This window comes from Astatotilapia calliptera, chromosome 6, assembly GCF_900246225.1.
Source record: "Astatotilapia calliptera chromosome 6, fAstCal1.2, whole genome shotgun sequence".
NCBI lineage: Eukaryota > Metazoa > Chordata > Actinopteri > Cichliformes > Cichlidae > Astatotilapia > Astatotilapia calliptera.
The window spans coordinates 8,806,485-8,878,257 of record NC_039307.1 but is presented as its reverse complement, the minus strand read 5'-3'; the positions used below and the strand labels follow the sequence as shown (position 1 = coordinate 8,878,257).

The 71,773-nt window shown below is 40.0% G+C and overlaps 4 protein-coding genes across 6 annotated transcripts; all 4 read right to left on the bottom strand.

Moving 5' to 3' along the window:
• Window positions 1-38,818: 38,818 nt before the first annotated feature.
• Window positions 38,819-43,850, bottom strand: LOC113023223 (kelch-like protein 10). Its single transcript, XM_026169248.1, has 5 exons — window positions 43,585-43,850; window positions 42,036-42,519; window positions 40,853-41,467; window positions 39,980-40,129; window positions 38,819-39,254 (listed from the first exon to the last, which is right to left on the bottom strand). Exons 1-5 carry the CDS (start codon window positions 43,731-43,733, stop codon window positions 38,901-38,903), a joined length of 1,752 nt encoding a protein of 583 aa, XP_026025033.1. The 5' UTR covers window positions 43,734-43,850; the 3' UTR covers window positions 38,819-38,900.
• Window positions 43,851-47,083: 3,233 nt separating this feature from the next.
• Window positions 47,084-51,804, bottom strand: LOC113023222 (kelch-like protein 10). Its single transcript, XM_026169247.1, has 5 exons — window positions 51,539-51,804; window positions 50,049-50,532; window positions 48,875-49,489; window positions 48,607-48,756; window positions 47,084-47,519 (listed from the first exon to the last, which is right to left on the bottom strand). The coding sequence occupies exons 1-5, from the start codon at window positions 51,685-51,687 to the stop codon at window positions 47,166-47,168; spliced, it is 1,752 nt and encodes a 583-aa protein (XP_026025032.1). The 5' UTR covers window positions 51,688-51,804; the 3' UTR covers window positions 47,084-47,165.
• A 4,278-nt stretch (window positions 51,805-56,082) lies between these two features.
• LOC113023220 (kelch-like protein 10) lies at window positions 56,083-61,881 on the bottom strand. Of its 3 annotated transcripts, none has more exons than XM_026169246.1 (5): window positions 61,858-61,881; window positions 59,434-59,917; window positions 58,480-59,094; window positions 57,606-57,755; window positions 56,083-56,518 (listed from the first exon to the last, which is right to left on the bottom strand). In XM_026169246.1, the coding sequence occupies exons 2-5, from the start codon at window positions 59,848-59,850 to the stop codon at window positions 56,165-56,167; spliced, it is 1,536 nt and encodes a 511-aa protein (XP_026025031.1). In that variant the 5' UTR covers window positions 59,851-59,917; window positions 61,858-61,881; the 3' UTR covers window positions 56,083-56,164. The 3 variants fall into 3 exon arrangements, with proteins under 3 accessions (XP_026025031.1, XP_026025029.1, XP_026025030.1); XM_026169244.1 differs by lacking the exon at window positions 61,858-61,881 and adding an exon at window positions 60,924-61,181; XM_026169245.1 differs by lacking the exon at window positions 61,858-61,881 and adding an exon at window positions 60,924-61,181 and having other exon boundaries at window positions 56,416-56,518; window positions 57,638-57,755.
• A 3,168-nt stretch (window positions 61,882-65,049) lies between these two features.
• Window positions 65,050-69,852, bottom strand: LOC113023219 (kelch-like protein 10). The gene is made up of 5 exons (XM_026169243.1): window positions 69,587-69,852; window positions 68,038-68,521; window positions 67,083-67,697; window positions 66,211-66,360; window positions 65,050-65,485 (listed from the first exon to the last, which is right to left on the bottom strand). The coding sequence occupies exons 1-5, from the start codon at window positions 69,733-69,735 to the stop codon at window positions 65,132-65,134; spliced, it is 1,752 nt and encodes a 583-aa protein (XP_026025028.1). The 5' UTR covers window positions 69,736-69,852; the 3' UTR covers window positions 65,050-65,131.
• Between the last annotated feature and the right edge of the window lie 1,921 nt (window positions 69,853-71,773).

Below are 71,773 nucleotides of genomic sequence, written 5' to 3'. Positions count from 1 at the left end.
TTAAATGATTTCTAATTTTATTTATTTATTTCTAAACACACTCGAGCACGTTGGCCAACATTTGTTAAGCTTTTACCCAGCTCCTGTCTTTTTTCTTGAATTTCAGCTTTAAAGGTCATTGTTTATTTCTGAGTACAGATGATGATATTCAGCTTTAGGTAGTCCCAGAAGGACACCTATCTCCCGAGAACCCATTCCAGGATGCACAGTGTGCCTTTCTTTTCATAGATCAACACAACCGGGCAGAACAATCATCCTCAATCACCCTTTTTCTGTCTGTCACTCCGAACCCCACACCACACTGGCGGTGCTCCCATAAGCTAACGTGGCATCACATTCTTGACTAAACGTGCATAAAAACAAATTAGCCTGGCCCATACAATTTGCAAAGAGATGTGTGCAGCCAGCCAGCAAATAGATGTCATTCCAAACCAAGGTCATGATGGCATTGAGGCTGGAAATTTAGGATTGATGTTTGCACATGGTGGGCTCCTCCACTTTTCACTCTCAGTCTGATGGGTTTGATGCCGGCTTATTGGAAGAGACCCACTGGGAGACTCACAGCCTGGAGAACAGAGACAACCTTCTGCTTTAGAGGTGAACTAATTCTAACTTAATGACATTAATATAATTTAGATTAAAATTTTGTTCATAACAAAAAGGAAAACAAACACAAAAAAGTAGTCAGGGTGTTTAAGAATGAAAGCAATTCAAAAGCTTTTTTGCAGCCATAAACCTTACGTACGATATCTGATATAATATGATATGATACAAAATGCTTTAGTCACCCTGTATTTTTACAGCACCTCAAGAAAGTAACGTAAGATATAAGATCCATCACATACAATAATAACATAACACAGAAAAGTTACATTTAAATTTCTGATTTGGTTAAGTTGGGTGTTTTGTAGTTTTGACATAGCTGTAAGTAATGCTGCATAGTTTGAGCACATTATAACACTTTTTGTGCCTTGTTATATTGTACACAGCTGGTGATAGATGACTGCAAATCTGAATACAATAGAGCTGTTGTACTATGCCGACATCAGCTTTAAATCCACCCTACAACCAATAATATTGTATGGTCTCTATCTAATAAAATGAAGTGCCTTAAGATGAAATGGGCTCTGTGTAACTGAACTTTATTTTATTTTTTCTTTATACCTATTTTGTACAACAATTTTTAAAAACTACAACTTTTTTTTGTGTTTGGTAGGGGGCTTTGACATCTGCTGACATCAGAAGCCCCAAAATTGGGAATGCAAAGCATCACTTTTAATACATCAGCTTAACATTTGTTTTCCACTAATGGCCCATTGATAAGCCAATAGTCTTATCAATAGGCCATGGTAGGACCGCAAGGGAAATTTTTGGATTCTACACCATCAAAGGCAAAATTGCCAACATTGAGGGCTTTTTCCTCACTTTTTAGAAAACTGAGGTTTCAGGTTAATGACAGAAAAGGAGAGTACATCTCACCGTAACTTTAAAGGGAAAATGCAAAGAAAGAGCTGCAGGGTAACACACTATCTGACGTTTGACAAAAGAGTACTGCAGGCCACACGTGTGCCACAGCTCTGTGTGTCATTCTCGTGGATTACATTATATATAGATATGGTTTGCATTTGATGAATTCTATGTAAGTGCGACTTCGCTTGCACTTCTCTTGTAAACTGACAGCTATGCTACATAGTGACATTACTTATGTTGGGCTCAGTTGCTGTAGATTTAATAGGTAATTTATTTTTTAAAACTTGTGAATAAACCACACAAAATAATCAAAATTCATTGGCAGGGTTTATAAGTAATAACTAATAGGTACATAATCTCAAGTGTTTTGCATATATATATGTAATACATGTTCATTGTGTACATCTTTTCAGTTTATTCAAGTCATAAGGATGCATAGTTAATATACGGCATGCCATGGAAGCAAAGGCTTTTTACCATCAATGGTTTGCAGCATAGTGTTATGTTGAACAGAGCAGGGCCAGTCTAATAAGTCCCCAGGCTATGGAACCAGGCCTGTGGTAGGTGGATGATGGATCTCAGTGCCAGGGTACATAATGGTGGGACAGGGGAGCACTGGGGTGAAGGACAACGCTCTGCCCTCTCTCCTTAATCAGATGCAGATCAAGCTAAAAGCAGCAGAGCAGCAAATCCCTCCTCTAACAGCGAGCCTCTAGACCCTGCACAATCCCCTCACTTTCTCCGTCCCTTCTTTAGCCCCTCCTCCTCCCTTCATCCCTCTCTCCTTTCTTTTGATTGTCTTAGCAACAGAGCTTAGGGAGCAAACCAGAGAAGGAGATGGATACTCAGAGGCCTTTACCACAAAGATCATATAGGATAAGTACAAAAGCCCCTTGTGGCTTGTTGATAAAGTATTGATTTCTCTACAAGCTGCTGTAAGTGAATTACCTTGGTGGGAGTGACCCCTGAGACCTTAGGGTGTGAGGTAGGACTAACGGTGGGTAGGAGTGTGAGTTGGGGAGGCAGGGGTTGTAATGTGAAAAATAAAAAAAAGAGAGAATGCAGAAAAAGAGATGGGCAGATAGTGGAACAGAGAACGGGTAAGATAGAAATTGATTGGGGAGAAACCTGGCCGTTAATTGAAGGGACAGATCAATGAGGCTGGAATGGTCAGTTTGGGGGAAACAAGGCAAGAGACTGCTTGTTGATTTTGGTGTACAACGACACTCAAATAAACAGCGACTTCGCTTTGCTGCCCCTTATCATCGTCTCCAGAGAGACCGAGGCAGTTTGGACAATAGAAGAATGCTAATATCATCAGCAGCCTGTTTGTGTGTTCTGCTTGGGACAACGTGGTAAACATAATGGTCATATAGGCATAAAGCTTGCAGGTATCAAAGGTTTAAGCCCACATGCTGAGGTTTTTTTTCTACCCCATTGTCAGTGAGTGTCAAGGTGAAGTCTTATGTCTGTGTCTATGTGTGCATGCCGCCTAATTTTAGATGCTGCATTTGTCCACATCTGATCAATAGGTCACCTTTTAGTGAAAACGTGACCTACGAGTAATTCACAAAGGCCTGATACCATGAAGAAGAAAAACAACAAAGCTCATTACTAGAAAACATTGCTGACTGCTCAGAGAAGGGTTTCAAGCATCTATTTTTTCACTTTCTTTTCTTTAGGTGCAAAATGTTCTGTTTTTTAGTTGTTATTTGAAAAAAAAATAAGAGAAGACATAATCCATCACACATGACTAACAGACATAAGAAAGAAAGAAAGAAACTGCTGGCTCCCGCTAGTCTTTCCTCACTTACACCATGTTGTCAGAAAATCTAATTTGTACCTGCAGCCCCACAGAGTCACCTGGCAACATATGCAGCATGCAAATGTGGCTCTGTTTTCAGCATTGCCAGTTGTAGAAAGAGAGAGTGTGAGGTAGAGAGAAAGCGATTGCCCTGGAGGATTAATGACATCATTCTGTATGCACCTCTGGACTCCCGGACCGCCAGGATATTACCCACCTCTGACATAGAGGGATAATGTTGGTTCTATGGAGCACAATGTTAGAGGATCTATCTCTTCCTGCTGGCGTAAAAAAAATAATGGGGTTGGTTCATCATCAGATTGCCATGTCAGGTTTTGGGAAAAATGAATAAAAATGTGGCATGTTGAAAATAGATGGGTCTGAAGCCGTGGGCTAGTTAGAGCCTACCGCCTGGGTTGGCGATAGTCTTGCTAATGGTATCTTTGCTAGCATAGCAACGGAACTTGCTGCAGCAGGGTGCAGTGTGTGGCTGCTCTACATGCAGTCATTGTAGAGCATTATAAATCTTCTATGTTCATTGTGTATGGTTTATATGACTCTATGGAGCAATGTGTCTATTAAAGGAGATATGGAGAACAATGGGTGCAAATGAATAAGCACTCTGAAGACGCAAGAGTGATGTACCATCTTAGCACTGTCTCCAGGGGAGCAGCTATTACAAACAAGATTCATCACTTTGTCACTGACGCAGTTGTTGGTTTTTTAGTATTGTTGACTCTGATCTTAGTCAAATAGTCTCATTTCATAAATAGAGTAATAAGCTTAACTATTTATCATGTCTGTCTCATATCTAAAGTCAGAAACTTTATCCAAAATGCCAAGTCATTCATGATGTTTTCCTATCAGGAGTGACTATTAAAATAGTCTTTTTGATGACTGGGGTCCCTAAAAACACTATAAAAAAAACTGCAGCTTTTAGGAAATGTGCTCCTACAGTTCTTACAGTGGCCAAAAGACACCAACACTAGTTGAATTCTTTGGCTAGCACTAATAGCCATAATCCTTGATGATATAAAACATACTATTTCTGAATTACCTGTTGAAAGAATTAATATGTCAATGCTTTTACATTTTACTCAGCTCTACTGCATGCTTTTATACACGTGCTGGTGGTCCATCAAAGTATGTGATGACAACATTTATCAGGTTCTCCATGCATTATCTGAAATCATTTGTTTCCAAAAAATGGTTTTCATATCATACACATCAACTAATTTTTTCCAAAATCAATTATTTGTCTGCCTTTACTCACATATGTAGTTGATTGTAACCCCAGTTTTAGTCCATAGGGTTTAATATGATGTCGACCCAGCCTTTGCAGCTAGAACAGCTTCAACTCTTCTGGAAAGGCTTTTGTGTTTACGGAACTTTGACCATTGTTCCAGAAGCATATTTGTGAGGCCTGGATTGCATCCCAAAGGTTTTCTGATGCATTGAGGTCGGGACTCTGTGAAGGCCAGTCAAGTTCTTCCACACCAAACTCGCTCATCCATGTCTTTATGGACCTTGCTTTGTGCACTAGTGAGGCTATCCCCTAACTGTTCCCACAAAGTTGGGAGCATGGAATTGTCCAAAATATCTTGGTATGCTTAACCATTAACAGTCCCTTTCACTGGAAACCCCCACTACCACACTTTACATTTGGCACAATGTAGTGACCGTTCTCCTGGCAACCACCAATCCCAGACTCGTCCATTGCACGGAGAAACATGATTTGTCACTTCAAAGAACACGTCTCCACTGCTTGAGAGTCGTGCTTTACACCAATGCATCTGACCCTTTGCATTGCGTTTGCTGATGTGAAGCCTGGATGCAGCTGCTCGGCCATGGAAACCCAATTCCATGAAGCTCTCCACGCACTGTTCTGAAACTAATCTGAAGATCACGTGAAGTTTGAAGGACTGTAGCAATTTATTCTGCAGAAATTTGGTGATCTCTGCACATTCGCTGATCCCACTCTGCAATTTTGCATGGTCTACCACATCACTTCCACTTTGCTATAATACCACTAACAGTTGACTGAGGATTTAGTAGAAATTTCATGGCTTGACCTGTTGCACAGGTGCGATCCTGAAATTCACTGAGCTCCTGAGAGCGACCCATTCTTTCAAAAACAGTTTGTAGAAACAGTCTGCATGCTTATTTTATGCACCTGTGGCCATGATTGAAACACCTGATTTCAATTATTTAGATTGTGAGTGAATATGTTTGTTGATATAATGTATTGTATACACTGATAAACTAAGGTTGATAAACAGATATCAGGAAACAAACATATCACTCCCAGACTACATAAAAGCTCTAATTTCCATGATGTATTCTGGTCTCTTCTCCCCCAACTGTAACTCATTTATTTAATCTGAATCTTTGACAGGTAAGATGGTAAAGTACATGGTGCTCCATTTATATGGAGACACTGTAATAAAATGGGAATGGTTGGTGATATACTGGAAAAACTACGGATACTGGATACCTGTGCTGGCATTTCTCCTGCGGTGTTGCTATCAGTGTGTGAAGAGTGGGAGAAGAGGGTTGCATTGACAATCCAACACAATGGGCAGAACATTGAACACATTTTATAAGTGGTCAGAAACTTGTAAATAACTCATGGAAGAATAAAGTTATGTTGAAACCAAGCACACCATTTTTTTTCTTGTGACATTACCAATAAGTTTGATGTGTCACATGGCCCTCTTCCTATTGAATAAACAAAAGTTGTATCCAAGATGGCCGACTTCTAAATGGCCACCATGGTCACCACCCATCTTGAGGAGTTTGCCCCCTCACATATACTAATGTGCCACAAACAGGACTTTAATATCACCAACCATTCCCATATTATTACAGTGTATCCATATAAATGGCCCACCCTGTACAAGTATAAGTACAGTTTTCCACTAAGGACTACAGTGGTATGTAGTGTACCTTTAAATGTAAACTATTAATAAGTACCTGAACAAACAGTTTTTAAAAAAGTTTTATTTTGGATGACTGATGTCAGAACTTTTATAATGTTTTTACATATATACAAAATATTATTACATGTAATGTAATGTAATTTTGTACCTAAATATCTAATAACTTATTCAGAGAGAGACAAAGGGAGAACATTATTACTTATTCTGCTCTGATTCTTTGTTACGAAATATACATAATAAGGAAAATGCATCAGATTTGATTGATTTATTACATAAACGTTTATTTCACATTTTTTTGTGTTATTAAATATTCAAAAACACTGCAACTGTGGGAAAACAAAATCATGTAAAAATGTGTGGTGGTGTTTTTTTTCCTATGGTGTTTATGGTTTGCCTGTCTTCTGTCTGTCTTTTTCACACATAAGCACTTAACACACATGCATACACACATGCACAGACATCCACACACATGTGCGTGCACAAACACACAAATTTTAAGCACATTACATTGACTTTTATTTCCTTATTTACATATATTTACAGAAGATTAATCCCCAACAGTAACTATCTATTGCTTGCCTAACCTTTGCCAAACACCGTAACGTAACTTTACCATCCACTTAAAACTTGTCTTCATCTTTATGCAAATGACTTATGGTATGGGGATCTGATTTTTACTACCCTGCAGAATGCATATCAACATAATTTTACTGCATAAAAACTTTGCATACCCACAACCTGAGTAATACCTGAGCCCTACACACATGCACACACATACAGACACACATTTCTTGTGTTTATCTTGTCCTCTGCACCCCGAGGCCCCTGGCTTCAAGGCCAGAGAAAACCAGCCTAGAGTGTCCTATCCTGTTTCAGGCTCCTCATAGCCAATCACATCTGTTTAATGCATACATCCAGTCATGAGGTCATGAGGTGGGAATGTGACATGGAGCAAACAGGGCACTGGACTTGAGGATAGCCAGCACCTGGCATTGTGGTTTGCATTTAAAAATGTAAATTTACATTTAAATAAAAGAAATGAAATGATTATATTGCCAATTCTTCCCAACAAAGGTTGTTGATAATAGATGGAATTAAAAAAAGATCTGCTCATTAAAAGGAGAAGAAAACACGTTTGAGCAGAAGCAAAGTTGAAAACGGTAACCAAACACTTGACCTGACTTTGGCAGGCAAACCGCCCCCTTCTCTGTTTGTCAGGGTATGTCATATCTTGTTGAAAACTGAAGGTGCGCTGAGGAAAGAACACAGCACTTTTCACCCTCAGGCTCTGTCACTGAGACATAATGGGACCTGCCTGGCCAAAGGCCCTTTTTTGGTTTCCATCAAATGGAGAGGAGAATGGATCCCAGAGGAAGGTATCAGTGTCCATGCGATGTTCTCCGGTCTGGCTGAGGAATGCCAAGAACAACACAGAAGGTTTAGTGCTTAGGACCTGGAGAGGAAATTACAAGCTAAAAGCACTAGATCTTAGAACATTTCCAGGTATTTAAGGCTATTAATCTGTTGAATTCCTTAATGACAATATTATGGCTAGCTGGCTACTACTTTTACCCTGCTTGTCTGCTTTCTTATTGTCTGTCTGAGGACTTGGTGCACACAGATATATACACATAGACATGCATGCACACACAAATTAGAACACAGATATATTCAAAACATATCTACACAAATATACACATATTTGTATGGATATAACATATTGATGGATATGCAAGGAGCACCCCAGCTCCTTGCACATACATCAATATGTTTAAAATGGATATCAACTGCTTTACAGACACACACTCATGTTTATTTAACATATCTATAGCTATACCACATAATACTTAGCTCTAACTGTGGCACACTGCCACTCACTGGTCTGTAAGAGGTGCAGCTATGTCTCCTCCATTAGCTACTATCACTCTTAAAATATTACTTCATACACGCTATGTAACACCCTCATTCTGTTTTGATTTCAGATGCTTCCTTTTCAAAAAGGAAGAGAAGTTGCATTTCCATGTGCTTGATGCTTCATTTTAAATAATTCAAGATTACATAATAAATGGTCAGGTATTTGCAGATTTTCTATGATAAAGGTGTCCATGTCTTGTTCACATGCTTGTCTGGGAAAGCTACTCCTGCAAAGACTCTCTTTAGGTAACTAAGAACCCTGTGGAACAGAAATAACTATGAACAGAGAAGATGAGGAAGAATGAAAACGGGACACCAAGAAACATAAAGGAGCACAGATCGGTAGAATAAAAGAAGTGCAAAAGCTGTTCGTAAAGATAGAGAAAGATGGGGAAAGGGAGAAAGTCAGTGAGCAGCGCACTGTGTGACATGCTGACAGATGGTAGCCACACTGCAGCCGCTGAGGCACATGCGATAGCCGTGAACCATGGTGGAACCTTCAACACCCACGCCTATACAGTTGACACCTCAGGAAGGGACAGTGGAGGGGTGGGGAGAGTACAGGGGTAGGACACAAAGTTTTAGCATTATGTACTGGATTAGATGTCGAACATATCTGTATGCAGAAGTGTAAAATGATAGAAAGCATAGAGAGAAGGCAAGTTTGTACAAAGAAATACCTGTTCAACTGTTTGCTGAGGCAAATATCTAATTGGCAAATCATGTGGCAGTAACTCAGTGCATTTAGGCATGTAGACATGGTCAAGACAACCTCCCGAATTTCAAACTGAGGGTCAGAATCGGGAATAAAGGGAATTTGAGTAACTTTAATTTTTTCTCTGGATGAAAATGTTTTGTTGATGCCAGAAGTCAGAGGAGAATGGCTGGAATGCTTCAAATTGAAAGGAAGACAACACTGACAACTTGTTACAACCAAGGTATGCAGATGAGCATCTCTTAAATAAATAGGCTACAGTAACAGAAGACAACACCAGGCGCCACTTCTGCTAACAACAGGACACTGAGGCTACAGTTTGGTGAGAGGAAATTTGCAAAAATGTTGCCTGGTGGTCTGATGAGTCTTGATTTCAGACTTTGGTGTAAACAGCATGAAAGCATGGATTCATCCTGCCTTGCATCAGGATCAGGCCCAATATACAATATGAAAGGCATCAGCATCAGCCACACTTTGTCTTATAATTCCACACTCATGCACATTCAAAGTCAGTTTTCACACTCGACCTCCTCCACCCTCATGTACCACTAAGTCATCTGCCATCTCTTCCAGCACCTGAAGTGCCCATTTCAAGGCCACCAACTGATTCACCACCTGACCAAGTGCCAACACCCTCTCTTCTTGTGTTCCCACACCAAGTAGACCCTGTTGTATGCTCCCAGGACAAAGGTACTGTCCATATCCTGGCTTTCATGATCAGGTGCCACCATTTCTGGGGACTTTGAGGTTATCATGTGTAATGCAACCAAATCTCAACAACTTTTCAGACACTTACAAGTAATATTACTCTATATCAGTACAACACCAATACTAGCAAAGTAATGAAATGGCCAGTAAGTGTATTCTTTAAAGGATTAAACTTCTGGTTTAGGTCTACACGGTGTGTACAAAAAAGTGTGTACACGACTGCACTGATCAAACTTTGGTCTTTAAAATGGTTACAGATCAGTGCTTTCTTTATTTGTTAAAATTACAATTGTTTAAACTAATAAAACTATTAAAATAAAAATATTAAAATAATAGTGTAACACAGAAATATTTAAGTGTAGGGATTGATTTTTAAACTTTACTTAACTGGTAATTAAGTATTCTAAATCCAGGCTTAATGTGAAAGTTTTTTTTTTCCTTTGGTTTTGAGCTTTTTTTTAAAAAATAACCCATTATTTTTGCACATATTGAGCATGGACACATGTTGTCATGATAAATCATAAACTGAAAAAAGCAATTCCATCAGTAGTAAATATTTCTAATTTTTTCATGTTAGATGGGCATCACAGGTCCAAATATATCTTAATTTAAAAAATAAACTAAATTAAACAAATAATTTGGTTTCAATAGCCTTCTGATTTTACCACCTATTAAAAAAACAAACAAAAAATCTTCAAATAAATCCAAATAATTTGAAAATGTATTGAATTTAAACATCACTTAGTGATAAAAAAAAAATGTCATTCTCCAATTCTCCAATTCATGCGTGTAAAATCGTGTTTATCAGCCATGCAGACGTATCAAGGTAATTAAGTAATTTTAATTATGTTTTTCAAACTGTTAAAGACGGTCGTGAATTCTGATACGATCCCATTAAGCCAGGAAAAGTTTAATTTTCACAAAAACTGAAAAGATAAAATCCCAGATCAAGTGAGCTGTTAGTGTGACAACAAATGGCATGGAAACAGTGTCGGCCCTTGAATCCCTTATTGTACGCCAAGTAGACCTATGACATTAGGAGATCTTATCTCTTTTAAGGAAAATAACATACACCATGTTTTTACAGTTATCACTTTATGATGGCCTCTTTGTGTCCTTTTTTGTATCCCTTTTCTCCCATCTACTCCTTCCCATTTTTTTTATGCCCGCCTCTCTCTCTCTCTCTCTCTCTCTGTTTTCCTCCTCTTGCCCCTTTCATCGTACCCATGCAGGTTGGTCTGCTTGGTCCGTTGTGTTGTTTAATATGCACAGCCCATTCTTGCTCCTTTATTATTGTCCCACTGGCGGCGGAGGCCCTTTTCTTAGTCCAGACAATGGGCGGCGTCGTGACAGAGAGCACGGTGGTCATGTCCCATTTGCCACCCCGTGCTATCTCTCTATCCAGCCCCCCTTCTCACCCACCATCCGCTTTTCAATAGCACCCTAATACTGTTACAGGAGAGAAAGACCTGGGAGCCTTCAATACGCCCCAAGCCTCTGGGGCCACAGCTATATACATACTATTAGCATAATTATAGCCTGAGAGATAGAGAGAGAGGGAGAAAGATCGACAGACAGAGAGGGAGTGAGAGAAAGAGAGAGAGAGGCAGCAAAGGTGTTGTGACAGTAGTCCCCCACCAACCCACCACCCCTCCACACACACATACACACTCACGGAAATGCATTCTTGTAAAGGACATTTGAATAGATATTGTATTGGATTTGTCCTGATCTAATCTATAGTTGGAAGAGTTCAGTCTGTGCAGGGACTCGTGGGTGGGCAATCCTCCTGTTGGTACCACGGTTGCCTGACTTTGAACTTGAACTTGGACCCTTGGGGTTGAGCAGATTGAAATTAAATTGGGGAGGGCTCCCCCTGGGATACCAGGCTGGTAAATGCAGGCTGGAGCAGCTGTGGTACTGGTGGCTTGTTTAAATGTTAACATAGCTTACAATTTGGTCGTGTTATTCCATCCTGCTCAGTCGTATTCGTTCATGTTCACATGTAATGATGGGGTAGTTCGACTACGGTCTCAAAGAGTTTGTCTTTGTGTTTAAAGAATTTCATTCCCAACATCAGTTTTTCCAAGAAAAATCATTCCTTTTGTGAAAATAAATCATACCACAAGTTAGAAACTAAGATGATATTTTCAACTCAAAACAAAAAGAAAACCATGTCTTTTGTAATACTTTTGTAAAACTTATCAAATCCTACCCAAAAAGTGTGTTTCCATCCATGTTTATTTGCTTGTACAATTAGGTCATGAAGAGTGGCAACACAAAGTCCAGATTTCACTGAAAGTATCATGTTAGGGTGAGGTGAAAAAGGTGAGGTGTGAAGTGTTACTGCGACAGTGACAGACTCAGTGATTAAGTCATAGCAGGTGTAAAGTATCCAAGTTTCGATCTTTGTGAAGTGATAAGAAGATTCTTCACAAAGAACATATTTCAGTAAAGATGTCTGCATGTTATTGCACTGTAAGACATTTGATTGTGACCTTTTTGGTAACATCGTCTCAGCGTATTCTCTCCTTTTGTAATGGTTGAACGTATCTGAATGGAGAAGACTCATTGCTCAATGCGCTCCTGTGCACCGCTCAGTACTTCACATATTCTTTTGATGATTTTATACACATTCAGATATTGTAGGTTTTTTTTAATGGACATACATTAAAGCTGTTCATCACAAACAACTGATTACCCTTATAGTATAATAACAGTTGCAATGTAACAGGTCAATTCTGGCCAGAGACCTCTCACCTCTCATACACAAATAAACACACACTCAACACAGAGACAGGAGTAGGAATACTCTAACACCAATATTCTGTCTGTCTCCACAATGTAAAATGCTGATCTGTTCTCCAGACACTATGTATTCTTCACAGGAAAAAATACCATAGCAATAGAAGAAGCCAACTCCTCACTACCACTGGTCCAGTCATCCTGTTTTAGGGGCGGCTTTAAAGCATGTCACAAGACCTCATGCATAGTAAACAGTGCGGCCTCCATGGCTGACTGGTGAGCAATTTGCCTCGTAGATTGCCTGGCCCCGGGGCCTTGGAGCTATGTTTATGTATGAGCCCTCCTGTTTCATATGTATCGGCCCCAGATCATTTTCTGCTCCCCCCCCCTCCCCGATTTCTCCCTTGCAGAACTGATGACATACACTTAGAGACACAAGCACACATAAAACACACACTGGACAATGTGCACAGAAACACACATGCGTACATATGGACAGACACATAACATAAACATTAAGAGTGATGACCTGCACAAGGGGCAACACTGTCCCAGCAGATTACACTATTGTCAATACAAATAGAAATTTACTATACATGTGTCGCAGCTGCTGCTGCTTACTGTGGCATTCGTGCTTTGCAGGGTGAGTGGAGATGAATTAGGAGCATGTTGTCTGTGATGGTGTTTCCACATCGCCTCATGCTGGCTATTATATTGCACATTTAAACATATTTTGTACTTTAAATAAACAACTTATCACCCATGTTGATAGTGACAACAATTCATTTGCGAGCTCTGCGTCATCATCATCTTTTCATTATATGATCACAAGGTCACGATCACATCTACTGTAAATGAAGATATTTTTAAACAGTTAAAATATCATTTGAATTACCTCGTATCAGTACTATATGCTGCAAGCCTGAATGCAGTGGAAGCTGAGAACGTGTGAAATGAGAATCTGAGTTCATTAACCCTTCATCACTCCCTCTGTTATATCTTATTCCTCTTTTTCCACATTCTTATCTCTATACTTATTTCATTGGATCTCTGAATTATTGTTTTAACCCTCGCCCTGCCTATCTCTGTTTCATGAAAGAGCGAACAGGTTTCAAAGATGCACAAAGCCCAAACAGATACTGAATGTAGAACCATCTTAAGGAATATTTACAGCACCAGAAGTCAGGCTGAAGATGTCCTCTATGTGTCAGCTAAGGGCGAAGCATCTCCAAAGGGCCTAAAATGTAATGGGTTTCACAGGACACAATTTGTTTGATATGAAATGATCCTCTGCAGACACAAAGTGGCCCCCATTAGGAGCCAGGCAGATTAGTGCAGTCCTCTGAGGGTCCGTGGCTCAGTGTCAGTGGTATAGGACCCTTCTTATCTTTCATTAAGCGTACACAGCAGGGCGGATTCACTAGCTCAAGAGGGGAGGGGTGGGGCTGCAAAGAGAGAAAGACAGTGAAAGGAGGAGAGAGAGAGAAACACAGATTGGTGGCGTTTAAAAAAATTATTTCCACATATCATAGCCCCATCTCTAATTCAGTGCTGGAAAGGAAAGCGCCATGGGGAACGCACAGCATACTTCTCCTCAAATGCCAAAATTGACCAGCAGGCACAGAGGAAATGAGGCTGAACACAAATAGACACGCATGTGCTGCCACGCAGTTGCAAATGCACTTAAAGTTGTGAATACAGGCTGGTTGGATGAATGTGCAGACTGAAAAAAAAAAAAGGAAAAAGATATACACATATGCATGTACCAGCAGCAAACATATTTTCACATGCCAAATTTTGAATACAGGCAAACACAAACCACAGAAATGAGAACCACTCAGACACACACTGGGGAATACCACTCTTCACACACATACATCCACACACCATGGCAGTGGCAGAATGCCATATGGGTTCATGCCTAATCTGTGTTTGTTAATGGTTGGCGTGTGCTAATTACTGTCACCGTGCACCAGGGGCCTTCGTTGGCCAATCACCAACTAGAGTAGCCTCTGACCGGCCAATCGCTTGCCGGTCTAGCCTCTGAACCAAAGGGGCTTCTGGGAGAGGCAACTTTCAGCTGCAGTGAAATTGGCCTTGGAACAGTTGTCTAATGCTGGAACATGGGGTGTGTGTGTGTGTGTGAGAGAGAGAGAGAGAGAGAGAGAGAGCGACAGAGAGCGAGACAAGGGTGGAAAAAAAGACATGGTGCGTGTGTGGGAGAGAGAGACAGTGAGAGAGAGAGGGCTTCTGTGTCTCTGCGTTTGTGTGCACATGTGGCACTATGCACATGTGAGCTTGTCCAGCTATACGTGTGTGAGCAGCAGACGACAGAGTGGAAAGGAAAACAAGGCCTGAATGTGGGCCAAGTCAACCACTCCACTGACTCAAAGGCTGCAGTAATCCAGTGTTGACATGGTAATAGCCATGAGCTTAGTGTCAATTAGATAGAAACAATATGCTTACTCTACTGGAGTAAGTGGATAGTACCTTTTAAGTAGTGAATAATACATTAAAGCTGAAATTAAACGTGGCTATGAATCAGAAACCTTACAAACCAACATACAACATCTGTTTCTGCTATATTTTTAATTCTGACAACATATCTTGTAAGTGGCAACCATGCTGGATTTGACTAGCATTTTGCACTACCATCACATTCTACCCTCAGAGGCTAGATGGCCTTATTAAAAGCTCAGTCACTCCGAATGGGTTTCTGGGCCATGAAACTCTAAAACCACACAGACCACCATCATTCAGCACTGGTGAAAGAGGACAGATACAAAGGGTGAAACCCTAACCCTCTTTGACATTCCTGGAATGGCCCCGAAGCCATTTTTGGGAGGTGGTGCATGAGTGTGTGTGTACATATGTGTATTCGTATTTACAATATGTGCGTATATTTGTGAAAGTGGCTGCTTTGCTCAACTGATAATGCCATGGTACCAACTGAGGCCAGAGGGTATAAGGGGGGAGGATCATATAAGGAGTTGATGGGTTAGACAGTCTTAAATGACAGGCTCTATTTACACCATTCACATATTATGACAGCAACACCTGCATTTGTTTCAAGGTTCAGTACATGAGTCATTCTGTCATTGAATATGCAAATCATCACTTACTGATTTGGATTGAGTTTTAGCCATGCCAGCAATATTGATGAAAATCATGGTCTGCTGCTTTAATCCAGTCATTTATAAATATATTAGTTTGCCTGAAATGCATGCTTTCATTGTTTGTTCATTGGTGTTCACTATTGCATCTTCTTTACACTGACAAAATTTACTACAGTGGGGCAAAAAAGTATTTAGTCAGCCACCGATTGTGCAAGTTCCCCCACCTAAAATGATGACAGATGTCAGTAATTTGCACCAGAGGTACACTTCAACTGTGAGAGACAGAATGTGAAAAAAAAATCCATGAATCCACATGGTAGGATTTGTAAAGAATTTATTCGTAAATTGGGGTGGAAAATAAGTATTTGGTCAATAACAAAAATACAACTCAATACTTTGTAACATAACCTTTGTTGCCAATAACAGAGGTCAAACATTTACTATAGGTCTTTACCAGGTTTGCACACACAGTAGCTGGTATTTTGGCCCATTCCTCCATGCAGATCTTCTCGAGAGCAGTGATGTTTTGGGGCTGTCGCCGAGCAACACGGACCTTCAACTCCCGCCACAGATTTTCTATGGGGTTGAGGTCTGGAGACTGGCTAGGCCACTCCAGGACTTTCAAATGCTTCTTACGGAGCCACTCCTTTGTTGCCCGGGCGGTGTGTTTTGGATCATTGTCATGTTGGAAGACCCAGCCTCGTTTCATCTTCAAAGTTCTCACTGATGGAAGGAGGTTTTGCCTCAAAATCTCACGATACATGGCCCCATTCATTCTGTCCTTAACACGGATCAGTCGTCCTGTCCCCTTGGCAGAAAAACAGCCCCATAGCATGATGTTTCCACCCCCATGCTTCACAGTAGGTATGGTGTTCTTGGGATGCAACTCAGTATTCTTCTTCCTCCAAACACGACGAGTTGAGTTTTTACCAAAAAGTTCTACTTTGGTTTCATCTGACCACATGACATTCTCCCAATCCTCTGCTGTATCATCCATGTGCTCTCTGGCAAACTTCAGACGGGCCTGGACATGCACTGGCTTCAGCAGTGGAACACGTCTGGCACTGCGGGATTTGATTCCCTGCCGTTGTAGTGTGTTACTGATGGTGACCTTTGTTACTTTGGTCCCAACTCTCTGCAGGTCATTCACCGTGTGGTTCTGGGATCTTTGCTCACCGTTCTCATGATCATTTTGACCCCACGGGATGAGATCTTGCGTGGAGCCCCAGATCGAGGGAGATTATCAGTGGTCTTGTATGTCTTCCATTTTCTGATGATTGCTCCCACAGTTGATTTTTTCACACCAAGCTGCTTGCCTATTGTAGATTCACTCTTCCCAGTCTGGTGCAGGTCTACAATACTTTTCCTGGTGTCCTTCGAAAGCTCTTTGGTCTTGGCCATGGCGGAGTTTGGAGTCTGACTGTTTGAGGCTGTGGACAGGTGTCTTTTATACAGATGATGAGTTCAAACAGGTGCCATTCATACAGGTAACGAGTGGGGGACAGAAAAGCTTCTTACAGAAGACGTTACAGGTCTGTGAGAGCCAGAGATTTTCCTTGTTTGAGGTGACCAAATACTTATTTTCCACCCTAATTTACGAATAAATTCTTTACAAATCCTACTATGTGAATTCATGGATTTTTTTTTCACATTCTGTCTCTCACAGTTGCAGAGACCTCTGTCATCATTTTAAGTGGGGGAACTTGCACAATCGGTGGCTGACTAAATACTTTTTTGCCCCACTGTACATAAGATTAATGACAAGAACCTAGATGGTCTACTTATTATGGTCAAAAAGTTATTTTTTGGTCAGCTGGACCATTTAGGAGAGACCATTAGACAGTTTTCAACCAGCAGGAGCTGACCCCCCTATTTGTGCTGCTAACTGCTAGCTAGCTAGGCAAAAGCGGCAGATTTCTTTCTTTCTTTCTTTTTTCAGGCACTGATTTACATGTGTGATGGCTTTGTTTGGTGTTTATGCCTTCATCATCCTAACTGGTTGGAGAGCCTGATGCTGCTAGAGGTCACTTCCTTTTTTAAAGGATCACTTTCTCCCTACTGTCGCCAAGTGAAAACACTGCTCCTCCATATTAAAAGGAACTAGCTGAGGGGATTTGAGGATCCAGCCAGGATGCCTTCCCTGCACCTCTTAAGTAAAGTGTTTCAGTCAAATCCAACCAGGTACAGTTTTTGTTAGAGACCCAGGACACCCTGGAGAGATTATGTCTCTCATCTGGCTTGGGAAAGGAAGATTTGGACATTTCTGCTTACACTCCTGTCCCTGTGACGCTATTCAGTAAATGAATCCCTATAGATATAATAGCTCAAACCGTTAACTGGCAACTGGTGCTAAGTTCCAAATGTTTGAAAGCTAATAAGATATATTTACAAGATCACCACAGATGTCTCATCTGCTCAATGTTATATTGAAATGTTGCGAGCATGTTAGCATGATGTACGGTCATATATGTGTTCTCTTTTTCTAAAAACAACAAAAACTGAAGATTGCACATGTTCAGTCATTCTCTCCCCAGTTCAACCCGTATCGAGCCCATCTGTCTATCTATGCACTGTTTCCTTTGTCCACCCATATAATTTTTACCTATTTTCTGAGCTGCACTCCCGTCTCCATGAATACCCAAGCTTGGTGTGTCTGGGAGTCAATGTATTGTTTGCTTAAATTGAAAGGTCAGTAGGGGGAGACGGCTAATGTGGCAAACCACTTCAAAACCACTTTTCATCTTTTCCTTTCTTTCTTGTCTTTTTATCAGCTTCTCCATCATTTTCATTTGCCATGCAGTGAAAAAAGCCTTTTCATGTGAGAGGGAGAAGTAGAGGAAAAAGGATAGACTGTTGGAAAGAAAAGAGAAATGGTGATGGCGTTAGGATGATTATATGTGAGTATGTCTTAATGACTCCCCTCCTTCTGACTCCTCTCTGCTTATTATCCAACCAAACTGCCTCCTGACATCTGTGGAAGCAACTGAAAATCTTCCTTAGAATAGAGTTACACTTTTCTGAACAATCGATTAAGGCTTGCCATGCTTTGCCTTGAGAGCACAGCTACAGATGTTAGGAGTGACCTTGTGAAGGTGATTTTTAAGGTTGGTGGTAAAGACGATACATTCCAGCCTAAGTGAAAACTGTATTTACCTGCAATCCAAAATGTGGAGCCAATTTTCTCTCAGAGATGCATGGAGTGTTAGCTCTGCATGGACATGAGGTTCAGATCACGAAAGCGTTTCCATACAATTCGGCATCCATTTATGTTCCGTATTAATGATAATGGCTTCTTATGAATGGGCACTCCTAGGACTGTGACTCAGATCTTCTCCTGGCACACTATGTTTCAAGCTGCAATTTTGCTTCCAAGGCCTGGTTTTTAAAACAAGGTCACTTGTTCTCTATATTCTTTTGAAAACTTGTGAAGCCAAAGTTCAGTGCCAGTTTCTTCTTCTCCTTTCTATTCTGAAATTACAAGGGCTTTTGTGAGGTCACTGCACAACCATATGAATAATAGATTTTAATTGATTTAACCTGGTCCTGAAGTGGGCTAAAACGCAAGCCCTGTCACTTTCAGAGGGCAGCAAGAGGGGAGCATGGTCCAGCACACATCTTTAAAAGCCCCTTGACGTGAGTCCGGAATGAAATATTTACGCTGTAGTGAGGGCTGACCTCCTGCTGCAAAACCACGTTGTGATCTCCAATTGATTTTTGACAAGACAATTGGGGCGAGACAAAACAAACTAGTGCTGTCCAGCTCAGTCCCTGAGTCCTCACACTGACATCAAATTACAAAAATGTAGTTTGAGAAAACCAGAATGGTCATCTACCTTTTAATCATTATTTTGGATTCAATTAAAATCTGCACTTTTTAAATTGCTGCGGTTTCAAGTGTTTTGTGAGAATAAGTCTATATATTTAGTAATATAATAAAAGTGATTTTTTTTTCTTTTTTTTATCAAGGAACTGGGCAAATTTATGCTTTATCGCCAAGCGATGACAATCAGGAAAAACCTGGAAAAGAAAGCAAGGGATCATTCGGAAAAGGTCTGGGTTGGGAGTTGAACACGCCGAACCACTCAGCCATCGGTTCACCTCATCAAATGGACATTTTAATGCGGCTTTGAGTGTCCGCGCAGCTATATTAGGAAGAAACAGTCCTTGAATAGTTGACTTCTCAACAGTGACTGCAGAGAAAGGTTAATTATTAATATCTTTGCAAGTCGACATAGTGATAAAGCAATGTGCTTTTTGAATTGCATGTTATCTCTGGGTACACTTTGACCTCTTTATTTGTTGCATGTATGCTACATCAAGAATAGATGCACAAATTCAATATTTTACTTAATCAAAGTGTGGTGCTAGCTGATCCAACAGGCAGTATTGAAATTATGTAGATTTATTCATAACATTAGCATGATAAATTAGGAACAAAATGAAGCAGCTACACTTGAATTATTAAGATTATGAAAAATTATAATGAATGCTTTGCTCTTGATGTGACTTGTTTTCCTGATAAACAAAGGCCTCTAATTACCACAGAAACATCTGGGGACTTTGGTAACCTTCATTAATCTTGCCCAATCCCACCATTCATCTCCCTGCAGAGTTTCACATTAGAAAGGATAAGTGCACCAGTGACACTGCATATTAAAGCTTACTAGTTATCAGACACATTCTCTGCGGTTACTTTCTGGCATCTTTCCTCACCTCAGGGATATTGCCCAATAACTGCCTTCTGCTGGTGGCACATCTTCAGATCCCATTGTCTCTTAGTGTTAATTGCAAGATGGTAAACAGTGATTGCAAGCCAATTAACTGCTGCTTTAAACAGAATGTTGTAGTTTCACATACTAAAAACAGGTGATGTAAGAAATTCCATGAAAAAAAAATTCAACATATTTACAGATTTCTATGCCTAATCCCAAAGGCAAGAGCACTTTAAGTTCATCCCTGACATGTATAATAAACATGACATTCAGTCTGGCCTTGAACCACATATATTTCAAGTCTCTTTTCCTCACTTCACATCTATAGTCCATCATATTTTGCTGATTGTCTATGTGTCCAAGGGTTTATTATCTTTGTTTTTGTGCACTTGAGGGTCACTGTAACTCTTTGTGCCTAGGTTTGTGAGTTGGTTCATTGTACATGTGTTCCCCTCATACCTCATCCCTCATACCCTTTTTGTGAACAAAGGGTAGTGGTGTGTGGATATCTCCTTTGACCAGGGGCCAGCTGCCAAAAAACCTGGCTCAGATGAGAAGAAGAGAGCTGGGATATGAGACTGGATCAGACTGGGAGTGATAGAGGGCTATGACCAGGTGTTTGCACGTGTGAGTGTAAAGGAGGTGATGCAGGATTTAAGACAGGTAGTACAGGGCTGAGGAAGACCACTGCTGTCAAATTTCTTTTAAAGTTTCATCATTTGTTTAGTCAGTGTGTGCTTTATAGTGCATTGTGACACATGTGTTTTTGTTATGTGTGTATGCGCTGCTCCCTTTCTGACCTGCAGGATGAGTAGGGGGGAGACTCCAGCTGATTAATGGGCCTGTCGGGTCTCCCATGGTGGCATGTATCCAAACTAAATTTGGCCACTGCTGGCTAGCAGGGTCAGGTGCAGGCAATGGAGACATTAGGGAGGGCCGGCCTCACAGCAGCATCTCTTGAAAACTGCTGCACCGCAGCAGCAGGAGTACCTGGAACCAGCTAAGGCAGGTCATCCCACTGAACTCTTAAAAAGAATTGTTTATAATCTGTGACTGTCGTCAGTAAAACTGCCTGTATTTTCACTTGAAATAACTCAAATAATTTCCAAGAAATGTTCAAAGAGGATGTAGAGATATCACCATATTTAATCGTTGTAAAGAAGTAGATGAACTTTAAAAAAATGTAAAAGTTAAAAAGCTTTTTTAACATTTTTCTCACCTCTTTTATTCTTCGTATTAGGTAAGAAAATGAATTCCTCTAAAGAGCCTGTAAGCAAACTATAAGAACAGAGTAACAATTGAACAGTGTTGCGTGTGATGTGATTCATTACTGTACTGTAACTGCATTGTACAGTAAATATGGCATTTCTTAAAATACAGAGGTTTTATATTATCTGGCAAAATAGAAAGAAGGCATCTGCACAGAAAGCATGCTAACCAGTGCTGGGTGTCACCCGTTACAAAGTAACAGGCATTCCTGCCACAATCAGCTAACTTCAGCTCCAGCCAGAGGAGGAAAATAGCAGAGCAGCTTTTGAGTGGAGTGGAGATATGGACTTTGTTTTAATTGCAAAAAAGGACAATGGTAAAGTGGAAAGTGCATGCTGTATTATACTGCTAACACAATATCAGTTCTTTTCAACTGTCTTCGCAGACAGCATGCTGACACAAAACTAGCCAAGAACCCAGAGTGATTTAAAGGAAGAATCTTTCTTGACAGACCATGATCTTAAACAGCTAACAAAAGCAATGCTGAGCAGTCAGTATCTTCAGTTTCTACCTGTTCATATTTACAAAGTAGAATCAATGAGTGGATCTGAAGTCTCTTTTTGGCTGGTTTTCAGCTTTGCTTTATATTGTGAGTTTTGTGTTCACACATTGTGTCCTCAGTAAGATAGGGATCCGTGTTGGTGTTTAGGACCATTGCCTATAAGTTTGTATTGTTTGCTGGTAATAATGTGACAATGTGTTTCACATCATTTTACAGAGTAACAGTAACGTAATGTAACAAGTAGTTTAACAAATGACTTGACGTAACGTGTAAACTCCACACAGACAGGCCCTGGCCAGATAGTGGAGTCGAACTCAGGACCTTTATGCTGTGAGCCCTTTGAAAAATTGCAGCCATGTGTTAAACATAAAAGGTTGTTAGCAAAATCATTAAAATACTATTTATCTATAGTCAAAATGTATGTGGCTAACCATCGCACACTACTGATAGTAAGTTTTGTTTTGTTTAAAACTGAATATCACTATTTCTGTTTTGTGTCTATTTAGTTTCTGAGTAATAGTTTTGCTTTCCTTTTTTTTTTTTTATAGTTGTCACTATACGCCACCACATACATCAGAGTTGTATTGCTTTTCTTATTGCTCAGCAAAACAAAAATGAAATAAATAAATAAGAAGTTACGTTCTATTTTGGAAACAGCACAAAGATCTGATATATATATCTATATTTATCTATATCTATCGCTATATATATATATCTTTTACCTCTTAGATGAACAGATGTAGTCAGCTTGAGAGCAAACCTTTGCACACAGGAGCAAATAAAAGGTGTTCACGGTCTTACAAAAGTCACAAAATGCCATTTTGCCCTATTTTATAACTAATAGCTGCTGATGATACAGGCAGCACCGCTAAACTGTAGACATAACCAACAGCATCCTACTCACAACCACATCCATCCTCCACAGTGACATTTCCCTGTCCATCTTGCAGTGCAATCAGCACTATCCATTATGTATTCGCTACTAGGTAACAAGCACAACTTGACCAATTACAACAACAATGGTAGACCCCGCAGCTCATTTTTCTCTGTGTTTTTGCCAGCGCTGTCATGGCGACCTCTACAACGGATGGACGTCAAGACTAGTTGGCAGGTCATCCAAGGTGGGCAATGCGAGTACATAATTACAGCTTGGGAACATTTGCCCTTTGCAAATTGTATGAAATGCATAGTGGCTAATTGGGCCACTCTGGCATTTGTGGAGTTCATGGGGTCATCTTTTATGTGACGGCCATTATCACTAAAGTGATAAGAATGATAGGCCCACTCAGCTCCCCCTGGTTCCTTTGCTGTATCCATAGAAATAACTGAGACTGGGTCAACTTGAGGAAGACATTACATAGTCAGTCATGAAGGTCATAAAATTAAGGCTTTTGCTATGTCCAAAAAAGTCTGTTTTGCTTTGGTATAATGCATTTTTTTTAATGGATGAACCATATTCTCTTTAGTTATAGGCTAAGAGGATAAAACTGCAAAATCATCACACCCCAACCCCAATCCGCTATTAATGAACATTGAATGACATTATTTTTTAGTTATTGTGTAGTTTTCTGATTGTGGCATTTAGAGGTTAGAGTTCTCTATTATCAAAAAGTGGATTACTTTACCACTGCATTGTACCTGCTAATCTTTTCAGAGACAATTTACTTTGAATTGGTTCCCTTGGATGATTCAAAGATGTAAGATTAGAGTTTAATAATGTATTTTAGACAAAGAGATAACCTGACTTCATGCAAGTGAAAAGATAACACAAACTGTAAGCTCTTGAAACCTATAACCTTGTGCACTTACACATATTTTTACTGAAAAACTGTCCTTCATCTACCTAAAGTAGTCATTATCAAGAAACCTTGAGCATTCACAGTGACAATAGCAAACCTCTTCACATTGAGGAACCTCAGCACATTTCATCATGCAAAGGAAAAAAATATCATGTTTTATTATTTTAAAACCTCCTATCTGACAAGGAACTTCTGCCATTCCACCAACACCCCCCAGTTCACAGTGAAGGAAGAATGTGCTAAATCCTCCTCAGGTGGGGGAGTTGGCCCATCAGCCATTGTCAGACTCCATTCTCATACAGACTGATAAATCTCTCTACTTGCATCCACACCCCTACATTAAGTAAAGGTAGCCCCATCTGCTCCCTATTAATTCCCCAGCAGGCGACTTATCACCTCAACCCTAGTGACCCCTTATGCCTCCTACATCCTCCCTGCTTTTCTCCTTTACTCACTTCTTCTTTTACCTCTGTACTCCCTCATTCCTGGACCCTATTCATCTCATCTTCTGCATGTTTTATACACTGCAGTTGAAGAGGTTTGTTGACATTTCATTTTACTGTGCCTTAGAATATGGATTTATACACATGCACACACATGAACACACACAGAATAACCTTTTTGGTAACTGCTAAGCTCTCCAGCAATCCAGCTCCTCCTATGCCCTGGTGGCGGGAGTTCAGCGGACAAGTCTGGTCCTCTAGGTCAATGGCAAATGAGAAACAGAGCTTTAGGATTAGGCAGGAGATAGCTGAGGGTTCAGGAGCCTTTCTCTGGCTTTGATTAGCTCCCTCGCTTGATTAAATGCCCATCGTCAGGGAAAAAAGATGAAAATTGGACGAGGGGAAAAGAAGAGAAGAGGGAGACAGAGTCAAGGCCATTTGTTTTCTCAGCTGGGGCTAGTTCAAGTGGTTGTCTTTTGGAGCCCTCTGGCCCAGGTTCACACACACACACACACACACACACACACACACACACACACACACACACACACACACACACACACACACACACACACACAGAGAGAGAGAGAGAGAGAGAGACTCTCTCACATACACATAAAAGCACTGCACATAAACACACACACACACACACACACACTGAGATTAATATAAATGTCCTGAGGGAGGAGAAAATAAGTCAGAAGGTTGGCTCTCTCAAATCCACCACCTCACTTTCCTACTTTCCAGTCCTATTCCTCACTTACTTGTTTACCCCCTCATCTTTCTCACTCCCACTTTTTCTGTCTTTCTCCCCCAACTGTACTCTGTTCCAGTCTGGTCTGTCATGGTAACCTGACTCCGGCGGCTTCTGACACGATCCAGACCGCTCATAGCCCCTGCCCAACACTTTCACCACCAGAGCCAGACAGTAAAACAACCAGATTACTACCACATGTTCCCCCTCTTTCTTTTCTCTCTCATTTTTTGCCTGATGAAGACCCGGTATGGTCAAAACGCTGCCACTCTTCAGTCATATAAATTTCTGGGAGTTGTAATTCTTCGTGTGGACACGAACATTTTTTTTTTACATTGCCTTCTCTCCTTCTTTCATACACAGATGAATGCTGGAAAGCCACACCACCATCGTTGCTAGCAGACTCAGTAGCACTGGTCACACCAAAAACCCCACAGCGAGTTATAGTGACCCAATCTGTGTGGGAAAATTTGCTGGGGGTGGAGGTTTGTGTGTGTGGACGGTGTTCAGACAGACTAGTTATGATAGTATAGATAATTGTTTCAGACTGGCAGGGTGTGTGTGTATGTGTGTGTGTGTGTTGGAGAGGGCAGAGTGAGAAAAAAAATTAAGATTTAAAAGACAGCCCATTTTTATTCACAGGACACAAACTATTCTTTTCTTTTTTGAAAAATCAACCCCCTGCATCTTCTAAAAAGTGTCCAACATGTCCAAAGTTGCTGGTTGGTGCAATTTACAAAACAACAAGGAAGTGCTCAATCAAATCACAATCCAGAAGATTAGAGTTTGTGTTCAATGTGGGAGCATTTTTTTTGTGTGCTCATCTGCCTTAGATCCCATTCTTAATTCATAGAGTTTTCAGATGTCAGCCCACCCTTTGCAACTTTAACAGCTGAAACTTCTGTAGGTTTAGGAGTGTGTTCATGGGAATCTTTGACCATTTTTCCAGAAGCACATTTGTGAGATCAGACACTGATGTTGGACAAAAAGGCCTTGCTCACAGTCTCTGCTCTAACTCATCCCAAAGATTTTCAGTCAGGTTGAGGATAGGATTCTGTGCAGGCCAGTCAAGTCCTTCCACACCAAACTCACTCTTTCATGTCTTTCATGAACCTGGCTTTGTGCATTGGTGAGCAAACATGTTGGAATGGGAAGGGGCCATCCCCAAACTGTTCCAACATGAAACTATTCAAAATGTCTTGGTATGCTGAAGCATTAAGAGCTTTCACCGGAACAAAGGGGCCACACACTAACCACCACCACCAACAACAACCTTTACCCTTGGCACAATGTAGTCCAGACAAGTGCCGTTCTCTTGGCAACCTCCAAACCCATATTCGTTCATCATGACTCCATTGGCAGTGTGCTTTACACGAGTACACACAACACTCTGCATAGAACCAATCTCAAGGCCACACAAATGTCATAGTAAGGAATAATTTGATAATTAAACTGTTTTCCCACAAAGACTTTGAAAAACATTGGGAAAATTAAATTGGGACAGTTTCCAGAGCTGCTCACATTAGTAGGAGATGCATTGAGATCACTACTGAAAATCCTCTTATTGGTACCACAAGAATTCTCTTTGGGAAGAGCATGTAAGGTTCATTTCTTGTTATTATGTCATAAAATGAATGTTGCATTTCTGTTGTGTTTACATCATATTTGTCTCCATCTAATATTTTATTAATGCTGCGATACAGGTCCAGAGTTGTAAAATCCAGAGTCTGTAAATATAGCAGTTGTACTGATAAGCCTTTAAATGAAAGCATCTGCTACTCGAACTTGGCAGCATTTTATCACTGGTATCCTAGTCAGTACAATCCCACCAAAACAACCACTGCATTGTTTTATCACATGGCTGATTTTAGTTTAAATGTTACTTTACTCAACCGTTTGGGGAGGCATTGTTGGCTGTCTCTGGGGTTTGTTACATAGAGAAGAAATTAGCGTGATTTTTCTGCACTGAGATGACAGACCGGCCTGGGCTGCGCACTTGGTGGTCAGAGTTGTAAGGTTAGTTTATATAAACCTTACAAATGGAAGAGCTGGAAGATAGGAAAGCGTTGTAATATTGAGTTGTGTATGAATGAATGACTTGACTGGTATTCTTTAGAGTTACGTGGAATTACATTGGTTCACATATACGTCCTACTCTTGCACTAAACCCAAACTCTAGAAGTATTAAATTAAGAAGTCGTGGCATGTTGTTGTGGAGATTTCAAAGTGCACTTTGAGCTAAGGTACAAAGTAAAAAAAACGAACTAATTACTTTTTTATGGAATAATATGTAATGATAATCTCCATGTGCAATTCTGCAAGTTCCACCCACTGCATATAACATATTTATTCCCATTTTTAGGTCTGTTATATTTATTTTTCTCTTAAACATTTTAACAAAATAATTGAACATGACTCTTATCTTTATGCTGTAACTACTTGAAAAAAAAAAGCAACTAACAGTCCAAAGGTACGAGTGAAAGCATTGAAGAGTTCATCTTGTACAGAAACTACAACACTGCCTGATGTTCATAGAGTTATCGTTAAAGAGTTGTGGTCCCCTTTTGACTTTGCACCTGCAAAATGATCCCTCCCTCCTCCGCACTTTGTGGCAGGCGCCGCCTTGGTCATTCTGCATGCCCAGGCACATTATCAACTTGCAATTACACTCAAACACTCTGTTCAACTCGCCCAAATGAACCAGCTGGTGATACAGCAACACTGCTTTACAAACACACTGACTACTTGCATATTCTTAAATAAGAGGTCTTCCTATCACAAATAACCCTAATATGAACTTAATGCAGAGTAATGAATCTGTTGGAGCTTCATTCCACCATACTGGAAAGTTAATAAAACAATATTGCAATTGGTAGGGAAAGAGAGCTCTGTGGACCAAGCTTTAGATTAGGCCCCTAATGGCTCTGAAGCCGGAGGCTAAATTGAAATGTAAAACCCAGAGCGAGACCCTAATTCACCCTTATCTGTGTGAGTGACGAGCCTGCCTCCCCCGACTGAGATTGGGGCCATTGAGTTGGATGAACTGCAATTTGCTTTGTTAGAGGTAGGTGTATATGCATGCACGGCCCAAATCACAGTATGGAGCTATAGAAAGCGTGTTTGGAATGCATTGCAATAAATGAAAAAGGTTCAAAGGCTCCCCCTCTTCTTTTTCTGTCTCTCTTTCTTTGCACTCCTCTGTGAAGTGAATCTGAAGCAGATACTGGGTTACAATGCAACACCAAAGGAAAAGCAACTCAGTATGTTCAGATACAAGTGGTGAATTCAGTATTTTGAATAGATGGCGTCCATAATCAAATACTAAAAAAGTATTAAGGTGTTTGCTGGAAATTGTGGAAACGAGAGTTACCATTTTTGACAACATGCTGCAGGACTTTTGTGACCCTGGACTGGTTGCACTATAACACACAAAACAACAGCACACCTCCTCCTCCATATCTCTTCCTATATGCTCAGTCAACAGGCCAGTCGTCCACCTGTTCCCAATATGGTACCTCAGTAAAATCTCTCTCTTTCACCTCCACTTCCTAGTCTCTCTATTTTTCATGCTCATTCCTTCCTCTCCTATACCCTTAATAACCTTCTTTTTTCTTATCTCCCCTCATTTTTGCCACCACTGGTGCTTCCATCGCTGGCCGTTCATCACCCTGATCAAATCTAGCAGCTGAAAAACCGCTCACTGCCACTCCATGAGTTTTTATTTTTTATTTTTTTAAACTCCCTGGACTCATTTGCATATGCGTCCAGTTAATTAGCGTGGGGGGCGCAGGTGTGTGGTGATAATCATTATTAAACATGACAGTCACCTGTGACCGTACTGCCCTCCTCAACCCTACACATATAAACACTCACGCACACTCAAACACACACTGCCTCTGCAGCATTATCTTAACAACAGGGAGCATCGCTGAGAATAGCCACTGATGATGTACTTTCCTATTTCTATTTAATGCGTATTTCTACATATGCATTCACTTTTTCAGCAGTTATGTCTACAGCACAGGTTCAAGACAAGATGAGCAGGTTGTGGATAAGCTGGCTTCTTCTCAGCTAATTCTGTGCTCAGGTTCTTTTGGCTGCAACGTCTGAAAAGTTTTTAAAATAATTATGAAAGAAGAAGTAAGTAGATAGACTCTGTGTGTTGGCCTGTTGACATCACTGGGACTTCTGGTTCCTTTACTCCATTTGCCAGGCCAAGATTTTTGCCAGAATCAGCATGCATAGCACTGTTGCATGCAAATTTACATTTTTACTTGTGTGCGTGTTTTCTTGTATGTGTGGATTTTGCTTTAACTCCGAAGGCATGTGTAAATGGGTGTGAATAATACACACCTGATGATGAGCTTATATTGTGGAAATCTGATGAGATGGGGGTCGGCGTACATTAGTAGTTACAGTATAGTAGTTATAGATGTTTATAAATACCCTGTATATTCATGGAATTTTAGGATTATCTTGTAGTCCCTTTATTTTGACATAAATAAAAAATTAGCTTATTGTAAATTAAGATATTGGACATCCAGACAAAAATAACATACCACTACAGTGACTACATGATTATATAAACAGCTATTTTTGGTGATATTATTAATGCAAATTTTAAGAAAGCTCTGATACACGCAAGCAAAGAATATTCTACTCAATCTTTGTATTTTTATGAGATTACAAATCAATCATATGAATGCATGACAGACATCAGTACATGTTTTCTCTAAATAGACCTGTGTCACCCTCTGCTGTACGATTGTAAAAAGTGCAGTGCATTGGTGCTCAGTGTCTTGGGACATTTTTATTAACAATTTATCTTAATTTTTACCTAAATTTAACAAGTTTTTGAAAGCTTTGCACTCACGCTGCTCACACCATAGTAAGAGGGTCCTTCTAATTCATCCGTCATCCCCGAAACCTCAGCAATAAATGTATGGTGAAAAACAGAACGGGCAACTGGAGCATGTGTCTTTTTTATATTTGGTATGTTGTCTTCATACTCGTTTCAGTTAAATACAGAGTTTAAATAATTTGAAAATCATTGTGTTTTGTCGAATTTACATTTTGTTTAGACTTTTGTAAACAGGCTTGCACAATAATTGCAATAAGGAATTGAACACAATAAATGGGCCATTAATATTTGTGGGGTTTTATATATATTTTGATATTTTGGACGAATCTGAATGAATAAGGTCATTAAGCTTGGCTGCATGATATGGTAAAACTTGTTTCTACATGTATGCATGAAGATATTTTTGAGTAATCGCTTCCACACCGTGTACTTTTGAACAAAACAATAAACTATGACAGTAAAACAAACACATAAAGTCCAAAAACTACAACTCATGATGCTCCTGACAAGGCATTAACTATCAGACTCATCCTTCAGCATGGCTGTCCAGGAGCCACTTACAGGTGAGTAGCGGCTTTTTAAAAGATCCACCCATCCATTAAAGTTGCATACACTTTGGATAGCTCACCAGCCAGTGTGGCTTACACCAAAACACTGAATAGATTTGATTTTTCTGTATCACACATTTTCCAGTAAAGTACATGATGTTACAACAATTTTCTCACTCACATTACCTCTGCTATTCAAATGAGACTTAATGGGTTTTTTCTGTAAATTAACTGTAGGAACTCAGATATTTAGAAATGAAATGTAACCCAAGATTTGGTCCCAAGCTCTGATTTTTTTTTTTTCTGTCTGGGATTCTTAGTTCTCTGTTAGGAAAATTAAGGGAGAACTTGGAACAATCGATGGGAGCACGTTTTTAGCCTAATTTTTATCTTTAATTTTTGGAATGATTTACAATTTAGCTATCAATGGGATGGTGATATGATGATTTACTTACTGTTCTTACATCATTTTGTTTTTCTCAGTGAATTACTATACAAAATATAACATAATCTGAGTCTTTTGAATGACTTTAAATTCTTGTTTCATAGTTTTTATCTAATCAGTTCTTTGTCACGTTTATTACTTTTTGCATTTTAAATATTTTGGATCTTTAGTTCATAGTTCTCTCTAATACAGTTTCTCTTTCTTCAGTTGTTATGTACTTCCTGTTTTACCGAGATAGTTCATTGTCTCCTGTGTCTTGTGTTTAATTTTACTACCTTTGCCTCATTCCCCATATTAGTTTCAGCTGTTGCTCCCAGTGTTCCTATTTTTACACTTTTCCTTGTTTACGCTTTGGCCCTTGTGTTCCCATGTTTCCCATTTCATGTCTGTCAGTCGTTCAGGTTTTTCTTTCAGTTTTACTTTAAAAGCTTTTATTCTGTGCCCTGTTAGTTTTTATTTTCTATCGTGTCTGTTCCCTGATTGTTATCACCTACTGAATGTATGCGCCAGTATCTTGTTCACACTACTGTGTCTAATCTATAATCAGCCCTTTGTGTGTGTATGTGTATATAGCCGAGTCATCTTTCTTGTGTCCTTCATCAAGTTGTATGTTCTCCTTTCTGATAGCTTTGTCTCTTTTTGGATTTGTTCCCCACCCCTTGTGCTTTTGTTACCTCTTTATTTTTATGAGTCCTATGTCTCAGCCACAGTGAGGGTTTGCTTTTATTTGAGGCTCATGAATCTCATGTGCATGTGGTAATAAGACTTAATAGTGTCATGCCATTTATTAATGTCTGCAGCAGTTGTATCCCTCTTATTCACTGATGCGTGTGTACACATTATTCAAGCACAACTGCACTGTATCAAATGTTGCACAATTTACTAGCCCTAAAAGGTAATTGGATTAAAATGGCATGTCATATTAAAGTACAGTTTAAGAACTTAATTTGAGATTAACCAATCACTTAAATCTGATACAGATGTTAATAAGTGTTACATGTCACGATAAGTGGCTCTGTTGTTGTTTTTTGGTTGCTCTTGTCTTTCAGGTGTCAAGCCTCCATCCATTGGCCCATTCAAAGTTAATTGGCACGTAGGCACAGTAGGCCAATCACTCGCCAGGGATCATTACAAAACGCCACCTCCCAGGTGAGCTGGGCCTGCTTCAAACAATAAGCAATAAAAAGTATGTCATGGGTTTCATTTTCCTTTTTCCCCCTTTTTTAACATCTCTTTTTGTTAGACTTTCAATCTTAAGGATCTCCCTGTAGAAATAAAAATCTATAAATGTAAGAAAAAAGTGCAAGTAATGCTGGAAAGTAATCTAAATAAGTAGTCTTGTTTAATAACTTGTTAACCTAAATGTTGTTCTTTATAGACACAAAACTATCACTTGTATTATTTTTTTTTTTATTACATCATAATTATCCATTTAATAGTGCTTCTGATTGGAAAGTAACATGCCCCAAATGTGATACACTGACACTATCAAATCTGACACTATATAAATCCATGATTTCTGCAGCTGTGCTTGCCGTTCTGCATCCACTAGATGGCAGCAAGTTTATTTCAACACTACTATGCCCGTATAACCCAGGGGAAAAACTGATCTCCCTCTGAACGGCCCCATATGGCTGATCCTGCTTAGCTAATGTCTCCCAGGAACGGTAGTGCATGTCACTTCATGACAAACCTTAAATGGAAAATAACATTGCAATGACCTCTGTCCTCACGAGTTTTGTCATTTTTATCAATAAGAAAAATAGAAACAATTTGACTTATTTGAAAAGAAAATTAACATTAACGTGTTTATGCCTGCACACATAAGAGTGATGCAAAGTGTGACATTAGGAGGGTATTGTTGTATGTAAAACTCTTACCCCACATGTATACACATAAACATGTACAGCAGGAGCATATGCACTCCCATCTGGCGATGGAGGCTTGATGGATCTGTTCATATGCAGTGTAATGTAGATGTATAAAAAATAGAAGAACACAGTAGTGACGTGTGTGTGGCAGTTGGGCAGTTTGAAGAGAGGCACACAGGGGGGCAAAATGGTTTAGGGCCTTGTTAATTATTAAGGAAGCAGCATTTGTTGTCGTGCCTTAGTCAGCGCTGTGTTGCTTAATCCCACCCTCCACACAAACAAATTTTCAGTATAGGTGCTTTAAATTCCATCAGCGATGTGGAGTAATTTGTCACAATTTTACTGTCTGGTTTAATGTGTGTGTGCTGGAATGCTGCAGCTTTACACAACCCGAAATGCCCAAGTGGGATATAAAACTGAACAGAGATAGTTTTGTTTAAGGTAAATAGCGAGTCAGTGAGAAACTTCAGTTTGCAATAGGTATGTAGTCAATTAAGTATGTCCTTTAGTTACTGTGTTTTAACTGATTCTGTTACAAAAGGGAATGTGAATCTGTGAGTAACTTTTAGAAGGCAAACGTACCTGTAAGAAAAAAGGGAGAGTGCCAAAAAGGAGAGTGAAGAAAAGACTGGACATGCTATGCATCCTAATTTCTTTGTTAATCCTTTGCAGAGAAAATAAAATAGTAGTTGGCATGGGGAAGTATCATTTTTCAGTGCCTTAAGGTGTGTGAAAGGCCTGACAACCAGGAACAGTGTGTGTGTGAGAGAGACAGAGAGATCTGTGTATGCATGCTGGTGCAACATGTTCTTTGATCTTTTCTTAGCCCTGCTCACTTGGCCCCAGGCCGCTTTTGTATTGATGGAAAATTGAGGTTAGGCCTAACTGGACAGTTCTAGGTGAAGAGTAGCAGAGGTGGGAAGGTGACATACTCTGTGCTTTGGCTGATTTTTGTGACTTGGAAGAAGGTCAAAGGAAGGTCATGTTTTCCACTGGAAGACAAATCGAAGCAGTTTGCATTATTAAGAGTTATGGTCCCTGTCGGTGAGATCTGGAGGACGTGAGGTCTGTTCATCATCCTTGAAGTTTGATTGGATACACATGATGTATACAGTCATCCTCGCACAGATTGTTCAGTAGCTGATGTTGGATCAGACCATATATCACTTTTTGAAATGCATGCTTTGTATCTTGAACAGCTCAAGCTTATCCAGTGCCCACGGTGAGCTGTGTTACAGAAAAAAAAGGCTTTAGCGTAATTTCTCAAGACATCAAATTTTAGCTGGTGGGTGTATGTGTGTGTTGGTGTTAATTACATCTGTCTCTCATCCCTGTCAACTTTTCAGTCTATGCTGTAATCATGAAAACAGGGTCTTTCATTTTCCAGGTGGCGCTTAGTGCAATGATAACATAAGTGCCTGTTTAACTCAAGGCATGTACATCCCTGTGTCATCATCTCTCCCATAGAACTGTATAGTCAAGAAAACATCTGAGAACTTTGAATAAATCTATTGTAATGATCAAAGAGAGCATGCATTGCCTAACCTTGAAATAAAATCCACTGGTTTACATTCTTGATTTTCCTGCACTGCATATCTCCTTCAAAGGTTTATGAGATTGGTCCTCTTTTATAAGTCAACATAGTTAGCATGAAGGCTAAAATTAGAAGTCATCAGGTACTTCACTGTCTAGGAAAATGCATTTGTTACTTTGTAACTTATATAAATCCCACATCAAGAAATTTGCAATTTTTTGACATTTAAAACTGTTTACCTGTAAGTCTTCATTTGTTACTCTGGTAAATAAAGAAACTTAATTTAGCATAATTTCTTCCCTAAGTCAAAAAGAAAGGAAACATAAAGAAAAATAGAAAGGCAGTATAGAGCTTTTGGAGGTAACTGCAGGTGGAGTAGGCAGATAAAAAGATTCTGACAACATATCCATATCTACTTATGGTGTGAAACTAATGGAGACAAAAACAGATTCCTTCTCTCCCCAACTGACCTTGGTGGCAGCTGAGCTGAGACTCGAGGGTAGAAACCCAAATAACCCAGCCATGAAAATAAAAATCAATGCAGGAAGCAGATCTGTTGCCAGAAGGTAGTCCTCCAAGGTCAACAGCCCCGGCCGGCTGGCTATCACATTCAGCTTTCCACCCAGTTGCACAGATGTAGACAAACAGCAGACATGGAAAGAAAAATGCCCACAACAATATTCACTCCATGTCAGATCAGCATTTAGCTTGTTTCTAGAAAGAAGTTGTTTAAAGTTGAATCCATTTTCTGTTCACCTGCTGGGATGCGTAGTTCCTTTTTCTTGTAATGATACCACAGCTAAATAGTCCACTCATAATTCACTCATAGCTTAATTCTCTACCAGTCAGATCAAACTGGCTAGTGAGTCTGACTGAAGAAATAACCATTACCCAGAATAAACTTTTTATTTAGTGTCCTTATTAAATTTGGCAGTGTAGTATGTCATTTATTCTTCCCTTTTGCCTCATTTATAGGTCAGTATTAAAACATGTAATGGTTTCAGACCTAGGTTAGACCGTTTTCAAGGAAGATATGTTGACCATAAACTGTACATTAAAGTGGATAACACATCACCACCTGCTCCCTCTGCACAGAAGTGAAGCCTTAGGTTCTGGTTGAATAGTCTCCTCTGCTTAGGAAGCCTCCTAACTGAGTGAAATGACCCAGAAGTATCTAAGTGGCAGTCTTGACAAGAGGTTGTCAAACTTTCTAAATGCTAAAGAAGGGTTTCCGGTGCTTCCTTCCTTATCTCTTTTAACACGGGAAGAACCATCTTTTGTCAAAGGACAGGTGATAATGCTATCCCACAGTTCCCTCAGGTTGCAGCCTTTCAAAGTTTCATATTATGCAGTTGTCAACAACACCACCATTGCATACGTAGTGTAAGGGGACTTGGAACGTCTCAGCATTGTGAATATCTAATGAATTCACCCTTACCTAAACCTCATGACATTTTTCATCAGCATCAAGAAAAACAGTTTAGCTAAAGACTCAGAATGCATTTTTTTTTCACCTCAACTGCAATCTAAATATTATGCAAATTATAATAAGAAATTTACAATCAGAGTCTGCACAAAAGTAAAAAGTAAAACTGGTGGAGCCCCTGCTTACTGTTGCAATAACAATAAAATAAACTGACCTTTCTCAGCTGGATTTACAAAGTAAAGGTAGCCCCTTTACTCAGCTGTTGCGCAGTTTAATTAGTAAATCTGTCTGAGCTCAGTTACATCTGGTTACACCATTTCTTCGCATTGCTCACTGTACTGACATACACTGGAAACCAAATAGAGCTATTATTAATGATGCACTCCTAATCTTTTCCTGCCTGTTAGCCTGCTGATCAAAACGTGCTGGACTTGCAGAGTGGGGCTACATGTAGCTTTACAACTGACAGGAATCCAACAGGAGAGAGTGACAGATTTCTCTTAGGCTTAATTACAGTAATCCTGACTTAACGTTTTACTTTGTTGTTTCATTTAAAATTACTATCCATGGATCAGTTTTATGATGTTGGAACAGAAGGTTTTAATTCAGGCAAATTGGCTACAATCTAAACTCAAAGAAATGATGTTGTTAAACAATATTATGTTCTGCTTTAATCACCAGTTTTGCTTCACCCATTGTTTCTCGAGCAATTAACAGCCTCTCGGAGGAAACCTATGGAAGACTCTTAAAACATGATGAGTGAAAGCTTCTGTCACCAGTTATTTCAGTAATTATTGAAGGTCATGTTAAGGCCACAGGAGTAATTAGTTTGGGTTATGGTTAAACTAGAGAAGCAGATCACCTAAATTGAAGGTGGGAATAAGAGGATGGAGTCTGCGTGTAGAAAATAATAGGATTTATTGTGGCGAGAGTCCCAAGGAGATTCCCGCATAAGTATTTGGAGACTTTTATCAGAAAAGAACACCATTCCTACTTATTTACTTAGTAGGAGAAAAAAACACTTTCAAAATCCTGTTTGCTCTTGAGGCACAGGTGCTTGATATTTGTCATGCGTCTATGTGCCCAGTTTACAGAAGCCTCATAAACAGACTAGAATATCTTTCTAGGGAGTGGTTAAGGCAGAGATAGTAATAGTAACATTTCTTTAAAGTGGCTTAATAGACATGGAACTTGATAGAGTTTTGTTAGTGTCATTTAAATTGTCTCTCAAAAAAATCAACTCCAATTTAAAGGCCTGTCCCAATCTACTTGCTTGGTTTCTCTGAAGTACCCGTTTAAAAGTTCATCCAATTTAGCGGTTCGGTTTGTTGGAAGCCTCACAGATAAGGTCAGGGAGCGAGTATTAAATACAGTGTTTAGGTTTGTGCAGCGCTTGAGCGTTCACAGCTGTCAGAGCATAAGTAAAGAGAAGAAGCTCTCTGTAGCGTGTATCTCTTTTAAAAATGCTCTTCTTCAGGAAAATACATTTTTCATTCATTTGTGATAAAAAAAATTGTTTGAATTAATGCAAAAATTATTTAACAACATTACTAACAAATGAATGCCGTATCTATGCTGCTGTTTAACCATACCCTGACAACACGAAATGGATTTCAAAAACCTAATTTCTGGAGGTGAGGCAGGCAACTCACTGAGGTCCAGTGCAGCTTTGTGGAGCACTTGAGCACTCAGCTCTTTTCAGTGAGCTCAGGCCCTTAATTACTTCATAAAGGTCAAGACGGGCAGCCATGAATATGCTTATCCACCACCATCTTTGGATGCTGCACAGGTGAGCACTCGAAGCTGACAATCAATCATAGGTCACACGGGACAGGCTCCTAAGTTCCTGCTCACCACATCAACCCCATAAACCACGATTTTACAGCAATGTCTGAGTGAGGAGAGACGTCACTCCTCCAGGCTGCAGTGAGTATAATTTCTGATGCGGTGTGGACCTCTTGATTTATATCAGCACATTAGCTTAGCGCTTGAAATAATTTTTGCAGTCAGGTGACAGCTAACAGAAGAATATGGTAATGGGCCAGTATTAGCAGCAGGTTTCCTTACTCTGCCTTGTAATTTCAAAACAAATTCTACGTTTAAAAAACACATACACTGTTGTTCACATGGTATATTGATGTTTCACTGAGTACAGCTCCATTTTCAGTGTGAATGCTGAATACAAAGTAAAACCATTTATTACCCATGCCAAAGCATTGCTCAAGAGATGGCACTGTCGACTGTTCTGTCTGTTGCTTGATCCAACGCTTTGGCTCAGTATGACGCAGACTCAACAACAGCTTGATGGCTTGCTTCAGCAGTGGCAGTAGTACACACATTTATGGTTCCTAAATAGTAAATCTAAGGCTCTAGCCACATTGCAAATGCAATAATATCAGATTTTATTTTCAAATAGATTGTAAAATTAATGCACTCTGTCTTGACACTGGATTGGCGGAGGCTTTTGTACAGAAATTCTTCCACAGATGATGACTCTGACTTTGGTGACCCATTGGTATTTACTCCAGTGACATCATGAGGCTGACATTTGTGCTTTAAGGTGAAACACTACAGGAAAAACACATTTAAGTCATGTACAGGTCACTTTTGAGTTTTTGAGCTATTTTGCAACCGTAATTCAATTCAATTCAATTCAATTTTACTTGCTCACATAAAGACCGGATTTTCCTTAGTAAATAAAAAGGTCATGCTTTTTATCATAAACAAATATTTAATTCTATGCAATGTAGTGGAAAATACCACAAAGCACATTAAATACACACTGAGAAATAGAGTTATTTTTCTGTTTCACACAAGAGAAAAGATGGTATATGTGAAGCAACACAGTATATGTGTGTAATATTTGTTAAAGATTCAGAAATTGTCAGAAATTGCTCAAAAATGACCCGTGGATACATTCCTACTCAAGTGTAAAGTCTGTTACTAGACAGAACCCCAGCTGAATTAAGAAGGGAGAGTAAAAGCTTCCCTTTATTCTTTTTGTGTTTACCTAGGAAGACTTGGAAAAGTCCCACATGTGACTTATTGTGATCTGGTCACCCTTTGTGCATGTCTGTTCTACTCAGCAGCCATACCTTACAGGGAATGAAAAAATCTTTTACATTTGTTATTGTTGCAATGGCGTTCTCTTGATGAAACCCAGTATCTGCAGTGCACGGTCTCCTCACACACACACTTAAAGTTTTTGAAATATCTACAAAAAAATGTCCAGTTCACCAGCGGTTTGATGTTCTAAAGATTTATTTCAGTCCTTCATGTTGGAGTCCCAGATGTTGACACATGGCAGTATTGCATTTTAAAGGTGTTACGTGGACTCCGCTGCTTCTTCTGGCACATTTAAACATGTCAGGCTGTCACGAGGAATGGTGTAATCAGACAGGTTGGGATGTCCGGACACCACACAGCAGCTCAGGGCACTGCGGAAAATCCCCATGTGAGGCGCATTAAACCACCGGTTGGTTGAAGCGTCGTAGTACTCAACGTTGAAAGTGGTGGTGAAGCCGTTGAAGCCCCCGACAGCAAAGAGGCGATTATTGATTACCTCAATGCCAAAGTTGCTGCGGCGGGTCAACATAGAGGACACAAGGTTCCACGTATTGGTTTGCGGGTTGTAAGCCTCAGCGGTGCGCAGACGTCTGTTTCCATCAAAGCCACCAACCTAAAAGTAAATGCATGGGTGAAATGATTGTGAAGTATTTATGTTTTCAGTTGTCTTCACAGCTCTTTTGCCTTTATTTCAAAAAGGAGCTTCGAGTTTCAGTCCTTTCTTCAGCAGGTCAGCACCAGGATAAGGTCACTGCATTCTGCTGATAATAATTTTTTCATTTTTGAATAGAGACAGTGTAAATAGAAAATAAATCTTCAAGAGTAGCTAGCTAAATAAAGAAGTATGTCTCCGAAGGTGAGACTACACAATCTTTGCTTTTTACCAAAGGGTATAGCAGCAAATCAACTAAATCAGTGGGTTTAAGGCAACTAGCAAGACAAATTTACAGCTAAAATACGTACTGTCCCAAGAGAATGAGTGCTAATCACTTGGCTTATTTTTCAAAAGGTGTTGGAGGATGATTTTGAAATTGTCTCTAACATATTTCCCCTAGTGGAATGATGAGGAAATGTGAAATCATCAGTGAAATCATTTTGGGAATGGAGCAAATTCAAATCATGAAATGAAAAAATACATGCAGCAGAAACATCACTAATCAGTTAAATTAATGAGTGAGAATGCCTTCTCTGAACCTGTGGTCAGGATAGGAATCTGATTATTGATGAATACAAAACAAAGTTAGCAAAACTGCCAAATCTGTCAGCCTTGCTGATCAAGGCACATTACAGATGTGACTTGTATGTTACGTGAGTGTCAGCACTACTTTCTGGTCTTACTGCAAAGACATGATCCGCATATGCAATGACACCTATCCCACTGCGGCGGCTGTTCATGGGACTGATCATCGTCCACTGGTCGGTCTCTGGGTTGTAACATTCAGCTGTCTGCAGACACTCGTTCCCATTGAATCCACCACAAATGTAAATCTGAAGACAAAGAAAAAAAACAAAAAAAACCTGACATTAGTATATATTTCAACTTTTTAAGAGTTGATGTTTTTCCCTACTTGCATGCTATTACATTCTGTGAACTTAAAAGTTTTTTGAAAATCTTTTTCTTTTACATGATCAACATAACAATGAACACTATAAATTCTTCTGATACAGACTGACATTTAGACATTTAGTCCCTGCCTTTCAAAAATAAAAAAAGCTAATTCTTTTAATGACTTTTGTTTTCCTTATCATCACTATTACGGGCATACAGGTAGTTTTAAATGTGTAGTTTTGTTCAATTTAGGCCTTCATCACTCTAGCTTAGAAACCAGTTTGTGAGGTATCTTGCACCTCGCTTCACTGTAAAAAATGTGTATCCCCTGACTGGTTGGCAAGTGGTAGCTGGAGGTTGATGGGTGTCACTAGTGTGAAATTGAAGAAAGGTGTTGCACCACAAACCTCCTTGTGTTTGCTTTGGTCATTAGCAGACTGTTGAGCACACCAGAGGTTTGCATGGAATACTCTGACTTGTCTGCAAACACTCACAAACTATTTGTAGAAGTCAGTGTCTTTCATACAACCACTCCCTAACCAGCCGAGGAATACATATTTTTCACTAGCAACTGGTTGTTACCAAAAGGTTGCTGACAGGTCTCTAGGCCTGTGTGCCTGAGACCCTACTCTATTTCTCTCCTGCTCTTTTACTTTACCCACCCGGCTGTGAAGTGTTGTGCAGCTGGCATCGCTCCTCTGTTCATGCATGGATGCAATAAGACTCCACTGGTTGGTTTCAGGTTGATAGCGCTCTGCACTGCTGAGTCGTACATGCCCGTCGTAGCCTCCCATGGCATAGATGAACCCGTTCAACACAGTCACGCTCACATAGCAGCGGCGGCAGTACATGGGTGCCACCTCATTCCAGGTGCGAGTGGTCAGGTCAAACCTACAGACGCTGTTGAAATGCTCCACCCTGTCGAAGCCACCAATGGAGTAGACGTACCCGTTGAGGAAGGCGGCTCCATGATAGGCACGAGGATGCTCCAGGTTGTTTGTTACGTTTACCCAGCATTCAGCCCGGTAATCATAGGCCTCGATGGCGTTAGTTGGATTACGGTCACTCCATCCCCCAATGGCCAGCAGGACGGAATGAGGCAGACGGGGACGAGCAAGATGGGGACAGAGGCAAAACACATAGGGTCTGTTGGTCATATTTTGTGGTAATATAATGGCAGCCTTTATCATGGACAGACGGTCAGAACTGGTCCGCACCAACTGATTGAGCCGCACATTGTCCCTTAGGTAGTCTAAAGTCACCAGTCCCAGTCGGACCTACAGAGAGATGACAGAAGACAATAGGACTTAGACAATGGAAACATTGAATTTGAACTATATCAGTTTTAGTCAACTCAAGCTTCTTTAGGATAATGCTCGTAGTGTTATTTCATTTTCTTATTGCTAGCAAGAGGGAGACCAAAGTGAGACACCATTAGCCTTTTTGTCAACATAGACAAAAGTCCTTTGTACAGTTCTGATGAAGATAAATCTTAAATCTAATGTGTTAAGTTTAACTTTATATAAAAAACAAATGACATAAACTAAAATAAAGCTGAGGAACACAAACAGGGGAGAATGGTTGTACTTGTTACGGACAGTTTTTAGTCATAGGCCTAGCAACTACACTAAATAAATACAATTTATTCTATAATATGTGTGAAGCTTTCTGATACAGTTTTAATGATCTTGAAGAGAATTGCTTAAATGTGGTTTGGCTACAGCTGAAAAGACCAACATCTCGAGCGATTAAAGCATCCTTATACCCAGATGGATTGACTCAATCTATGACTTAAATGCTGAAGATTTAAGTCGAAACTAAATGTAGTAATGGAAGTTTATACACCTTAGACAACAGAGCGATGAGGTGTTGTTCCCGTTCTGCAGGCACATGGCTAATCCACTTTATAAGTGCTTCGTACGCAGTGCTCTCACACTGTACATTGAGGTCATCTCTTTCAAGAATATCACCAAGTTCCTCCACAGTTAGCTGCAGGAACTCCTCCTGAAGAACCACCTGCTCAAAGTTACTGACGATGTAGTGGAAGGCCTTGGCACGTAGTTCGGGTGATAAGTGTACTTTTGTGAACTGCCAAATGCCAACACAGTTCTCTGCGCAGAGTTGCTCCCCCACGAAGTCACTGCAGATTTTTACAATGTCCATTACATTGAGTTGATCAGCTGCCATGAGAAGTTCCACTGCGTTTTCCTCCGTTACAGAAACACTGCCAGTGTATGCAAAGTCAATGATGAGTGCCATCATCTCAGGAGACAAGCCAGGTATGTTGAAGACCTGTTTGTCTGGGTCGCTCCAAGAGGTGAAGAGAGCTCTGAGGGTAGAGATGGACACAGAGCAGAGAATTTTAAAAGGTGTGGAAGCAACAAGATAATAAACCATGTCAAGCTCAAGTAGGATAAATATATAAAATCAATTGACTGGAATGGAAATGATCGCCTGATTGCATGTGTTACTATGTGATTATTGTGATAGTCTTTTCATGTCTAGTCCATATTGCTGTAGAGGATATAACTCCAAAACAGAGTTTGTACATGTTTAGTGAGCTTGAGTGTTGGATTTATTACACTGGCAGTATGTATATGAAGCTATTGCCAAACAAAATGCAGTGACAGAGCCTCCACCATGTTTTACAGCTGATTCTAGACACTCAGTGTTGTACCTCTATGACAAATGTTTAAGTCAACTCCATAAGGCCTGTTTCCACTGATCTTCAGTCTAGTTATCGTGTAATTTGGCATATCTCAGCCAGTTTCCTTTCCTTATGGAAGTTCCAGTGCATTTTGCTCAATTACAGTCCCTGTTTCCCTTCCATAACCATTCCTAGCTTAAATGGCTTAACAAACAAATAAACAAATGAACAAAAACAAAACAAAACAAAAGCATTCCTCTGAAAATGGTCAGGTACAAGGACTGGACCGAAAAGGGTGAAAAATGTCCAATCAAAACCTTTGAAAGCCTCTGAGAACTGTTGTTCAAGTGTACCTTTAAAAAATCATCTACTTCAAAGCAAAACATAACGACATGAGAGGCAACTCAAAACTTTTGCACAGCATATAACTGCATAATAGCATTCAACCTTTTTAGTATTAGTAAATCTGGTGTGTTTTACTGTGTGGATAACACTTGATAAGATTTTAATGTAACTTAATAAAACACATAAATGAAACTTCAGCTCAACACAGTCTGAATTTAGTTCATGCAATCAGCAAGTGCAAATGTTTGCGTTATGTTTTGGGTATATCTGTCAGTTGACTGTGACCGTCTTTTTATCACAAAAGCTCCATGATTCCTTTTTGTTGGCACTGTTTCACAGACTAAGACCATGAATTACATAAATCGGTAATCATTCCTCCCCATTATCAGGTAAGCAACTCACCTGAAGGACGGGGTGCAGTTACACAGGATTATCTTGTGGACCGGAAATTCAACATCCTCCACTTTGATGATTGCATCACAAAATTTTCCCTCAAAACGGAGTTCATTATACACCGAGCTCGACTTGTATGGAGGCTGTTCTTCCCTCATCTTGAGTTTTGTGACTGCTTTTCTTATTTTTTTGTCTGAAGTTTGTCTTACAATCCAATACAGTTTGTCTTAAAGTGTTCTGAGCACCAAATCAAACCTAACTGTGACATTATGGAATGGAAGCTTATGACATCAAAATGACTTGGCAACAGTCACCCCATAGAATTGTTTTCAAATCTAAATCTACGTTTTTTAAAAAATGAACCTTTCATTGCTTAACAGCTTTGTTTTGATTTGGTTTTAATGTATTGCAAATGAGCCTCACAGATAGCACACAGCATTTTGTATGTTTGCTTCACAGAGGTCAACTTATGGACTACAATATCACATTTAGTTTTTATGCATGCAAGCTCATTGCCACACTTTTTTGTGTACTTTTCATTATTGCCCCGGTATTTTCCCTACTACACAACCTAAAGTATTTGTTATTAAAAATATGAGTCTAAAAATACATGGCAGTGCCAAACACAGATATGATACATAGCATGATTCATGGCTAAGCTGTTTTCTCGGATTGTATTAGACTTTTATCCAGGAGGAAAAATGTGCTCCTGCACTTTACTGATGTACTAGAGTAGTAAAAAACAAACAAATAAACAAACAAAAAACAGGTTTGTGTTCTAGAAAAATTTTATAGACCAACACTATAATATATGTACTGTATATATCGTACAAGACTGCTATAATGACGGTGCTTGACAGTGTTACCTCAGACAGGTGCAAGCAGTCACCTGCCTGAGCACAGACTGCACACGCATAGCAGATCTGCTGTTGAACAATTGCTCAAAGATATAAGACAAAATATATATATAAGACTAAAAGCAGGTTGGATGTGACAAGCCTGGTTTGATGTAGATGTAGAGGTGTGTATGAAAACATCATCCCAAAATTAGAAAATTATAATGGAAAGAGTTTGATTTAGAGTCTTTGTAAAATAAAGTGGAGCAGCAGGAACAATCCCATGACAGCCTTCATCTTGCAATAAGAAAAATGTAAGAAATGTTTACAGTCAATTCATAAATCAGTCAATTCAGCATCAGAATAAAGATTAGACCACCATGGAGGGAGGTTGTTCCTATGAACAGCTTTGCAAATCACTGTCTACACGTTGGTTTACTGCAATAAGGTGCTGTGTTGGTGTTGCTTCAACCTTCATGTTGTGCAGGTAGGGGGACTGCACAGCATTTTATGCTTTTTCCCCCTGTCCCAAATGTGGGATAGGGGAATATAAGACTCCCCTTATAGATGGCTAATAAATCGTTTATAGCTATGTTATTAATTAAGCTTCAAACACTTTATAAACCATTAATAAATGTTACGCATTAAAGAAAGAGAGAAGAAAGAGAAAAACCTGACCAGTTTATTGCCAAATAGAGATCTATTCACTTATATATTTCATCTAGAGTTGCTATATTAAACATTTCAGACTAAGTTACTACCTTGTAAGCACAATAGGCATTTGTAAAGATATATTTTAAACATATAATATTGTATTTTATCAGTGCATTATAAATATCTGCAACTATCAATGGGAGCCTTATTTTAAAATGTAAAACGTGTCACTATTTATTAACGACTAATGAACATGTACGTGAAGTACCCTCAGAGGATCTACTAGAACATGTGAATGCAGCACTATAGACGATACCACCACCATTTCCGAGACTAACAAGCTGATCTACAACACGGCAGCAGTGATCAGTGAGATGCTTGGCTACAAGTTGAATAGTCGCAAGGAGCAGTACCCTCAAGGTAGCACGGAGAGAGGTTAGCCAACTATCTGAGCTGCAGAATGGTATGACTGTGAGGGACCAAGCAGCCAAAGCATAGAGGACACAGGCAAAAAATATCTTCAAAAAGGGTTTTCTTTATTTTAACCCTCAAAAAGTTCAAAAATGACAAAATTCAAAATCATAATTAGCAGGCCAATAAAAGAGGTCAACTAAATATAACTCTGCGAAAAGTAATTTCCAGAAACTTAAACAAACAAAGTGAGACACAACTTAACTCACAAACTGACCGAATTACAAAGACACATGAGGGTAGCTTTTATAATGATTTGGCCAAACCATTTACACACAATAGGGGGGAAACAAAAACACACACTAATATTAACTAAGCACAGAATAACCTAACTAAACCTAAAACACCCCTGCTCCTGGTAAGCCCATGGTTGGTCCTGCTGAGCAGGCATTTTGTTCCCAGAGTTGTCAGCCACGATATTTGCCCAGACAGAAAACAGCCACCACCCAAACCCAGGTAACTCAAAGAAAGAGAAACATAATTAATATAACAAAATATTTTAGAAAAACCACACAATGTTACTATGTGCGCGCCTCATAATACCAGTGTTAGGTTTACCCAAATGATTAATGAATTATATTAATGAAGAAAACTGCAAAGCAAACTAATAAAGTGAAAAAATGGACTGATTTACCCATGTGTGGCTGATGCCATCACAGTGACAAAGAAGATGCCTAAGAAGTACAGCAAGCCGTCCATACCTGAGGTCTTGGAAACTGCCAAGCAACAACTCAAAGCCTTGGCCAGTCGCTTGAAGAGGTACACCAGAGAGATCGAAGGCAGGAGAATAAACCAGCTGTTCTCCACAGAACAATCCAAGGTGTACTCTCAGTGTCAGGGGAACAATATGAGAACAGCACCACCAAGGCTGGAGACGGAGCAATACTGGAAGAGCATGTGGGAGAAAGACGCAACCCATAACAGCAATGCTCAGTGGATAGCGGATCTGAGAGCAGATCACAGCAACCTCCCTGAACACATAAAGACCAGATTTTCCTTAGTAAATATGAAGGTCATGCTTTTTTATCATAAACAAATATATAATTCTATGTAATATAGTGGAAAATACCACAAAGCACATTAAATACACACTGAGAAATAGAGTTATTTTTCTGTTTCACACAAGAGAAAAGATGGTGTTAAGCAACACAGTATATGTGTGTAATATTTGTTAAAGATTCAAAAATTGTCAGAAATTGCTCAAAAATGACCCGTGGATACATTCCTACTCAAGTGTAAAGTCTGTTACTAGACAGAACCCCAGCTGAATTAAGAAGGGAGAGTAAAAGCTTCCCTTTATTCTTGTTGTGTTTACCTAGGAGGACTTGGAAAAGTCCCACATGTGACTTATTGTGATCTGGTCACCCTTTGTGCATATCTGTTCTACTCAGCAGCCATACCTTGCAGGGAATGAAAAATTCTTTTAAATTTGTTATTGTTGCAATGGCGTTCTCTTGATGAAACCCAGTATCTGCAGTGCACGGTCTCCTCACGCACACACTTAAAGTTTTTGAAATATCTACAAAAAATGTCCAGTTCACCAGCGGTTTGATGTTCTAAAGATTTATTTCAGTCCTTCATGTTGGAGTCCCAGATGTTGACACATGGCAGTATTGCATTTTAAAGGTGTTACGTGGACTCCGCTGCTTCTTCTGGCACATTTAAACATGTCAGGCTGTCACAAGGAATGGTGTAATCAGACAGGTTGGGATGTCCGGACACCACACAGCAGCTCAGGGCACTGCGGAAAATCCCCATGTCACATGCTTTAAACCACCGGTTGGTTGAAGCGTCGTAGTACTCAACGTTGAAAGTGGTGGTGAAGCCGTTGAAGCCCCCGACAGCAAAGAGGCGATCATTGATTACCGCAATGCCAAAGTTGCTGCGGCGGGTCAACATAGAGGACACGAGGTTCCACGTATTGGTTTGTGGGTTGTAAGCCTCAGCGGTGCGCAGACGTCTGTTTCCATCGAAGCCACCAACCTAAAAGTAAATGCATGGGTGAAATGACTGACTGTAGTTGAAACCAGTTTCACAGCACCCTTGTAAGAAAGTGCACCTGCTATACTTCTTAAGCTGTTTTTCGCACAGATACTTCAGAAAGTGACTGTAAGAATTAAGTTGCAATACTGTCCAAAGTTGCCTTTAATATGTAGCAGACACAATCAGATGCTGCTTTAGGTGTGGTCTGACTACTGGAATTACTCTGATTTGTTTAGGGTTTTACCTGGATAAAGCGAAAAGTTACCCGACATACTCTCATGCCGTTATATGGAGTTTACACATCAAATTTGTTCAAAAAAATAAGGCTATTTAATGTTCCACTATTTGAATTTTCCCAGGTCCCTCTGTTTGGGAATGTCAAGAAAAGATCAGGATGTAGCGGCTGTGTGAAAATGACTTGTGAGTTACAAAGAAAAAGTAAAATAAAGTAAAAGTGGGCTGTTTTGGAAGTCTTTATGACTCGGAAGGTTAGTGGTTTGATCCCTGGCTCCTCCAGTCTGCATGTGAAGAGTGTGAATGTGTATGAATGTAGTTAGGAACCACTCAGTTCAGAGCAAGTGTGTGATTGGGTGAATGTGGCAGGTTGTATAGAGCACTTTGAGTAATCCGGGAGAGTAGAGAGTAGAAAAGCGCCATATCACCTCAAATTGTTCTGGGCCAGCAAAGGGCCAGCAGTGTATCTACAACTGGCCTTGTGCTGGCCCATGTGTGGGCCACGTCTGGCAAACCAGATCTGGGCCACTAAAGGGCCGTCATTCTTTGCGGTATGTGGGCCATGTGAAAGCACATTGTGTGGGCCAGATCCGGGCCATACCAATTTTGCTGTGTGGGTTTCACATGCGAGATGTGAAATCATTAGTGAAATCATCAACATTTTGGGAATGGGGCACATTTACATCGTGAAATGAAAAAAATACATGAAGGATAGGAATCTCTGATAATTGATAAATACAAAACAAAGTTGGCAAAAAAATTTTTAACCCAAACTGTCAGCCTTGCTGATCAAGGCACATTACAGATGTGACTTGTATGTTACGTAAGTGTCAGCACTACTTTCTGGTCTTACTGCAAAGACATGATCCGCATATGCAATGACACCTATCCCACTGCGGCGGCTGTTCATGGGACTGATCATCGTCCACTGGTCGGTCTCTGGGTTGTAACATTCAGCTGTCTGCAGACACTCGTTCCCATTGAATCCACCACAAATGTAAATCTGAAGACAAAGAAAAAAAACAAAAAAACCTGACATTAGTATATATTTCAACTTTTTAAGAGTTGATGTGTGCCTGAGACCCTACTCTATTTCTCTCCTGCTCTTTTACTTTACCCACCCGGCTGTGAAGTGTTGTGCAGCTGGCATCGCTCCTTTGTTCATGCATGGATGCAATAAGACTCCACTGGTTGGTTTCAGGTTGATAGCGCTCTGCACTGCTGAGTCGTACATGCCCGTCGTAGCCTCCCATGGCATAGATGAACCCGTTCAACACAGTCACGCTCACATAGCAGCGGCGGCAGTACATGGGTGCCACCTCATTCCAGGTGCGAGTGGTCAGGTCAAACCTACAGACGCTGTTGAAATGCTCCACCCTGTCGAAGCCACCAATGGAGTAGACGTACCCGTTGAGGAAGGCGGCTCCATGATAGGCACGAGGATGCTCCAGGTTGTTTGTTACGTTTACCCAGCATTCAGCCCGGTAATCATAGGCCTCGATGGCGTTAGTTGGATTACGGTCACTCCATCCCCCAATGGCCAGCAGGACGGAATGAGGCAGACGGGGACGAGCAAGATGGGGACAGAGGCGAAACACATAGGGTCTGTTGGTCATATTTTGTGGTAATATAATGGCAGCCTGTATCATGGACAGACGGTCAGAACTGGTCTGCACCAACTGATTGAGCCGCACATTGTCCCTTAGGTAGTCTAAAGTCACCAGTCCCAGTCGGACCTACAGAGACATGACAGAAGACAATAGGACTTAGACAATGGAAACATTGAATTTGAACTATATCAGTTTTAGTCAACTCAAGCTTCTTTAGGATAATGCTCGTAGTGTTATTTCATTTTCTTATTGCTAGCAAGAGGGAGACCAAAGTGAGACACCATTAGCCTTTTTGTCAACATAGACAAAAGTCCTTTGTACAGTTCTGATGAAGATAAATTTTAAATCTAATGTGTTAAGTTTAACTTTATATAAAAAACAAATGACATAAACTAAAATAAAGCTGAGGAACACAAACAGGGGAGAATGGTTGTACTTGTTACGGACAGTTTTTAGTCATAGGCCTAGCAACTACACTAAATAAATACAATTTATTCTGTGAAGCTTTCTGATACAGTTTTAATGATCTTGAAGAGAATTGCTTAAATGTGGTTTGGCTACAGCTGAAAAGACCAACATCTCGAGCGATTAAAGCATCCTTATACCCAGATGGATTGACTCAATCTATGACTTAAATGCTGAAGATTTAAGTCGAAACTAAATGTAGTAATGGAAGTTTATACACCTTAGACAGCAGAGCGATGAGGTGTTGTTCCCGTTCTGCAGGCACATGGCTAATCCACTTTATAAGTGCTTCGTACGCAGTGCTCTCACACTGTACATTGAGGTCATCTCTTTCAAGAATATCACCAAGTTCCTCCACAGTTAGCTGCAGGAACTCCTCCTGAAGAACCACCTGCTCAAAGTTACTGATGATGTAGTGGAAGGCCTTGGCACGTAGTTCGGGTGATAAGTGTACTTTTGTGAACTGCCAAATGCCAACACAGTTCTCTGCGCAGAGTTGCTCCCCCACGAAGTCACTGCAGATTTTTACAATGTCCATTACATTGAGTTGATCAGCTGCCATGAGAAGTTCCACTGCGTTTTCCTCCGTTACAGAAACACTGCCAGTGTATGCAAAGTCAATGATGAGTGCCATCATCTCAGGAGACAAGCCAGGTATGTTGAAGACCTGTTTGTCTGGGTCACTCCAAGAGGTGAAGAGAGCTCTGAGGGTAGAGATGGACACAGAGCAGAGAATTTTAAAAGGTGTGGAAGCAACAAGATAATAAACCATGTCAAGCTCAAGTAGGATAAATATATAAAATCAATTGACTGGAATGGAAATGATCGCCTGATTGCATGTGTTACTATGTGATTATTGTGATAGTCTTTTCATGTCTAGTCCATATTGCTGTAGAGGATATAACTCCAAAACAGAGTTTGTACATGTTTAGTGAGCTTGAGTGTTGGATTTATTACACTGGCAGTATGTATATGAAGCTATTGCCAAACAAAATGCAGTGACAGAGCCTCCACCATGTTTTACAGCTGATTCGAGACACTCAGTGTTGTACCTCTATGACAAATGTTTAAGTCAACTCCATAAGGCCTGTTTCCACTGATCTTCAGTCTAGTTATCGTGTAATTTGGCATATCTCAGCCTGTTTCCTTTTTCATAGGTCAACATTAAATGGCTTAACAAACAAATAAACAAACAAACAAAAACAAAACAAAAGCATTCCTCTGAAAATGGTCAGGTACAATGACTGGACCGAAAAGGGTGAAAAATGTCCAATCAAAACCTTTGAAAGCCTCTGACAACTGTTGTTCAAGTGTACCTTTAAAAAATCATCTACTTCAAAGCAAAACATAACGACATGAGAGGCAACTCAAAACTTTTGCACAGCATATAACTGCATAATAGCATTCAACCTTTTTAGTGTTAGTAAATCTGGTGTGTTTTACTGTGTGGATAACACTTGATAAGATTTTAATGTAACTTAATAAAACACATAAATGAAACTTCAGCTCAACACAGTCTGAATTTAGTTCATGCAATCACCAAGTGCAAATGTTTGCGTTATGTTTTGGGTATATCTGTCAGTTGACTGTGACCGTCTTTTTATCACAAAAGCTCCATGATTCCTTTTTGTTGGCACTGTTTCACAGACTAAGACCATGAATTACATAAATCGGTAATCATTCCTCCCCATTATCAGGTAAGCAACTCACCTGAAGGACGGGGTGCAGTTACACAGGATTATCTTGTGGACCGGAAATTCAACATCCTCCACTTTGATGATTGCATCACAAAATTTTCCCTCAAAACGGAGTTCATTATACACCGAGCTCGACTTGTAAGGAGGCTGTTCTTCCCTCATCTTGAGTTTTGTGACTGCTTTTCTTATTTTTTTGTCTGAAGTTTGTCTTACAATCCAATACAGTTTGTCTTAAAGTGTTCTGAGCACCAAATCAAACCTAACTGTGACATTATGGAATGGAAGCTTATGACATCAAAATGACTTGGCAACAGTCACCCCATAGAATTGTTTTCAAATCTAAATCTACGTTTTTTTAAAAATGAACCTTTCATTGCTTAACAGCTTTGTTTTGATTTGGTTTTAATGTATTGCAAATGAGCCTCACAGATAGCACACAGCATTTTGTATGTTTGCTTCACAGAGGTCAACTTATGGACTACAATATCACATTTAGTTTTTATGCATGCAAGCTCATTGCCACACTTTTTTGTGTACTTTTCATTATTGCCCCGCTATTTTCCCTACTACACAACCTAAAGTATTTGTTATTAAAAATATGAGTCTAAAAATACATGGCAGTGCCAAACACAGATATGATACATAGCATGATTCATGGCTAAGCTGTTTTCTCGGATTGTATTAGACTTTTATCCAGGAGGAAAAATGTGCTCCTGCACTTTACTGATGTACTAGAGTAGTAAAAAACAAACAAATAAACAAACAAAAAACAGGTTTGTGTTCTAGAAAAATTTTATAGACCAACACTATAATATATGTACTGTATATATCGTACAAGACTGCTATAATGACGGTGCTTGACAGTGTTACCTCAGACAGGTGCAAGCAGTCACCTGCCTGAGCACAGACTGCACACGCGTAGCAGATCTGCTGTTGAACAATTGCTCAAAGATATAAGACAAAATATATATATAAGACTAAAAGCAGGTTGGATGTGACAAGCCTGGTTTGATGTAGATGTAGAGGTGTGTATGAAAACATCATCCCAAAATTAGAAAATTATAATGGAAAGAGTTTGATTTAGAGTCTTTGTAAAATAAAGTGGAGCAGCAGGAACAATCCCAGGACAGCCTTCTGCTTGCAATAAGAAAAATGTAAGAAATGTTTACAGTAAATTCATAAATCAGTCAATTCAGCATCAGAATAAAGATTAGACCACCATGGAGGGAGGTTGTTCCTATGAACAGCTTTGCAAATCACTGTCTACACGTTGGTTTACTGCAATAAGGTGCTGTGTTGGTGTTGCTTCAACCTTCATGTTGTGCAGGTAGGGGGACTGCACAGCATTTTATGCTTTTTCCCCCTGTCCCAAATGTGGGATAGGGGAATATAAGACTCCCCTTATAGATGGCTAATAAATCGTTTATATCTATGTTATTAATTAAGCTTCAAACACTTTATAAACCATTAATAAATGTTACGCATTAAAGAAAGAGAGAAGAAAGAGAAAAACCTGACCAGTTTATTGCCAAATAGAGATCTATTCACTTATATATTTCATCTAGAGTTGCTATATTAAACATTTCAGACTAAGTTACTACCTTGTAAGCACAATAGGCATTTGTAAAGATATATTTTAAACATATAATATTGTATTTTATCAGTGCATTATAAATATCTGCAACTATCAATGGGAGCCTTATTTTAAAATGTAAAACGTGTCACTATTTATTAACGACTAATGAACATGTACGTGAAGTACCCTCAGAGGATCTACTAGAACATGTGAATGCAGCACTATAGACGATACCACCACCATTTCCGAGACTAACAAGCTGATCTACAACACGGCAGCAGTGATCAGTGAGATGCTTGGCTACAAGTTGAATAGTCGCAAGGAGCATTACCCTCAAGGTAGCACGGAGAGAGGTTAGCCAACTATCTGAGCTGCAGAATGGTATGACTGTGAGGGACCAAGCAGCCAAAGCATAGAGGACACAGGCAAAAAATATCTTCAAAAAGGGTTTTCTTTATTTTAACCCTCAAAAAGTTCAAAAATGACAAAATTCAAAATCATAATTAGCAGGCCCATAAAAGAGGTCAACTAAATATAACTCTGCGAAAAGTAATTTCCAGAAACTTAAACCAACAAAGTGAGACACAACTTAACTCACAAACTGACCGAATTACAAAGACACATGAGGGTAGCTTTTATAATGATTTGGCCAAACCATTTACACACAATAGGGGGGAAACAAAAACACACACTAATATTAACTAAGCACAGAATAACCTAACTAAACCTAAAACACCCCTGCTCCTGGTAAGCCCATGGTTGGTCCTGCTGAGCAGGCATTTTGTTCCCAGAGTTGTCAGCCACGATATTTGGCCAGACAGAAAACAGCCACCACCCAAACCCAGGTAACTCAAAGAAAGAGAAACATAATTAATATAACAAAATATTTTAGAAAAACCACACAATGTTACTATGTGCGCGCCTCATAATACCAGTGTTAGGTTTACCCAAATGATTAATGAATTATATTAATGAAGAAAACTGCAAAGCAAACTAATAAAGTGAAAAAATGGACTGATTTACCCATGTGTGGCTGATGCCATCACAGTGACAAAGAAGATGCCTAAGAAGTACAGCAAGCCGTCCATACCTGAGGTCTTGGAAACTGCCAAGCAACAACTCAAAGCCTTGGCCAGTCGCTTGAAGAGGTACACCAGAGAGATCGAAGGCAGGAGAATAAACCAGCTGTTCTCCACAGAACAATCCAAGGTGTACTCTCAGTGTCAGGGGAACAATATGAGAACAGCACCACCAAGGCTGGAGACGGAGCAATACTGGAAGAGCATGTGGGAGAAAGACGCAACCCATAACAGCAATGCTCAGTGGATAGCGGATCTGAGAGCAGATCACAGCAACCTCCCTGAACACATAAAGACCGGATTTTCCTTAGTAAATATGAAGGTCATGCTTTTTTATCATAAACCATACCATACCATACCATACCAACTTTATTTCTAAAGCACTTTAACATAAAACCAGAGTTTCACAAAGTGCTGTACATGTTAATAGCATACGTAAAGAAAATTAAAATGAGATACAATAAAATAAATAGATACAATAAATTGAAACATGTTAAAACAAATTGAGTCAACCCCTCTAATCAATGCCAAAGGCTTCAGCGAATAAATATGTTTTAAGAAGACTTTTAAATTCAGAGAGAGAAGAGGCCTGCCTAACATGCAAGGGCAGATCATTCCACAACTTTGGAGCAGCTACAGCAAAAGCACGATCACCTTTAAGTTTATACTTAGTTTTCGGTACCTTAAGGAGTTGCTGATTGGCGGACCTAAGGGAACGGGCAGGTGTATATGGTTGTAGTAGCTCCGAGAGGTAGGGGGGGGCCAGGCCATTAAGAGATTTAAAAGCAAATAAGAGAATTTTAAAAACAATCCTAAAATGTACAGGTAGCCAGTGGAGTGAAATTAAAATAGGGGTAATGTGCTCAAACTTTTTTATTCCAGTTAAAAGACGTGCTGCAGCATTTTGCACAACCTGCAGGCGCCTAATGGACGCATCACTAACCCCAAAATAAAGTGCGTTACAATAATCCAGCCTAGAAGTAACAAAGGCATGGATTACTGTCTGAAAATCATGTTTCGATAAGATAGGCTTTATTTTGGCTAATTCCCTCAAATGAAAAAAGCTAGATCTTACAACAGCTCTGACCTGGCTTTCAAGTTTAAGATTTGCCTCTATTTTAACTCCCAGATTAGTGATGACTGGTTTAACATACTGTGCCAGTGAACCAAGATCTATAATAGTGGCCTCAGAAGCGCCACCAAAAACCATCACTTCTGTTTTCTGTTCATTAAAATGTAAAAAGTTCAAAGCCATCCAAGTCCTTATTTCATCAAGGCATCTGAGCAGCGGGTCTACTGAGAAGCCATTTATCTTTTTAAGTGGGAAATAAATCTGGGAGTCATCGGCGTAGCAGTGGAAAGAAATCCCATGTTTCCTGAAAATAAACAAATATATAATTCTATGTAATATAGTGGAAAATACCACAAAGCACATTAAATACACACTGAGAAATAGAGTTATTTTTCTGTTTCACACAAGAGAAAAGATGGTGTTAAGCAACACAGTATATGTGTGTAATATTTGTTAAAGATTCAGAAATTGTCAGAAATTGCTCAAAAAAACACCCGTGGATACATTCCTACTCAAGTGTAAAGTCTGTTACTAGACAGAACCCCAGCTGACTTAAGAAGGGAGAGTAAAAGCTTCCCTTTATTCTTGTTGTGTTTACCTAGGAGGACTTGGAAAAGTCCCACATGTGACTTATTGTGATCTGGTCACCCTTTGTGCATGTCCGTTCTACTCAGCAGCCATACCTTGCAGGGAATGAAAAATTCTTTTAAATTTGTTATTGTTGCAATGGCGTTCTCTTGATGAAACCCAGTATCTGCAGTGCACGGTCTCCTCACGCACACACTTAAAGTTTTTGAAATATCTACAAAAAATGTCCAGTTCACCAGCGGTTTGATGTTCTAAAGATTTATTTCAGTCCTTCATGTTGGAGTCCCAGATGTTGACACATGGCAGTATTGCATTTTAAAGGTGTTACGTGGACTCCGCTGCTTCTTCTGGCACATTTAAACATGTCAGGCTGTCACGAGGAATGGTGTAATCAGACAGGTTGGGATGTCCGGACACCACACAGCAGCTCAGGGCACTGCGGAAAATCCCCATGTCACATGCTTTAAACCACCGGTTGGTTGAAGCGTCGTAGTACTCAACGTTGAAAGTGGTGGTGAAGCCGTTGAAGCCCCCGACAGCAAAGAGGCGATCATTGATTACCGCAATGCCAAAGTTGCTGCGGCGGGTCAACATAGAGGACACGAGGTTCCACGTATTGGTTTGCGGGTTGTAAGCCTCAGCGGTGCGCAGACGTCTGTTTCCATCGAAGCCACCAACCTAAAAGTAAATGCATGGGTGAAATGACTGACTGTAGTTGAAACCAGTTTCACAGCACCCTTGAAAGAAAGTGCACCTGCTATACTTCTTAAGCTGTTTTTCGCACAGATACTTCAGAAAGTGACTGTAAGAATTAAGTTGCAATACTGTCCAAAGTTGCCTTTAATATGTAGCAGACACAATCAGATGCTGCTTTAGGTGTGGTCTGACTACTGGAATTACTCTGATTTGTTTAGGGTTTTACCTGGATAAAGCGAAAAGTTACCCGACATACTCTCATGCCGTTATATGGAGTTTACACATCAAATTTGTTTAAAAAAATAAGGCTATTTAATGTTCCACTATTTGAATTTTCCCAGGTCCCTCTGTTTGGGAATGTCAAGAAAAGATCAGGATGTAGAGGCTGTGTGAAAATGACTTGTGAGTTACAAAGAAAAAGTAAAATAAAGTAAAAGTGGGCTGTTTTGGAAGTCTTTATGACTCGGAAGGTTAGTGGTTTGATCCCTGGCTCCTCCAGTCTGCATGTGAAGAGTGTGAATGTGTATGAATGTAGTTAGGAACCACTCAGTTCAGAGCAAGTGTGTGATTGGGTGAATGTGGCAGGTTGTATAGAGCACTTTGAGTAATCCGGGAGAGTAGAGAGTAGAAAAGCGCCATATCACCTCAAATTGTTCTGGGCCAGCAAAGGGCCAGCAGTGTATCTACAACTGGCCTTGTGCTGGCCCATGTGTGGGCCACGTATGGCAAACCAGATCTGGGCCACTAAAGGGCCGTCATTCTTTGCGGTATGTGGGCCATGTGAAAGCACATTGTGTGGGCCAGATCCGGGCCATACCAATTTTGCTGTGTGGGTTTCACATGCGAGATGTGAAATCATTAGTGAAATCATCAACATTTTGGGAATGGGGCACATTTACATCGTGAAATGAAAAAAATACATGAAGGATAGGAATCTCTGATAATTGATGAATACAAAACAAAGTTGGCAAATTTTTTTTTAACCCAAACTGTCAGCCTTGCTGATCAAGGCACATTATAGATGTGACTTGTATGTTACGTAAGTGTCAGCACTACTTTCTGGTCTTACTGCAAAGACATGATCAGCATATGCAATGACACCTATCCCACTGCGGCGGCTGTTCATGGGACTGATCATCGTCCACTGGTCGGTCTCTGGGTTGTAACATTCAGCTGTCTGCAGACACTCGTTCCCATTGAATCCACCACAAATGTAAATCTGAAGACAAAGAAAAAAAAACAAAAAAACCTGACATTAGTATATATTTCAACTTTTTAAGAGTTGATGTTTTTCCCTACTTGCATGCTATTACATTCTGTGAACTTAAAAGCTTTTTGAAAATCTTTTTCTTTTACATGATCAACATAACAATGAACACTATAAATTCTTCTGATACAGACTGACATTTAGACATTTAGTCCCTGCCTTTCAAAAATAAAAAAAAGCTAATTCTTTTAATGACTTTTGTTTTCCTTATCATCACTATTATGGGCATACAGGTAGTTTTACAGGTGTAGTTTTGTTCAATTTAGGCCTTCGTCACTCTAGTTTAGAAACCAGTTTGTGAGGTACCTTGCACCTCGCTTCACTGTAAAAAATGTGTATCCCCTGACTGGTTGGCAAGTGGTAGCTGGAGGTTGATGGGTGTCACTAGTGTGAAATTGAAGAAAGGTGTTGCACCACAAACCTCCTTGTGTTTGCTTTGGTCATTAGCAGACTGTTGAGCACACCAGAGGTTTGCATGGAATACTCTGACTTGTCTGCAAACACTCACAAACTATTTGTAGAAGTCAGTGTCTTTCTTACAACCACTCCCTAACCAGCCGAGGAATACATATTTTTCACTAGCAACTGGTTGTTACCAAAAGGTTGCTGACAGGTCTCTAGGCCTGTGTGCCTGAGACCCTACTCTATTTCTCTCCTGCTCTTTTACTTTACCCACCCGGCTGTGAAGTGTTGTGCAGCTGGCATCGCTCCTCTGTTCATGCATGGATGCAATAAGACTCCACTGGTTGGTTTCAGGTTGATAGCGCTCTGCACTGCTGAGTCGTACATGCCCGTCGTAGCCTCCCATGGCATAGATGAACCCGTTCAACACAGTCACGCTCACATAGCAGCGGCGGCAGTACATGGGTGCCACCTCATTCCAGGTGCGAGTGGTCAGGTCAAACCTACGGACGCTTTTGAAATGCTCCGCCCTGTCGAAGCCACCAATGGAGTAGACGTACCCGTTGAGGAAGGCGGCTCCATGATAGGCACGAGGATGCTCCAGGTTGTTTGTTACGTTTACCCAGCATTCAGCCCGGTAATCATAGGCCTCGATGGCGTTAGTTGGATTACGGTCACTCCATCCCCCAATGGCCAGCAGGACGGAATGAGGCAGACGGGGACGAGCAAGATGGGGACAGAGGCGAAACACATAGGGTCTGTTGGTCATATTTTGTGGTAATATAATGGCAGCCTTTATCATGGACAGACGGTCAGAACTGGTCCGCACCAACTGATTGAGCCGCACATTGTCCCTTAGGTAGTCTAAAGTCACCAGTCCCAGTCGGACCTACAGAGAGATGACAGAAGACAATAGGACTTAGACAATGGAAACATTGAATTTGAACTATATCAGTTTTAGTCAACTCCAGCTTCTTTAGGATAATGCTCGTAGTGTTATTTCATTTTCTTATTGCTAGCAAGAGGGAGACCAAAGTGAGACACCATTAGCCTTTTTGTCAACATAGACAAAAGAAGAGAATTGCTTAAATGTGGTTTGGCTACAGCTGAAAAGACCAACATCTCGAGCGATTAAAGCATCCTTATACCCAGATGGATTGACTCAATCTATGACTTAAATGCTGAAGATTTAAGTCGAAACTAAATGTAGTAATGGAAGTTTATACACCTTAGACAACAGAGCGATGAGGTGTTGTTCCCGTTCTGCAGGCACATGGCTAATCCACTTTATAAGTGCTTCGTACGCAGTGCTCTCACACTGTACATTGAGGTCATCTCTTTCAAGAATATCACCAAGTTCCTCCACAGTTAGCTGCAGGAACTCCTCCTGAAGAACCACCTGCTCAAAGTTACTGATGATGTAGTGGAAGGCCTTGGCACGTAGTTCGGGTGATAAGTGTACTTTTGTGAACTGCCAAATGCCAACACAGTTCTCTGCGCAGAGTTGCTCCCCCACGAAGTCACTGCAGATTTTTACAATGTCCATTACATTGAGTTGATCAGCTGCCATGAGAAGTTCCACTGCGTTTTCCTTCGTTACAGAAACACTGCCAGTGTATGCAAAGTCAATGATGAGTGCCATCATCTCAGGAGACAAGCCAGGTATGTTGAAGACCTGTTTGTCTGGGTCGCTCCAAGAGGTGAAGAGAGCTCTGAGGGTAGAGATGGACACAGAGCAGAGAATTTTAAAAGGTGTGGAAGCAACAAGATAATAAACCATGTCAAGCTCAAGTAGGATAAATATATAAAATCAATTGACTGGAATGGAAATGATCGCCTGATTGCATGTGTTACTATGTGATTATTGTGATAGTCTTTTCATGTCTAGTCCATATTGCTGTAGAGGATATAACTCCAAAACAGAGTTTGTACATGTTTAGTGAGCTTGAGTGTTGGATTTATTACACTGGCAGTATGTATATGAAGCTATTGCCAAACAAAATGCAGTGACAGAGCCTCCACCATGTTTTACAGCTGATTCTAGACACTCAGTGTTGTACCTCTATGACAAATGTTTAAGTCAACTCCATAAGGCCTGTTTCCACTGATCTTCAGTCTAGTTACCGTGTAATTTGGCATATCTCAGCCTGTTTCCTTTTTCATAGGTCAACATTAAATGGCTTAACAAACAAATAAACAAACAAACAAAAACAAAACAAAAGCATTCCTCTGAAAATGATCAGGTACAATGACTGGACCGAAAAGGGTGAAAAATGTCCAATCAAAACCTTTGAAAGCCTCTGACAACTATTGTTCAAGTGTACCTTTAAAAAATCATCTACTTCAAAGCAAAACATAACGACACGAGAGGCAACTCAAAACTTTTGCACAGCATATAACTGCATAATAGCATTCAACCTTTTTAGTATTAGTAAATCTGGTGTGTTTTACTGTGTGGATAACACTTGATAAGATATTAATGTAACTTAATAAAACACATAAATGAAACTTCAGCTCAACACAGTCTGAATTTAGTTCATGCAATCACCAAGTGCAAATGTTTGCGTTATGTTTTGGGTATATCTGTCAGTTGACTGTGACCGTCTTTTTATCACAAAAGCTCCATGATTCCTTTTTGTTGGCACTGTTTCACAGACTAAGACCATGAATTACATAAATCGGTAATCATTCCTCCCCATTATCAGGTAAGCAACTCACCTGAAGTACGGGGTGCAGTTACACAGGATTATCTTGTGGACCGGAAATTCAACATCCTCCACTTTGATGATTGCATCACAAAATTTTCCCTCAAAACGGAGTTCATTATACACCGAGCTCGACTTGTATGGAGGCTGTTCTTCCCTCATCTTGAGTTTTGTGACTGCTTTTCTTATTTTTTTGTCTGAAGTTTGTCTTACAATCCAATACAGTTTGTCTTAAAGTGTTCTGAGCACCAAATCAAACCTAACTGTGACATTATGGAATGGAAGCTTATGACATTAAAATGACTTGGCAACAGTCACCCCATAGAATTGTTTTCAAATCTAAATCTACGTTTTTTTAAAAATGAACCTTTCATTGCTTAACAGCTTTGTTTTGATTTGGTTTTAATGTATTGCAAATGAGCCTCACAGATAGCACACAGCATTTTGTATGTTTGCTTCACAGAGGTCAACTTATGGACTACAATATCACATTTAGCTTTTATGCATGCAAGCTCATTGCCACACTTTTTTCGTATACATTTCATTATTGCCCCGGTATTTTCCCTACTACACAACCTAAAGTATTTGTTATTAAAAATATGAGTCTAAAAATACATGGCAGTGCCAAACACAGATATGATTCGTGGCTAAGCTGTTTTCTCGGATTGTATTAGACTTTTATCCATGAGGAAAAATGTGCTCCTGCACTTTACTGATGTACTAGAGTAGTAAAAAACAAACAAATAAACAAACAAAAAACAGGTTTGTGTTCTAGAAAAATTTTATAGACCAACACTTTAATATATGTACTGTATTGTTAGGTGTGGCTGTGTGCAGACAGGAATAGGACCCAAGGTGCAGACTCCGGAGACAGAACTTAAACCAAAACAGCTTTAGTGCTGAACACAAACATCATATAACTAGAAAAAAACTCAAAATAAACTTACACCGGTGGATGGGCAAAACACACAGCAACGTAAACGGTAGATCGCAACACAGACACAGAGAAACACTGGGCTTAAATACACAGAGGGAGCAATCAGGGAATGGGTAACAGGAGGGAAACACAGCTGGGGCAAATCAGGCCTAACGAGACAAGAGGAAGCAAAACCCGACACATTAACATCAGACATGGACTTTCAAAGTAAAACAGGAAACACATAACACAGACTGAACAAAGACACAGACTCATATGCAGGCACTACAAAGGGAACAGAGACGTGTGAACAGGGCAGACACAAACACTGACTGAACAAGGGGATATAGGAACTTAAGATACACATAGACGCGAACTAGACAAGGGGATGCAGGTGATAGGGGAGACAGAGCAACTAAAGAAGACAGAGACATAAACCATAAGACAGAACTCAAAGAAACCAAAAACTAGACAGTATAAATAATATCGTAAACTCAAAAACCCTGGGTCAACGACCCAGGCATCCTAACATGTATATATTGTACAAGACTGCTATAATGACGGTGCTTGACAGTGTTACCTCAGACAGGTGCAAGCAGTCACCTGCCTGAGCACAGACTGCACACGCATAGCAGATCTGCTGTTGAACAATTGCTCAAAGATATAAGACTAAAAAATATATATAAGACTAAAAGCAGGTTGGATGTGACAAGCCTGGTTTGATGTAGATGTAGAGGTGTGTATGAAAACATCATCCTAAAATTAGAAAATTATAATGGAAAGAGTTTGATTTAGAGTCTTTGTAAAATAAAGTGGAGCAGCAGGAACAATCCCAGGACAGCCTTCTGCTTGCAATAAGAAAAATGTAAGAAATGTTTACAGTAAATTCATAAATCAGTCAATTCAGCATCAGAATAAAGATTAGACCACCATGGAGGGAGGTTGTTCCTATGAACAGCTTTGCAAATCACTGTCTACACGTTGGTTTACTGCAATAAGGTGCTGTGTTGGTGTTGCTTCAACCTTCATGTTGTGCAGGTAGGGGGACTGCACAGCATTTTATGCTTTTTCCCCCTGTCCCAAATGTGGGATAGGGGGATATAAGACTCCCCTTATAAATGGCTAATAAATCGTTTATATCTCGGTTATTAATTAAGCTTCAAACAATTTATAAACCATTAATAAATGTTACGCATTAAAGAAAGAGAGAAGAAAGAGAAAAACCTGACCAGTTTATTGCCAAATAGAGATCTATTCACTTATATATTTCATCTAGAGTTGCTATATTAAACATTTCAGACTAAGTTACTACCTTGTAAGCACAATAGGCATTTGTAAAGATATATTTTAAACATATAATATTGTATTTTATCAGTGCATTATAAATATCTGCAACTATCAATGGGAGCCTTATTTTAAGATGTAAAACGTGTCACTATTTATTAACGACTAATGAACATGTACATGAAGTACCCTCAGAGGATCTACTAGAACATGTGAATACAGCACTATAGACGATACCGCCACCATTTCCGAGACTAACAAGCTGATCTACAACACGGCAGCAGTGATCAGTGAGATGCTTGGCTACAAGTTGAATAGCCGCAAGTAGCAGTACCCTCAAGGTAGCACGGAGAGAGGTTAGCCAACTATCTGAGCTGCAGAATGGTATGACTGTGAGGGACCAAGCAGCCAAAGCATAGAGGACACAGGCAAAAAATATCTTCAAAAAGGGTTTTCTTTATTTTAACCCTCAAAAAGTTCAAAAATGACAAAATTCAAAATCATAATTAGCAGGCCCATAAAAGAGGTCAACTAAATATAACTCTGCAAAAAGTAATTTCCAGAAACTTAAACCAACAAAGTGAGACACAACTTAACTCACAAACTGACCGAATTACAAAGACACATGAGGGTAGCTTTTATAATGATTTGGCCAAACCATTTACACACAATAGGGGGGAAACAAAAACACACACTAATATTAACTAAGCACAGAATAACCTAACTAAACCTAAAACACCCCTGCTCCTGGTAAGCCCATGGTTGGTCCTGCTGAGCAGGCATTTTGTTCCCAGAGTTGTCAGCCACGATATTTGCCCAGACAGAAAACAGCCACCACCCAAACCCAGGTAACTCAAAGAAAGAGAAACATAATTAATATAACAAAATATTTTAGAAAAACCACACAATGTTACTATGTGCGCGCCTCATAATACCAGTGTTAGGTTTACCCAAATGATTAATGAATTATATTAATGAAGAAAACTGCAAAGCAAACTAATAAAGTGAAAAAATGGACTGATTTACCCATGTGTGGCTGATGCCATCACAGTGACAAAGAAGATGCCTAAGAAGTACAGCAAGCCGTCCATACCTGAGGTCTTGGAAACTGCCAAGCAACAACTCAAAGCCTTGGCCAGTCGCTTGAAGAGGTACACCAGAGAGATCGAAGGCAGGAGAATAAACCAGCTGTTCTCCACAGAACAATCCAAGGTGTACTCTCAGTGTCAGGGGAACAATATGAGAACAGCACCACCAAGGCTGGAGACGGAGCAATACTGGAAGAGCATGTGGGAGAAAGACGCAACCCATAACAGCAATGCTCAGTGGATAGCGGATCTGAGAGCAGATCACAGCAACCTCCCTGAACAAATAAAGACCGGATTTTCCTTAGTAAATATGAAGGTCATACTTTTTTATCATAAACAAATATATAATTCTATGTAATATAGTGGAAAATACCACAAAGCACATTAAATACACACTGAGAAATAGAGTTATTTTTCTGTTTCACACAAGAGAAAAGATGGTGTTAAGCAACACAGTATATGTGTGTAATATTTGTTAAAGATTCAAAAATTGTCAGAAATTGCTCAAAAATGACCCGTGGATACATTCCTACTCAAGTGTAAAGTCTGTTACTAGACAGAACCCCAGCTGACTTAAGAAGGGAGAGTAAAAGCTTCCCTTTATTCTTGTTGTGTTTACCTAGGAGGACTTGGAAAAGTCCCACATGTGACTTATTGTGATCTGGTCACCCTTTGTGCATGTCCGTTCTACTCAGCGGCCATACCTTGCAGGGAATGAAAAATTCTTTTAAATTTGTTATTGTTGCAATGGCGTTCTCTTGATGAAACCCAGTATCTGCAGTGCACGGTCTCCTCACACACACACTTAAAGTTTTTGAAATATCTACAAAAAATGTCCAGTTCACCAGCGGTTTGATGTTCTAAAGATTTATTTCAGTCCTTCATGTTGGAGTCCCAGATGTTGACACATGGCAGTATTGCATTTTAAAGGTGTTACGTGGACTCCGCTGCTTCTTCTGGCACATTTAAACATGTCAGGCTGTCACGAGGAATGGTGTAATCAGACAGGTTGGGATGTCCGGACACCACACAGCAGCTCAGGGCACTGCGGAAAATCCCCATGTCACATGCTTTAAACCACCGGTTGGTTGAAGCGTCGTAGTACTCAACGTTGAAAGTGGTGGTGAAGCCGTTGAAGCCCCCGACAGCAAAGAGGCGATCATTGATTACCGCAATGCCAAAGTTGCTGCGGCGGGTCAACATAGAGGACACGAGGTTCCACGTATTGGTTTGCGGGTTGTAAGCCTCAGCGGTGCGCAGACGTCTGTTTCCATCGAAGCCACCAACCTAAAAGTAAATGCATGGGTGAAATGATTGTGAAGTATTTATGTTTTCAGTTGTCTTCACAGCTCTTTTGCCTTTATTTCAAAAAGGAGCTTCGAGTTTCAGTCCTTTCTTCAGCAGGTCAGCACCAGGATAAGGTCACTGCATTCTGCTGATAATAATTTTTTCATTTTTGAATAGAGACAGTGTAAATAGAAAATAAATCTTCAAGAGTAGCTAGCTAAATAAAGAAGTATGTCTCCAAAGGTGAGACTACACAATCTTTGCTTTTTACCAAAGGGTATAGCAGCAAATCAACTAAATCAGTGGGTTTAAGGCAACTAGCAAGACAAATTTACAGCTAAAATACGTACTGTCCCAAGAGAATGAGTGCTAATCACTTGGCTTATTTTTCAAAAGGTGTTGGAGGATAATTTTGAAATTGTCTCTAACATATTTCCCCTAGTGGAATGATGAGGAAATGTGAAATCATCAGTGAAATCATTTTGGGAATGGAGCAAATTCAAATCATGAAATGAAAAAATACATGCAGCAGAAACATCACTAATCAGTTAAATTAATGAGTGAGAATGCCTTCTCTGAACCTGTGGTCAGGATAGGAATCTGATTATTGATGAATACAAAACAAAGTTAGCAAAACTGCCAAATCTGTCAGCCTTGCTGATCAAGGCACATTACAGATGTGACTTGTATGTTACGTGAGTGTCAGCACTACTTTCTGGTCTTACTGCAAAGACATGATCCGCATATGCAATGACACCTATCCCACTGCGGCGGCTGTTCATGGGACTGATCATCGTCCACTGGTCGGTCTCTGGGTTGTAACATTCAGCTGTCTGCAGACACTCGTTCCCATTGAATCCACCACAAATGTAAATCTGAAGACAAAGAAAAAAAACAAAAAAACCTGACATTAGTATATATTTCAACTTTTTAAGAGTTGATGTTTTTCCCTACTTGCATGCTATTACATTCTGTGAACTTAAAAGTTTTTTGAAAATCTTTTTCTTTTACATGATTAACATAACAATGAACACTATAAATTCTTCTGATACAGACTGACATTTAGACATTTAGTCCCTGCCTTTCAAAAATAAAAAAAGCTAATTCTTTTAATGACTTTTGTTTTCCTTATCATCACTATTACAGGCATACAGGTAGTTTTAAATGTGTAGTTTTGTTCAATTTAGGCCTTCATCACTCTAGCTTAGAAACCAGTTTGTGAGGTATCTTGCACCTCGCTTCACTGTAAAAAATGTGTATCCCCTGACTGGTTGGCAAGTGGTAGCTGGAGGTTGATGGGTGTCACTAGTGTGAAATTGAAGAAAGGTGTTGCACCACAAACCTCCTTGTGTTTGCTTTGGTCATTAGCAGACTGTTGAGCACACCAGAGGTTTGCATGGAATACTCTGACTTGTCTGCAAACACTCACAAACTATTTGTAGAAGTCAGTGTCTTTCTTACAACCACTCCCTAACCAGCCGAGGAATACATATTTTTCACTAGCAACTGGTTGTTACCAAAAGGTTGCTGACAGGTCTCTAGGCCTGTGTGCCTGAGACCCTACTCTATTTCTCTCCTGCTCTTTTACTTTACCCACCCGGCTGTGAAGTGTTGTGCAGCTGGCATCGCTCCTCTGTTCATGCATGGATGCAATAAGACTCCACTGGTTGGTTTCAGGTTGATAGCGCTCTGCACTGCTGAGTCGTACATGCCCGTCGTAGCCTCCCATGGCATAGATGAACCCGTTCAACACAGTCACGCTCACATAGCAGCGGCGGCAGTACATGGGTGCCACCTCATTCCAGGTGCGAGTGGTCAGGTCAAACCTACGGACGCTTTTGAAATGCTCCGCCCTGTCGAAGCCACCAATGGAGTAGACGTACCCGTTGAGGAAGGCGGCTCCATGATAGGCACGAGGATGCTCCAGGTTGTTTGTTACGTTTACCCAGCATTCAGCCCGGTAATCATAGGCCTCGATGGCGTTAGTTGGATTACGGTCACTCCATCCCCCAATGGCCAGCAGGACGGAATGAGGCAGGCGGGGACGAGCAAGATGGGGACAGAGGCGAAACACATAGGGTCTGTTGGTCATATTTTGTGGTAATATAATGGCAGCCTTTATCATGGACAGATGGTCAGAACTGGTCCGCACCAACTGATTGAGCCGCACATTGTCCCTTAGGTAGTCTAAAGTCACCAGTCCCAGTCGGACCTACAGAGACATGACAGAAGACAATAGGACTTAGACAATGGAAACATTGAATTTGAACTATATCAGTTTTAGTCAACTCCAGCTTCTTTAGGATAATGCTCGTAGTGTTATTTCATTTTCTTATTGCTAGCAAGAGGGAGACCAAAGTGAGACACCATTAGCCTTTTTGTCAACATAGACGAAAAGAAGAGAATTGCTTAAATGTGGTTTGGCTACAGCTGAAAAGACCAACATCTCGAGCGATTAAAGCATCCTTATACCCAGATGGATTGACTCAATCTATGACTTAAATGTTGAAGATTTAAGTCGAAACTAAATGTAGTAATGGAAGTTTATACACCTTAGACAACAGAGCGATGAGGTGTTGTTCCCGTTCTGCAGGCACATGGCTAATCCACTTTATAAGTGCTTCGTACGCAGTGCTCTCACACTGTACATTGAGGTCATCTCTTTCAAGAATATCACCAAGTTCCTCCACAGTTAGCTGCAGGAACTCCTCCTGAAGAACCACCTGCTCAAAGTTACTGACGATGTAGTGGAAGGCCTTGGCACGTAGTTCGGGTGATAAGTGTACTTTTGTGAACTGCCAAATGCCAACACAGTTCTCTGCGCAGAGTTGCTCCCCCACGAAGTCACTGCAGATTTTTACAATGTCCATTACATTGAGTTGATCAGCTGCCATGAGAAGTTCCACTGCGTTTTCCTCCGTTACAGAAACACTGCCAGTGTATGCAAAGTCAATGATGAGTGCCATCATCTCAGGAGACAAGCCAGGTATGTTGAAGACCTGTTTGTCTGGGTCGCTCCAAGAGGTGAAGAGAGCTCTGAGGGTAGAGATGGACACAGAGCAGAGAATTTTAAAAGGTGTGGAAGCAACAAGATAATAAACCATGTCAAGCTCAAGTAGGATAAATATATAAAATCAATTGACTGGAATGGAAATGATCGCCTGATTGCATGTGTTACTATGTGATTATTGTGATAGTCTTTTCATGTCTAGTCCATATTGCTGTAGAGGATATAACTCCAAAACAGAGTTTGTACATGTTTAGTGAGCTTGAGTGTTGGATTTATTACACTGGCAGTATGTATATGAAGCTATTGCCAAACAAAATGCAGTGACAGAGCCTCCACCATGTTTTACAGCTGATTCTAGACACTCAGTGTTGTACCTCTATGACAAATGTTTAAGTCAACTCCATAAGGCCTGTTTCCACTGATCTTCAGTCTAGTTATCGTGTAATTTGGCATATCTCAGCCAGTTTCCTTTCCTTATGGAAGTTCCAGTGCATTTTGCTCAATTACAGTCCCTGTTTCCCTTCCATAACCATTCCTAGCTTAAATGGCTTAACAAACAAATAAACAAATGAACAAAAACAAAACAAAACAAAAGCATTCCTCTGAAAATGGTCAGGTACAAGGACTGGACCGAAAAGGGTGAAAAATGTCCAATCAAAACCTTTGAAAGCCTCTGAGAACTGTTGTTCAAGTGTACCTTTAAAAAATCATCTACTTCAAAGCAAAACATAACGACATGAGAGGCAACTCAAAACTTTTGCACAGCATATAACTGCATAATAGCATTCAACCTTTTTAGTATTAGTAAATCTGGTGTGTTTTACTGTGTGGATAACACTTGATAAGATTTTAATGTAACTTAATAAAACACATAAATGAAACTTCAGCTCAACACAGTCTGAATTTAGTTCATGCAATCAGCAAGTGCAAATGTTTGCGTTATGTTTTGGGTATATCTGTCAGTTGACTGTGACTGTCTTTTTATCACAAAAGCTCCATGATTCCTTTTTGTTGGCACTGTTTCACAGACTAAGACCATGAATTACATAAATCGGTAATCATTCCTCCCCATTATCAGGTAAGCAACTCACCTGAAGTACGGGGCGCAGTTACACAGGATTATCTTGTGGACCGGAAATTCAACATCCTCCACTTTGATGATTGCATCACAAAATTTTCCCTCAAAACGGAGTTCATTATACACCGAGCTCGACTTGTATGGAGGCTGTTCTTCCCTCATCTTGAGTTTTGTGACTGCTTTTCTTATTTTTTTGTCTGAAGTTTGTCTTACAATCCAATACAGTTTGTCTTAAAGTGTTCTGAGCACCAAATCAAACCTAACTGTGACATTATGGAATGGAAGCTTATGACATCAAAATGACTTGGCAACAGTCACCCCATAGAATTGTTTTCAAATCTAAATCTACGTTTTTTTAAAAATGAACCTTTCATTGCTTAACAGCTTTGTTTTGATTTGGTTTTAATGTATTGCAAATGAGCCTCACAGATAGCACACAGCATTTTGTATGTTTGCTTCACAGAGGTCAACTTATGGACTACAATATCACATTTAGTTTTTATGCATGCAAGCTCATTGCCACACTTTTTTCGTATACATTTCATTATTGCCCCGGTATTTTCCCTACTACACAACCTAAAATATTTGTTATTAAAAATATGAGTCTAAAAATACATGGCAGTGCCAAACACAGATATGATTCATGGCTAAGCTGTTTTCTCGGATTGTATTAGACTTTTATCCATGAGGAAAAATGTGCTCCTGCACTTTACTGATGTACTAGAGTAGTAAAAAACAAACAAATAAACAAACAAAAAACAGGTTTGTGTTCTAGAAAAATTTTGTAGACCAACACTATAATATATGTACTGTATATATTGTACAAGACTGCTATAATGACGGTGCTTGACAGTGTTACCTCAGACAGGTGCAAGCAGTCACCTTCCTGAGCACAGACTGCACACACATAGCAGATCTGCTGTTGAACAATTGCTCAAAGATATAATATACAAGACTAAGGTTGGATGTGACAAGCCTGGTTTGATGTAGATGTAGATGTGTGTATGAAAACATCATCCTAAAATTAGAAAATTATAATGGGAAGCGTGTGATTTAGAGTTTTCGAAAATGAAGTGGAGTAGCAGGAAGAATCCCAGGACAGCCTTCTGCTTGCAATAAGACAAATGTATGAAATCTTTACAGTAAATTCATAAATCAGTCAATTCAGCATCCGAATAAAGATTAGACCACCATGGAGGGAGGTTGTTCCTATGAACAGCTTTGCAGATATATGATATATACTGTATATATGACAATATTTTTTAAACACATAAAGTAAGTAAAAAAGGAGAGATATTGGTCAAAGTTATGTGTTGCAGATGTCACACAGGCACTTTTATTAACATACAGGGTAGATGTACATAAAAAATTGCTCAGAAATAAATTATCAGCATTTATTAAATACTAACGCCCCGTGAATAAAAATTAGAGATGGACCGATCCGATATTACGTATCGGTATCGGTCCGATACTGACCTAAATTACTGGATCGGATATCGGAGAAAAATAAAAAATGTAATCCGATCCATTAAATATCACGAAAGCACCTCACAAAACTTGCAACACGCCGTAACTCACCTCAGAACGTTAGCACGTCGGAGCAGTGTGGTCACGTGATAGAGCGGCTGTGGCATGCGGGACCTGTCGGTGGTCTGGATAGCATGTGGAGCTTCGCTAGCAACCTGGCATTTCATCTCCGACAAAGTTATCCCGAGAGAAGTAAAGCAAGTGTGTAAGTCCATCTCCGAATGTTTGTAAAGCATTCCTGCGTTAATCTTAACAAGCGACTGCCTCTCGCTCTCCGGCTGCTACTTCAATTGTGAAACTGCTTAACGATCAGCTGATCGGCTTTTCTGTCGGGAGTCCGTGTCTCTGGTTTGCTTTTGGCCCACTTTGGCCCACCAGAAAGAGGAAACCAGTGGCTGAACAACAGCAGCACGTTTAAGCTTGATCAGCTGTTGTTTGAATGTATTTAATATTACTTTCTACACCAGGATCTTTTTCTAGTAGCTGACGCTGGTAACTGCAGGGGCGGATCTAGCAAAGTTTAGCCAGGGGGGCCGATAGGGCATGAACAGGGAAAAGGGGGCACAAAGACATACTTTTCTTTCTTATTCTCATTTAAAATGTCGAGCTTTTAATAAATAATTATCTGACACCCAAAGTTTTAATTTGATGTAAAATGAATAGAAGTCAATTA

What these genes read in the sequence shown, in the direction of transcription:
- LOC113023223 (XM_026169248.1), bottom strand. Translation starts at nt 43,733, where the DNA reads ATGAGGGAAGAACAGCCTCCATACAAGTCGAGCTCGGTGTATAATGAA. An exon ending in AACTGCACCCCGTCCTTCAG is followed by an intron (nt 42,520 to 43,584) that starts GTGAGTTGCTTA and finishes CTCTACCCTCAG; the next exon opens with AGCTCTCTTCACCTCTTGGA. An exon ending in GCACAACACTTCACAGCCGG is followed by an intron (nt 40,130 to 40,852) that starts GTGGGTAAAGTA and finishes CTTTGTCTTCAG; the next exon opens with ATTTACATTTGTGGTGGATT.
- LOC113023222 (XM_026169247.1), bottom strand. Translation starts at nt 51,687, where the DNA reads ATGAGGGAAGAACAGCCTCCTTACAAGTCGAGCTCGGTGTATAATGAA. An exon ending in TCATCGCTCTGCTGTCTAAG is followed by an intron (nt 49,490 to 50,048) that starts GTGTATAAACTT and finishes ATGTCTCTGTAG; the next exon opens with GTCCGACTGGGACTGGTGAC. An exon ending in ATGCGGATCATGTCTTTGCA is followed by an intron (nt 47,520 to 48,606) that starts GTAAGACCAGAA and finishes ATTTACTTTTAG; the next exon opens with GTTGGTGGCTTCGATGGAAA.
- LOC113023220 (XM_026169244.1), bottom strand. Translation starts at nt 61,072, where the DNA reads ATGAGGGAAGAACAGCCTCCATACAAGTCGAGCTCGGTGTATAATGAA. An exon ending in AACTGCACCCCGTACTTCAG is followed by an intron (nt 59,918 to 60,923) that starts GTGAGTTGCTTA and finishes CTCTACCCTCAG; the next exon opens with AGCTCTCTTCACCTCTTGGA. An exon ending in ATGCTGATCATGTCTTTGCA is followed by an intron (nt 56,519 to 57,605) that starts GTAAGACCAGAA and finishes ATTTACTTTTAG; the next exon opens with GTTGGTGGCTTCGATGGAAA.
- LOC113023219 (XM_026169243.1), bottom strand. Translation starts at nt 69,735, where the DNA reads ATGAGGGAAGAACAGCCTCCATACAAGTCGAGCTCGGTGTATAATGAA. An exon ending in AACTGCGCCCCGTACTTCAG is followed by an intron (nt 68,522 to 69,586) that starts GTGAGTTGCTTA and finishes CTCTACCCTCAG; the next exon opens with AGCTCTCTTCACCTCTTGGA. An exon ending in ATGCGGATCATGTCTTTGCA is followed by an intron (nt 65,486 to 66,210) that starts GTAAGACCAGAA and finishes ATTTACTTTTAG; the next exon opens with GTTGGTGGCTTCGATGGAAA.